Source organism: Callospermophilus lateralis, chromosome 13 (genome assembly GCF_048772815.1).
Source record: "Callospermophilus lateralis isolate mCalLat2 chromosome 13, mCalLat2.hap1, whole genome shotgun sequence".
In the NCBI taxonomy this organism is placed as follows: Eukaryota; Metazoa; Chordata; class Mammalia; order Rodentia; family Sciuridae; genus Callospermophilus; species Callospermophilus lateralis.
Genome location: NC_135317.1, coordinates 58,394,444 through 58,466,532, shown reverse-complemented (window position 1 = coordinate 58,466,532; position 72,089 = coordinate 58,394,444). Strand labels below are relative to the sequence as shown.

The window sequence follows — 72,089 nt, the reverse complement described above, 5'->3', positions numbered from 1 at the left end:
TTTAAGTTCTCAAAGTTACTTGGCTAATTTCTTTCTGTATCATTCTAATTCCTCTTTGAAAGCATAATTTTCACTCAAACTGTGTATATGGAATTTTCTTTGTGTTTAGTGCTCAGCTTTTTATTCTTCTCCTTTCTTCCCTTCATGGTCTGTTTCATTTGCTCCTTACGTGTTGCTGTTCTTTGGTGGGGGGGATCTTCCTCTCCGTCTCTCTCTCTGTCTCTTCCCTCTCCCAACACACTCACTTACTTATCAGTTATATTTTGGAAATTTTTGTTTTGTTTTGTTTTTAGTACTGGGGATTGAATTGAGGGGCACTTAACCACTGAATCACATCCCCAGCCCCTTTTTTAAAAATATTTTTTTTAGTTGTCAATGGACCTTTATTTTATTTATTGATATGCGGTGCTGAAAATCAAACCCAGTGTCTCAGACATGCTAGGCAAGTGCTCTGCTACTGAGCCACCAACCCAGCCCATACCCAGCCCTTTTAATTTTTTATTTTGAGACAGGGTCTTGCTAACTTGCTTAGGGCTTCTTTAAGTCACCAAGGCTGACTTCAAACTTGTAATCCTCCTTCCTCAGCCTCCTGAGTTGCTGGGATTACAGGTGTGCACCACTGAATCTGGCTCAGTTGTATCTTTCTTTTGTTGTAAATAACAGAACCCTCAGTTGAATGATTTGAAACAATAAAGAATGATATTGTATCAGGTAATGATAATCCCAGGCAGGACAGCTTTAGGCTGGTGATGTGCAGTTTGGGGAGGTTATCGTCAACCCCTTCTCTCTTTTCACCCTGCCTTCCCACACATCATCTTGTCCTTGGAGAATACCTCTCACACGGACTGATGGTTACAGTATGTCTAGGTATCCAAACATCAGAATGCCCTTATCTGACCATCAGTGAGGATCTCTTTTCCAAAAGCCTTCAGCAATCTTCTGCTCAAGTTTCACTGGGCTGTGTGCTTTCCTCATCCTCAGGAAGCACTAGCAAGGGGAATGGAGCCACCATGACTAACCTGATAGTGATGTCAGGTTATCAACCAGATTCCAGGTGTATGAGGAATCACTGAAAACCATTGATGCCTGAATGTTTACCCCTCACCACCCACTTTAATTGGGTGCATGGTGCTCTGGGTGCCCTGGGTGCTAAGTTTTGGATAAGTGTTTCCCAAGGGTTCATGTGTTGAAGGATTGGTCACCAGCCTGTGGTGCTATTGGGAGGTGGTGGAAGCTTGAAGAGGTGGGGCCCATCGGAGGAAGTAAGGTCATTTGGGGGATGCCCTTGAAGGGGACACTGGGACCCTGGCTCCTTCTCTCTCTTTCTTCACTTCTCTGCTGCCACAAGGTGGGCAGCTCCGTTTCACCATGCATTCCTGCCATAATGTTCTGCCTTGCCCGTAAGCAAAAAGCTCAAGAAATAATGGACTAAAACCTCTGAAACCATGAGCCAAAGTAAACCTTTCCTTTTTATAAGTAAACTATCTCAGGCATTTTGCCACAGTAACAGAAAACTGACCAACACACTATGCATAGGAATTAAAATAATATCCCCAGGTGATTCTAATGTGCAACCAAGATTGAGAACCAGTAGCTTAAACTCCTTAGGATTTTAAGTTGTGATGGGTGGGAATAGAAATCAGGAAAAAAAAAAAAAAAAAAAGGTGGGGAGGACCAAGAAGGAGAGGAATGATTGTTGGCCTGGAAAACAGTAGAATCTGCCTTTCCTATTCAGCTTCATCAAAAGCACTGCATTGGCCAGGCGCAGTGGTGCACAACTATAATCCCAGCGGCTCGGGAGGCTGAGGCAGGAGGATCATGAGTTCAAAGCCAGCATTACCAAAGTGAGGTGCTAAGCACCTCAGTGAGACTCTGTTTCTAAATAAAATACGAAATAGGGCTGGGGATGTGGCTCAATGGTCAAGTGCCCAGTACAAAAAAAAAAAAAAACAAAAACAAAAACAAAAAAAAACAACAACAACAACAACCAAAAAAACCAAACACACAATGTGCCCATTCATTTTTTTTTTTCATTTCTCTTTTGATAGAAGCATTTTTCGGGGGAGAGTCCCACAATGCTAAGATGAGAAAGCAAAGGGTACTGTTGCTGTTAAGGAAAGAGAAAAGTTATAGATCAGATAACATAGATAAAGTATATCTCCTCAGGGCAGGCACAACCCCAAGGGCTAAGCCTTGATGAGAGAGAGCAGACTAGACTTCAGCCCATATTTACCCCTGTGGCTAGCATCCTTGTGCAGTATACAAACTGTACACAGAGGATGGAAGACTACAAAGACGTAGGCCCTGCTTATTAGGACCTCAGTCTTAAAGAGGGACACAGAGATAAACATACCAACTGCTTTTGTTAGTTTAAGACCCATCCTGCAACCAGAAGAAAGAGAAGTTATATTCCATTTATGTATGATGTATCAAAATACATTCTACTGTCATGTATAACTAATTAGACATATAAATGCATATATATATGTGTATATATATATATATATACATATATATATATATATATATATATATATATATATATATATATAAAGACCCATCCTGTGGATAATCACAGACAGTAGAAATCATCTGAAAATTTTATCATTATATTACTTTTTATGGTTTTTCAGGAAATAAATACTTTTGTTATTCTGTTATCTAATAAGAAGAATGAATGAATGAATGCATACCTTTATATAATGGCAACCTGAATTGCAGTAATATATGAGGTTGTCTCAAAATGTTTTTCTTGAAAAAAAATACAGTTATTTGTAGTACTTTATCTATTTTGTGGTACTGGGAATGGAACCCAGGACCTGTGCATGCTAGGGAGTGCTCTCCCACTGAATTACATCCCCAGCCTTTCACAGTACTTCAATGACTTTCCTTCCCCTGTTCTGAGAGTATGGTTAGCTAATGAGAGCAGGTCATGCTGATAACCCTTAACCAGAGAACATACATAAGCTTTTCCTACTGCATAAGCTCTCAGTCAGTCAGTATCCTATGTACCCTCCTTGGTTGAATTTTGCAAAGGTGAACTCCATATCTTTATGATCTTGTTTTTTTGTGTGTATTTTGTTTCTGGAAAGTAGTATTGACCATCAGTAGCTGTCTTTAGAAGGAATAGGGATGAATCTGTTTCAAAGAAGCAAAGGAAAAATATTCTGGATGTTAACAGAGATGGAAAGTGCCTCTAGGGAAAAAGTCCAGGTGAGAAATAATTGGTGGGAGTTCTAAATAAATTGAAGGAAATCCTAAATCCTAAATATTTCTTCAGCTTTCTGTCACTATAACAAAATATATGACACAAGACATTTATGAAGTAAAATGAAGATTATTTGGCTCACATTTTTGGAGGTGTGAATCCAAGATTGGGCAGCACCAATACTTTGGACCTCTGGCAAGGTGGCACATCATGGCAGGAACTTACGTCAGAGCACACTATTAAAGCTCAAACCACATCCCACAATCTCTTCTGAGGACGTTCCCCCAATGACCTAAGCACTGCTTGTGACTAAAGCCTTGAACATAACCAGGACCACTCATAGACCATATTTGTTTAATGCTCCTAGTTCCAAAAGTGCTGGACAGACCACTCATAGAACAGATTTATTTAATGCTTCTAATTCCAGAAGTGCTGGGCAGAACATGAACTACATTTTGCTAGCTGATACTTTCAGAGTGGCGAGAATTATTTCACTCAATTAACAGGGAATTAACAGGGCTGTTTAAAATAAAAAAGCAGGGCAAAGAAAAGCTAGACTTTTTTTTTTTTTTTTTTTTTTTTTTTGTGCTTACAGTGCAGGGTTTCATGAATGCCAGGCAAGCAATCTACCTGTACCTATAAGCTACATCTCCAGCCTGTAAAAAGTTAGGTTTTGATAGCGATTGGGGAGCTGGGTAGGGAATTTGTAAAAATCACCAGGTTATTTGCCACACAGATAGGGTTCAAGTAGCAGATTTTGGCTCAGTACAAATCAAATTTTTCTATTTCACAACAAACTGAGTGACCACATGAAGTAGGATTATTGGAAATATTCCAACAGTGTTGGTTTGACCAACACTCAAAGATGCTGTGCAAAAGATTTTTTAGCTTAGCTGGAATCCTTAGATATGGGATTCTTAAACTTTTTAGGACCAGATGCCCCTGAAAATCTGGAGGAAGGTAGGATTCTTCCTCTTAAAAATTCACACACTCATTAAATTGGTAATTTATTGCTGCATAATAAATCACCCTGACAATTTAGAGGCTTATTATATTATATTTCCAGAGAGTCAGGATTTCCAAAACCATTTAGGTGGATGATTCTGGCTCACAAGGTTGAAGTTAAAATGTTGCCCACAGCTGTAGACAACTATTGCAGTGGCCCTCAGATGGGGGTGATTTTGCTCCTTCAGGAGATGTTCAGCTGTATCCAGAGACAGATTTGATTATCACCAAGTAGAGGGGTGTACTATTGGCATCCAATGAGCAGAGATCAGGTGTTCAACCTCCTGATGAACAGACAACTCCTCACAGCAAAAAGTTATCCATTGGCTCAGCATGGTGGCACATGCCTGTAATCTCAGCAACTCGGATGTTGACAGGAGGATCACAAGTTCAAAGCCAGCCTCAGCAACAGCGAGGCGCTAAGCAATTCAGTGAGACCCTGTCTCTAAATAAAATACAAAATAGGGCTCGGGATATGGCTCAGTAGTTGAGTGCCTCTGAGTTCAATCCATGGTACCCCCCCAAAAAATTTATCCATCCCCACCTGTCAGCAGAGACACCCTGATCCAAAGACTGGGTGTGTTAGCCAGCTTTTCATTTCTGTGATAAAATACCTAAGAAAATATCAATTTAAAAGGAGAAAGGGTTTATTTGGAGTCATAGTTTCAGAGATTTCAGTCCACAGTAGCTTAGCCCTATTGCTTTGGGTCGGTGGTGGCACAGTACATCATGGTAGAAGTGTGTGGTGGAGGTCTGTTCACTTACTTCATGGAGACCAAGAAACAGAAAGAGAGAGGGGGGGGGGGCAGAAGGCAGGCCAGGGCCAGGATCCCATAATCCCCTTCAAGGGCATACCCCAATGACCTAACTTCCTCCCACTAGGCTTCACCCCCTAAAAGTTTCACCACCTCCCAATTGTGCAACAAACTAACAACAAAGCCTTCAACATGTGGGTCTTGGGGGGATATTCAGACTGTAGCACTGGGACTGGAGGCCAGTTCCAAGATGGCTCACTCACACTGAGGTCAGAGTAGGTGGTGTCACCTAGAGTAACCTTTCAAGAAAGAGGGCAAGGAGGAAGATTTCTATGAAATGTCTTCTAGAAGCAAATTGCTGAATTCAGCCTGCACTGAAGGGTAGGAGAAATTAGCTTCCACTCTTTCTTTCTTTTTTTTTTTTTTTAAGAAAGAGTGAGAGAGAGTGAGAAAGAATTTTTAATATTTTTCAGTATTTGGCAGACACAACACCTTTGTCTGTATGTGGTGCTGAGGATCGAACTCGGGCCGCATGCATGCCAGGCGAGCATGCCACCGCTTGAGCCACATCCCCAGCCCCTAGCTTCCACTCTTGAGAAGAAAATTATTAAAGAATCTGTAGACAGGGGTTGGGCTTGTGGCTCAGAGGTAGAGCACTCGCCTAGCATGTGTGAGGCACAAGATTCGATCCTCAGCACCACATAAAAATAAAATATTAAAAAAAAAAAAAGAATCTGTAGACATATTTTAAAATCACCAACTCCATATCCAACAAAACTTCACACACCAAATTTGAGATGTCCCAGATTTCACAGCTCATCCATGGAATCCCTAAATGAAATTCTTTCTCAGTTCTATAGATATAATCTAGTAACAACTTCAGATCAAGAAATCTTCAGGGACATATTAAAAACTGGCAGAACAGAACAAAATAGTAAAAAAAAATCTCAGGATCTCACTCCCATCCCCTGCTTTCCCATTATACCTTCCAGTCCTTCTTTTGGATTTCCCATCCAAGGTCCTTGTACCTTACCGTGTCACTGTATTTCATTCCAAAACAGAACCGAGGTGCTGAGCCACTGACAACCAACATATGGCACAGCTGAGAAGTTATTTCAAGAGAAGGATGGGCTGAGGTTTCAAGACCTGCCTCACCTTTGGACGTAATAGGTAGGGCTGTTAATAATCTTGCAAACATAGTTAGCTCTCATTGTCGTCCAGTCAGGGAAAATGAAGCAAGCTAGGGTAAACAGTGTGCACAGCTTTAGATCTGTCATTGGCTGATCCCAGTTGCTTTAATTTCACTCCATTAATGTATTTGCTTTCCATTAAATATGAGCAATTTCCCCCAGGGTCTCGGTCATATGAGGGTTCCTTGAAATAAGTAACAACAGAATACATCTTTTTTTTTTTTTTTTTTTTAAACTTAGATATTTTTTCATGATTTTCTACAAAATCATTTCTGGGTAAAGATTTTATTGTCAACAAAGAGAAGGAATTGTTTATCATCCAGTAATTTAATGGATCAAAGGAGTAGAACAATGACTCTATTTGGTTACCTTACCTTGAAATGCCCCTTGGGGTGAAATACCAATGGAGCAAAGGACTTTTAGAGACACATTCCAGGTGTTTCTCCTGGCCTGGAAATGCTGTCAATTTACTACTTGCCACCCTTTGATCACCTTTGGAACATTCAGTGGCTGTGAAGGGAGCAGTCAGGCTTAGTCATTCTGTTTTCCTTAGGGGTCCAAGTTTTATTGAGCAATGCTGGCCTAATGGTATCTGTCAGTCAATGGATCTCCCTTCCTAGACTCAGGATGAAGGAGGACTGTGAGTGTGGCCACAGGCACCCAGGAGAATGAATAGTGAGCACACTCCTTGGAAAGCAGATACGCCCTAAGGATCCCTCACACACTGCACATTAAGCCTCTGTGACTCCCCACCCCCACTGCTCTGGAAATGTGAATGCCATGTATCATCCAAAGGGGGAAAACAGGGACAGGGGACAGAAGGGCCAGGCAGACAAACTGCACTCACAGCATCGAAAGGGGGAGGTCCTAGGTTTTAAATGATCTAAGTGGAGTTCAGTTAGCATGTAGAATTTTAATGCAATGTCAGTGGGGTTGTCCTGGGAACTCTGCTCTGGGCTTGCCTCTGCTCAGGCCCAGGTCCTTCTTTGACCTGTGGGAGTCCCTGAGCCCAGCCTCCACTCATACTGTTTCTCAAGGGCTAAGGAATGGGGCTCTGACTCCCCTGCTTTTCTATTTCTTGCTGCTATAGGAAAAACAAACAAACAGATCTTTTTTCAACTCAGGAGTTTTCCTGTTCATCATTGCAGGGAGCAGGCAGCTGTTGAAAATCAGAGCAAATATGGACAAGATCACGAGGTTCCAGAATGTCACAGAGTTCCTCTAGCAGGGATCCCTGATATAGAGCTATCCTCCCACTTCTCTTTAATCAGCTGTTGGGGCTCACCCATTCCCCACCTCAGAGTAGACTTTCTCTTTATAAAACCCAACTTCCCAGTAAGAAATGGCAGTCAGTCTTGTGGAAATGATTCAGGCAGAAAAATGAGTGCCCTTTGTCTCTGGCAGTGGTAATTATACTCTGCAGAGATGAGGCCTCGGGGTGGGGGTGGGAGGAAGTGTCCTTAGAAACCAAGGCCAGCAGCAGGCTTGTAGGAGTGAGTTCTGGGGAAAAGGCCAGGAGTTTTCTGGAGAGGCCCAGCACTGGCCCTGGCTAGCCAACCCAACCCCTGCCTGTCCTGTGCAAAGAAGCCCAAAGAGCCTAAAGATGGCCACCTCTGGAGAGGAGGCACCAGCAGAAAGCCACCCACAGGTGCCCTGTTTCTTGTCTTTGGCCCTTGGTTGAAGGCATCTAGGGCTTAACAAGGGGTAAACTGAGAAGAGACTCAGGGGACCCAAGGGCAGTGTCCATTTGCAGTATAGAACAGGGACAGTGAGAAAGTGGTAGGAAAATAGACCCCCCAATCACATTAAGAGGAATTTTTTAACCTGCTTATACAGGCTTATTGTGGAAAAATATGAAAATCCCCAGCATTGCAAAAACCTCAAACAAAACAAAAATAGTTGTGCAAAGGAAGCAGTCTGCAAAGAGTTCCATGATTATTGAAGCCTTCAGCCAAGTGAGGAATGTAAAAGGGGATCAGAGTGGAGGGGAAGGAGCATTTTGCAAGGTTATCAGAGAAAAGCTGAACCAACTTGGTTCAGCCTCTTCCTCTCCTTGGAGAGTTGATCTGTAACCCCTCAGCATGGGGTATGGTGGACCAGGGGGAGCCTCTCATCTGGGAGACTCAGGAGTAACTGCCTTGCAGGGAGGTTGGAAAGCATTGCTGTGTCAGAGTTGGCTAAGCTCCTAGAGATGATCAGGCCCCAAAAATGTGTTAATTAGCTTTCCTTCACTGTACCAAAATACCCGAGATAAACAACTTAAGAAAGAAAGGTTTATTTTGGCTCATGGTTTCAGTCCATGGTCACTTGGCCCCCTTGCTTTTAGGCCTGTGGTGTGGCAGTACATCATGGCAGGAGGATGTGGCAGAGGAAATCTTTTACTTCATGGTGACTGAGAAGGAGTGAGAGGTAGGAAGGGGCTGGGGTCCCAGTATCACCCTCCAGAGCTTGTCCCCATTGATCTAACTTTCTTCAGTTAGGGCCCATCTCTTAAAGGTTTGGTGACCAAACCTTTAGCACAAAGGCCTTTGGGAGACATTTATCCAAACCATACCACTCTTGTAGACCAGGTAAGAGCAACACGAGGTACTCTTGAGTGCTGACTAGTGGGCAGCCAATAGCAGGTGAATGCCTGATTACTAAGAACTGCATGGACAACAACCAGAGTAGATAGGCACCTGCCAGGTATGAGAGTCTCCATCTTATGAACCCAACAGGAATGCCCTGAAAAGCCAATGAAAGCACCCCAAGAAAGAGCCAGTGTCACGTGCCTGCAAGAGCCACTTTATCAGGTGCCCATACAGAGAAGTCCTTTCCTATCTTTAGCACCTGTCTCCTTCACCTCCTCTGAAACCAGCTAGAAAGTAGGATGGTGCAGTGGTTTGAATATGGATATAATGTCCCCTTTGCAAAGGCCCACGTGTTAAAGACTTGGTCCCCAGAATGGGACTGTTGGGCAACAGGGGAAACTTTTTTTTTTTTTTTTTTGGAGAATTTCAATATTTATTTTTCAGTTTTTGGCAGACACAACATCTTTGTTTGTATGTGGTGCTGAGGGTCGAACCCAGGCCACACGCATGCCAGGCAAGCGTGCTACCGCTTGAGCCAAATCCCCAGCTCCGCAACAGGGGAAACTTTAAGAGGCAGGGCTAGTGGAAGGTTTTAGATCACTGGGGGCCTGTATCAAAGGGGATTGTGGGACTTGGTCTCTTCTGCTTTGAAGTGGTTGGCTCTGCCATGAACTCCCACCATAACTGCCCCTACCAGAGGCCCAAAGCCATGGGGTCAATTGATCTCGACCTGGAACCTCCAGAGCCCAAACTTAACTTTTCTAAATTAATTGCCTTGAATATTTGTCATGGTGACAGGAAATTAACTAATATAGTTGTGAAGAGGAGAGGCTGAGAAAAAGAGAACAAGGCAACTTTAGTCCTTTTCCACCACAGGCGTCCAGCCCAGGGAGGGAGAAATATTAATGATAAATCAAGTTCAGAGATTTAATTGCTATCTAGGTCTGAACATTTCCAATGTGAGTTGAAACTGTTTGAATCTTAAAGTCACCATGGGAAACTAAGAAGGGAAGTGTCACAGGTCCTACAGAATTTTCTTCCAGTGGCAGGAGCAAGGTTTTCTCTCTCAACTATTTTCAAGGGCCACTGGGAGAAAAATAAATGGTTTTGATCATAAGTTGTGCATTTTCAACACAATGTAGAGGAAGACATTCTTTATCAAGTGTCCGTTCATTTGGCAGGAGTATTATGTGTATTTCCTCAGCATTTTTACAAGCCAGGGCCTACCTGAGATAGTCCCGGCACTGGGAATAATGAAGAAGATGCCCGAGGAGACCAGACTCTGGTTTAATGCCAGGGCTCAGAGCTGCAGCTCATGGGGCTCTTGTCTTTAGGGAGTTGCTATGCCTGCTGTGGGAAATCCTCTCAGATCATAGATCACTGGACACTGGTTATCTACACCAAGCAGCAGTGAAATCACTACAACAGGAATTCAGTAACTGTTCAGGTGAAGGACTCTGACCCCAAACAGGGCAGGGCCATCCTCTGGGCAAGGACACTGGAATTCACAGCAAAAAGAAAAGTGAAGGAGGAAGAGGAGAGCTTGATTGTTCTAGGGCCGCCTGACAATGACCTCTGCAGTGTCACTAAAGCCTGACTGAGCCCATGAGATTAGCACTAAGTACTGCCATTTAAACTATTCTGGGCAACTGTTTCTATTTCTGTACTGGTTTACATCTTTCTTCACAAAGTCACAGAACGTTAGAGCAGCTGAAGGAAACTTAGTGATGTTCTGCAGCTGTGGTTCTAAAGTCCTTGAGGTCATGGACACTAAGAATCTGATGGGCTCTATGGATCCACTGCCCAGAAGGGTGCATGTGCCTCAGCTTCTGCACATATTTTCCAGGGTGTGGAGCACACTCAGCTGTCATTCTTCATTCCTGGCAAACAGCCCAACTCCCCTAAACTGGCTGAAAATGCCAGATACTCCCTGTCTAGTTCCTTGCAGCTGGGGCAGGTGTGCGTCCCAACTCTGGCCAATGAGATTATAAGAGAGGTCTATTGGGAGCAAAGGAGAATGGGTTTTGTCTCTGGCAAAAGAAAAGGATGAGGGGGCCTTTGGATATTACTGCTTAGGAGTCCACTTGCCATCTTGCAGCCATGATGGGAAAAGCAAGAGAAACACAGAAGCAGGATTAACCAGTTCTATAACTGTCCATTTCTTAACAGGGAGATGATTATGTGTGTATTGTTTAAGCAGTTGTTGGCTTGACTTTCCTCTTCTGGTAGCTGAAAACAGCTCAGTTGACACATGTGGGTTTTCTGAAGACCATCCAAGCATTTTCCAAAAATTCTTGGTTCCTGTTTAGAAAGTGGGACTAATCTGGGCTGGTTGTGGCTCAGTGGTACAGTGCTCATCTAGCATGTGTGAGGCACTGAGTTCGATCCTCAGCACCACATAAAAACAAATAAATAAAATAAAGGTATTGTATCCGACTACTTTTAAAAAATATATTTAAAAAAAGGGGGCTGGGGATGTGACTCAAGTGGTAGCATGCTCGCCTAGCATGTGTGAGGCACTGGGTTCGATTCTCAGCACCACATAGAAACAAAAATAAAGATATTGAGTTCACCTAAAACTAAAAAGTAAAAAAAAAAAAAAAAAAAAAAAAAGAAAGTGGGACAACTCTAGTTTCCTCATTCGAGTGATGTCTTCTCTGGTCCTTGGCTTCCTTCAGTAACTAATCATCATTCTTGAGAAAGGTAAAGGCAGATGGGATACAGGTTCCAAGCCACATCAGGCTCTCACTTTTCTGAGGTAATTGGTATGAAAGGCAGTCTTCATATATGGGGGAGGGGTGATGAGTAAGTAACATCACACTGGAAAATTCAGCTTCTCAACCTGACTTCTCAGTTCCAACCAGTGTTAGGATCTCTTTCTGAGCCTCAGTTTCCACATTCACCAGCTTGCTATTCAGCTGTCATGAGGGACCACCTATGAAAGTGCCAAAGCAGGCTCTTGTTGGCATTTGGTTAGTTTCTTCCTGTTCACAGTCTTTCCTCAGCATCAGAATGCAGCCCATCACCAGGTGCAGTGTCGCATGCCTGTCATCCCAGTGACTCTGGAGGCTGAGGCAGGAGGATTTCAAGTTTGAGGCCAAGCTGGCCAACTGAGGCCCTAAACAGCTTGGTGAGACCCTGTCTAAAAAAAAAAAAAAAAGGTTGGGGGGTGTGGCTCAGTGGTAAAGTGCCCCTGGGTTCAAGAGCAATGAGCAGTTAAGTGTGCCCAGGATCTAAGGAGCTGCCATCTTAGCACCAGAAGAAGGCAGTGCTGGAATCACCTTATACCGTCTGCTACTTGCCATCTTCCACCAGCACTCCCCTGGCTTGACCACCTGCTGATGCCATAGCTTGGGCTCTTGTTGCCTCAGAAAAACACAATCCTTTAAAATTATATTTCTGGGATTCCTCTAAAAGTGCTAGGCAGACACACAGATCACAACTCAATACTTTGTTATTGGCTGTAACCCAAAGTGCACTCACTTATTCAAATCTAAAAAGCCCAGCCTGGTCCCTGGGTGAGTACCACATAGTTAAAATTAGCCTGGCCATCTGCTGACACAGCAACTGGGCTATTCTGAGCCCCAGCAATCCTGCCTGGAAGTGGGGCTGGACCTAGGGATAACAGTGTCAGAGAGGCTGGCCACTTTATGGTCAAGGAGGTGACAAGGAGGGCTGTGGAGAATGAAGCCACACTGAGGGAAGGCCAGTGTCATGGTGGCATTTCACAGGAAACTGAAAAGGAATGTTTCTGTGTCCTGTTCTTTCTTACCCAGAGCTTCCTGCTTACATTCAGACTCCAGCAGGATCACTCCCTGGGATCCCAGCAATAATGATCTACTGAGGTCAGGGACCATGATAAATACTTAGCAGGGATAAGCATACACATTCTCAAGACCACTCTGCTAGGTTCCAGATTCCAGGGATTTAGGACACATTAAATGTCTCCTTTGTGTAGAGTCAATGACAAAGAGGCCTAGTTGAAAGTGCCAGACAGATAAGAGCAGTAGCTCAGACACCCAGGGGAATACAAGGGTTTTCTTCTGTGGACACTGATCCCTAAGTTCCCCATTTCTAGAAAGGGAAAGCACGCCTCAGGCTTTTCAAGAATGCTAGAATATTGCAAGCATTTAAATTTACATTCATCCATAGGGATTTATGTCAATATTGCAAACATTCATCAGGACAGATTGAAGACCTTAAAATTCATCTAGATTTCAAGCATTTGGCTGACTTACTTTATAAATGTAGGGACACTTAATGAGTTTGGAAATTAAAGGAATTTAATAAGTCACCTTCCAGTCTCTGAAACAACTTGTTTACTCTCTTTGACTTACATAGTGTTTCTGTGAAATAATAAACAACTTTTTGAGATTAAAAAAAAAAAAAAAAAAGAATGCATTGAGCCGGGCGTGGTGGCCTATAATCCCAGTGGCTTGGGAGCCTGAGGCTGGAGGATCCATGAGTACAAAGGCAAACTCAGCAATTTAGGCTGTCTCTAAATAAAATATAGAAAAGGGCTGGGGCTGTAGCTCAATGGTAAAGTGCTTGCCTCGCATGTGTGAAGCACTGGGTTCGATCCTCAGCACCACATAAAAAATAAAGATACTGTGTGTTCATCTACAACTAAAGAAATGTTAAAAAAAAAAAAAAAAAAAAAAAGGGCTGGGGATGTGGCTTAGTGGTTGACTGATCCTGGGTTCAATCCCCAGTATCAGGGGAAAACAAGACAAAACAGCATTTACTAAGGGATAAAGAATTTGGGGGTATAAATGTAACCTAGATAGGCATTTATAGTTCATAACCAAGAATCCCATTAATTATGTACTTATAGTTAATATAAGCCATCATCAGAAATCCTAGACTCAGGTCAGAGTTATTCTCTGGCTTAAAAATCACATGGTTGCACTGGGGTTGTAGCTCAGTGGTAGAGTGCTTACTCAACATGCACAAAGCCCTGGGATGGACCCCCTAGATGGGAAAAACAGCCAATTCAAACCAAACAACTTACCACTATCAATGGTCCCCAGGTCCCCTAACTGGTTGCTTTTCTTTGCTTTCACAGTTGGTCACAAAGCCATGGCTGTGTGTATGTGTATAACTTATACTATCCTTTCTATTTTTTTTTTTTTTAAGAGAGAGGTGAGAGAGACAGAGAGAATTTTTAATATTTATTTTTTAGTTTTTGGTGGACACAACATCTTTGTTTGTATGTGGTGCTGAGGATCGAACCCGGGCCGCACGCATGCCAGGCAAGTGCGCTACCGCTTGAGCCACATCCCCAGCCCTATCCTTTCTATATATACTTTTTCAGTATATATTTCTAGTATACACTTTTTTTTTTTTGTTATATACTTCTGGTATTCCTGAAGGGCGAGTCCTCAATAGTCCTATCCTCTTTTGGGTTGTGGTATTTTGGTTGCCATATTCCCACTGGCCTTTACCATGGGACATGGGAATACCAGAAACCACTTCTGAGAATCCCCTGGATTCCTGATTTAGTCCTCTGGGCCTCCAAGGTGTAGGATCCCAGTCTCCCTCTAGTTACTAAGATCAGTCCTGCTGATCAGTAGAGGAACTGGCTCTCTGCATAATGGCTCAGTAGTTTAAGGAGCCCCTAACATCCAGGTGGCAGCTTCAGGTTCCAATTCAGTGGAACCATTATTGGGTAGCCTATTGGATTATAAGACCTTGTTAAAAAAAAAAAAATCTTTGGATGGGGAATGTATGAGACATAGTAATAGTGAGCAGCTACTCCCACACTAGCCCTTGGCTTTCAGACCTATGCATTGTGGCTGTGGGGGACTGCAGCACATATTGGCCTCTGATCTAAAGCATCTACTCTGTCCTATAAGACCCCAAACCCCATCCTTTCAAGGTGTTGTCCTACAACTGGCACCATTGTAAGCCATTCCACCTTTCAAATGATTCCGTCTGGGTAAAGGAATAGATGGTAAAAATGGTGAATTCATAGGTCTGAGCCCACAACTGCATTTGCTCTGTGAAATCAGTTTATCAACCAGAAGAAAAGCTCTGTAGAAGGCCGTAGCAGTGGATGAGCATGCCAAGTCCACTGGCAATGTGCACAGGACAAACACCTGGTCTCCACTGGACCAGTGGGAGGCTGCCTTTTCACTAACATTTTATTCACCAAAGAATAAAATGTTGACATTTCATATTTTCTTTGCCTTTCCTAAGTCTCCCAGAAATGTACCTATAACCCAGAATACCTGAGAAAACTGTCAGTGGTCGTAAGCCACACAAATGGGCATATTTAATGAATGTCAAGAGAAGCTGCTTTCACCTTCCATGTGGAGATGGAATGATATAGCTGCTTATGAGACTGGACCTCATTAAAACCCAGTAGCTCCAAGTGAGACTCAGCATAAAAGGCCTTGATGTGGTGAAAAACATACCTCAAAAATGTGATTCTGAATTTTTGAGATGCACAACTTAGGAGAAAGGAAACAACACCATTTAGGAAAATGCAAAGCCCTAAAGCACTCAGGTACACTTTAAGAGCATCATAAAACCATATTTTCTTTTTTGGCATGCTGGGGATGGAACCCAGAGCCTCACACACGCTGGGCAAGTCTTCTACTGCCGAGTCACATGCCCATCTCAAGAAAACCATTCTTTTTATTTAGTAGAGTAGTATGGATGAAGTGGACTTTATTGATGGTGACAGTAGGACTCTCTTCCTCACAGGGGCTGGCTGTGTTGGAACACTGAGTTGAGACTTGCTCTTCCTCTCCTGTTCTTGCTGGGGTGGATGGTCCAGGGACTCCTACTCCTTGGAGGCCATATGGACCATAAGGCCTACCACTACGTTGCTGTAGCCAAATCCATTGTCATACCAGAAAACAAGCATGACAAAGAGTTTGTCGAGGGCAATGCCAGCCCCAGCATTGACAGTGGAATGAGAAGTGCAGGAGACAACTTGGTCCTCAGTGTAGCTCAGGATGCCCTTCAGAGGCCCTCTGATGTCTGCTTCACCACATTGATTTCATCATATTTGACAGCTTTTTCTTGATGGCAGGTCAGACCTATGACTCACACCTTGGGGATGGCACAGAGAAGGCCATGCCAGTGAGCTTCCCTTTAACTCAGTGCTGACCTTGCCAAAGTGTTGGCAGTACCAGTGGATGCAAGGATGTTCTGAGTAGCCCCAGTCATCATGCCAGTTTCCAGAAGGGCCATCCCAAATGCCAAAGTTGTAATGGTGGTAGAGGAGGCATTGCTGACATTTTGAGGGAGTTGTACTTCTCATAGTTCACATTCATGACAGATGGAGGCATCTGCAGATGAGGTAGAGATGATTCTTTTTGGTGCCACCTTTTAAATAAGCCCTGGACTTCTCCATGGTAGTGAAGACACCAACGGACTCCATAACATATCCAGCACCATTTGATGTTAGTAGGATCTCACTCCTGGGAGATGAAGATGGACTTTATATTGATGACAAAATTCTCATTCTTAGTATGTGGCAATTAACTTGCTGTGGGTCAATGATGGAACAAGTAGACCATATAGCTGAGGTGAATGAAGGGGTCATTGATGTCAACAATATCCATCCTGCCAAAGTTAAAAGCAGCCCTGGTGACCAGGGTTAAGTCCATTCACTCCAACCTTCACCAGTGTCTTTGAGGACATGGCTGACACTGCACAGAAGATGCTGTTGTCTGTTTAACAGGGAGGGACAGAGAGCCAAGGACAACCCCACCCATCCTGCGGTACTGGGGATTAAACCTAGGAGTGCTCTACCACTAAGCTACATCACCATTTTATTAATTTAATTTTGATACAGTCTTGCTAAGTTGCCCATGCTGAACTTGAACTTGTGCTCTTTCTACCTCAGCCCTCCAAGCTGCTGGGATTACAGGTGTGCACTAGGCAAGAAAACCTTTCTTAACATGCAAATCCCAGCAATCAGAAGTTACAGGTTTCTGAAGGCCAACATCATGCAAATTCCAGGATGTCAGTGTGAACAGTTAATACAGAATATATATTATGCACACACACCAGGGGCCAGGTCATCACTGGATTTCACCTGGTTTGAATTAGTTCCTAATAGCACAGGCTATGAGGTTTACACCACTAAGGTGAAATTCCATGCAAATCGCTCTATAGCAACTTTTTATAAATGTTCAGGGATGAGCTGTTTTCTACCTCCCAGGCCATGCGAGACCCAAAATGTAGCAAGAGAATCATCAATGTAGAATCCATTGGTGACACACTGAAACAATGATGCTTCTCAGAACTTTTGTAAACCCACACGTGTCACTGTGTGGAACAGTGTGGTCTGAAACATGAGCCAAGTACTGGTTGAGCAGCTACTGCCATCTGAGGGCATTCATTTTCAGGCACAAAGGCAAGACAGCAGGTCACCTGTTCTCTTGTGAAGCACTCTGCATTAGACTGGTTTTGAATATATATATTTTTTGGTAGTGTTGAGGATGAAACCCAGGGCCTCATGCATGCTAGGTAATGCTCTACCCTGAGCTAGCATATAAGACCAGCCCTGGCTCTTAATTTTAGTATGGTAGCTGTTACTCTTGGATAGAGCTTAAAGAGAAGCAAGTAAATACTGCAACATAATATGATCAGTTTTCTCTTTTTAGAATAAAAATACAGAGTCAGAAATATGAATCTCTCTTTAGAAATCAGTTTTGATTACAGGGAACCCATTAAAGTCATTCCAACCTAAAAATACTCAATCAGGTTCTGCGAAGGTAACTGATTTTTTTCTGTGCCATTAAAAAAACCTGAAAAGCACAGAACATTCAGTATGCAGGGAGCTGATGAGCTTGACTGAATGGCTAATATCTCAAGAGAGGGTTTCAGGTCAAAGGTGCGTAAGGATTTTCATCAAAAGTTAAAAAAGGTAAGAACTTAATTGCCATCAAGCTGACTTATCTACTTTTCTCTATCTGAAATCCTAACACCTTAGCTATGGTTTGTATGGCTCTCAAAGTTTAACTGCATGAGGTTACAATCCTGGCCCCTGCAGGACACAGCTACAGGTCATAAATTACACCTGTTTAATCACCAGAAGATTAACTCACAGAAAACTTCAGTGGTTATCTTTTTTCCTGTCCTGAATGAATTCTGTCCTTGTATTCCCTCACCCCAATTCCCAGTGGTCACACTGAGACAGCAGCTCACTTAGCTCGTCTCCCCTGCTCTGCTGGAGAAGGGTTCCTAGGGCTCTGCAGTTTTTCCAGGGTGAGCTCTCTGCAGTGTTCTGCTATTGATGGTTGCTTTCTCTTGCCTGTTATTCACCTTCTGCCTGCACCTCCCATTCACCTTCTGTAAAAGGTCAGAAGTGACATTTAAGATGTAGCCCTGACTTTCAGAGAACATAAATGCATTAAGTATCATTAAGTATTAAGAACATTAAGTATCATTCTTAAACAAAAGACAATTCTATGAGGCAAGGAGGTTTTATGTAAGCCTTTCAGAGGCCAGAATAACACGAGCTTTCTCACGGCAATGTACCTGATCAATTAAAGAAAAATGAGATTTTCCTAAGCTTTGTGTTTGATTTTCTGCCACTCAGGTGGGGTATTCCCAATTGGGAGATGCCTGGTATTCTGAGATTTCAGAGACAGAGGTAGAAACATCCCATAGTCTCTGCAGACCCTTTACTGAGAAGATTAACCATATCCGTAGTCAGAATGAGACCAGACACAAGAGTACAGAAGCCATTTGCATTTTAATCAAGAATGACTATTAGCCCTTGAGTAGCTATATTGGTGATTATAGATGATTTTAATTTGGGAGACAAAATTGCTGATAGGGAAGTCAAAAATTCCAAATGAAACTTTTATTTACTATACTACATATTCTGAGATATTCCATGTTCAAGTATTTCTAGAAAAATTTCTTTTTGTTTCTAACAGAAACTAAAGTTCCTCCTTTGGGTCTCCCCACATCCATCAACAAAAATCCAAATAGCACAAAAACTTAAAATGAGAATAACAAGTACAAGATAAAAAAGAAAATGTAAATAGTATGAAATTAGTTTTTATTTTTAGCTCAAAATAAATGCTTCACATTTTGTCAAAATTAAAACTAAAGATGAACACTTAGAATAAGGGTGGAAACACATTGTTTCCATCCCCTGGGAAACCAGTAAGGCAGATGCTGTAACGTGGCTTGGTTTTTTCCACAGGACTAGTCTAAGCAAACAAAACAAAACAAAAATCTCTCCCCAACTTTCCTTCTACTGTTAGCTGTATCTATCAGGGCTGTTCCTGGCTGGATAAAATCCCCCAACCCCCAATGCAACATGAAACAAGGGATTTGAAAAGTTGGGAAAAACCTTTTAACTTGTTCATATAAAAACACTTTTCTAAGGAGATTTAGTAAAGGTAACATCCATTGGCAACTTAGTTGAGGTTTCTGCTGGGTGTGTTGGTGCATGAGCACTCTTGGTGAATTCATACCAGAGTTACCAGGGTGCGACTCACACCTCCCAATTTACCACAGGGATGTCTTAAAGTTGAATTTCAGTTTCAGCAGATACTTCAGATTTACCTGAGCAATATCATAGACAATGTACCTGGAGGGAAGTATGTCAAGGAGCCAACAGTGCTGAGTTTGTGTCCTGCCTCTTCTCAAGGAAGATAGGATGCTCAGTGCTATGAGCAAGTCATCCTTGGGGCTTCTCTGGGGGACTGAGTTGGGGGCCTCCTAGGCAGACAAAAAGCCAATCCTCTGGAAATGGGGAAAGGCCTGTACCCTGTGAGCCAACCAGAGTCGGACATTTCACTCCATACAGGGAGACCATGCAGGGGCCAGTCACCATAAGACCCACTATAGGACATCTAATCCCAGTCTGCCCTGGGTGATCTGTGCATATGTAAGCCATGTTATGACTCCAAAGCATTCCTCTGTGCTCACACACAGCACACTCACGAAAGGATACTCATTATATAGTAGGCAGGTGTCGTTAACTCCTGATGAGATCCCGGTCCCGAGTGGAACCTCTACACCCTCCAGAGTGATACTGGCCGAAGGGTCAGGGGTAGTTTTGCCCAAACCTGAAAAACAGAAGGTGCAAGTGATAGGAATTGAGAATGGATGTAAAAATGTCCTGGGGGTGGGAGAGCTACTTTAGGCTGGGTACAGGTTCTCATTTTAAGCATACAAATTCCATACCCCATGCTTTGTCAGAAGTCTGTAAATTGGTGATCCTATTACAGTATCAATCATGACTGGTTCTGTGTGAGAAGACTGACAGCTGACCCCTAAGGAGTGACACTGATGAACAGAAATGCATAGCAGTCACACCTGATTCAGAGTCCTGAATCATCATATGCTACCAACTCCAGCAATCTAAGATGCTGCAGGTGCCACTGTCACCTGAGGCCCCCTTCTTGCCTGCTATAGCTAGAAGAGTTAGGTTAAGCCAGTGAATGCCCCTGATTACTGGTGCTCACACTGAGAATGACCTATGGCACCTGTGATACTAGCTGTACCCACAGAGAGGGAAATTTCTTTTTAATTTGAAATGAATGGATGTTTAACACCCAAACCCAAGAACACTAGCTTTTGGAGGAAGCACCGCCCATCCCGCCAACCTAGGGCCCCCAGATGTAGCAGCAGCTCTGGCAACACATTACCTTTGACACTGTGCTTGCCCTTGGGTAACTTGCTGATATGAGAAGCATGCTTCAGTTCATACCTAATCAAGACAGGACAGTCTCAGAAGATTCCTCAAGACACTGGTTCTCAAAACCAATAGATTAATTAGCAGAACAATGTTAGATGAGCTAAAGACCCAGAGAACCCAGCACCTCTTGGAACTCCCTCCCAAGTTTCTGGCACTGCTCCAGAACTTGCAGGTGTAACTCTTCCTGAACCTCATTGTTTAATGATCACTACTAGGAAGCCACTTTCAAGAAAAGGTCCTGTTTGGAGCCCTGGCCAACAACTCTGGAGGTTTTATCTGAACTAACAATCCCTGGACCTCCCTCTTTGGGTTACAGCTGATAGGATCAGGGCGGATGTCTAAACCAAGCTAGTCTAATCAGATTTTCTCTGTGGAGAATTTGGAACTGAGATTAAGACTCCAGCTCCATCCTTGCTGATCTCAGAAAATCTAAATACATGAGAAGCAGAAGGGAGTTATGGGGTTATCACCTTTTTGTGATTTAACCTCTGCTTCCCAGTCCACAGGGAGAACAGATACTGCCGGTTCCTGAGGCCTAGTTATTCCTGTCCTTGCATTTTCTGAGGCATCTCTGTATCTCCCTTGTTCCCTTGCTTTGAATTGGTTTCTGATTCTTTTAAGCGAAGAGTCATAATTGGTAGAGAATTTTCCTGGTCACCCCCCAGCCAAAGAGATTCTCCTTTCCTCAGTCTACTCTATCTGTTCCCATTAAGTGTTTCTGGCCTCAAAGCCAGGTCTACTTACATGTTTCCAAGGGCAACTTCTCCCAACAGGATTAATCCTATCGGGTCTCCCTGAGATGTGTGGCAGTAGTTAGCACTCTTTGAGACCATGTCAGCAAAATAGATCCCTTTGCCAAACATGTAGCCTGTCTGCAAGAATGGAAAAGGGACAGCTGAAAACCTAATGGGAAATTAGGCTAGTTACTGAGTTTTGATTTTAGCTTGGCACCCAGCTAAGGGCTGTGATCCATCACTTTTAATAAGCTGGAGCCCAGAGACTACCCGGGCTGTCAGATCCACAAGCTGCTGGATGTTGAGGGGCTGCAAGAAGTTATTTAATCTTTCGGATTCCACTTTTCTCTTTCCTTCACTGGGGAAAATAATGCCATGGAGCTAATGTAAAGATTAAATGCAATCATAAATTTTAGCTTAGATTAGTGCCAGGCACATGTACACACTCAAGAATATTGGCTATTATTTCTATTCCCTTCTATGTAAGTGAAACACAGGGTTTAGTGTTTGGGTCACTGGCCCAGTCAGACTACACAATACTAGCGAGTCATTACACTTCCTCACGCCTCACTTTTTACAATGGTAAAAAGAAGCCTGGAAGGCCATCTCCAAGGTCCTGTCCAGACGGTCCATTCTAATAATCCAGATCTCTTGTGTCTGGGTAAGGATTTACTCAGTTATCATCCACTTTATTGATGATAAAAAGACAAGTTCATGGAAGCTGCTAGCTGGGAAGTGGTAGAGGCAGATCTGGACTCAGGTTGGCCTGTAGTCAAAGCCCATTCTTTGCTTGTCAACACACCCAATTAGCATTCACAGCATCCTTGGCCTGGACAGTTTACTGCTTTTGTTCCAGAAACTACAAATTGTTACCTGTGCAGCTGCACCTGTGACAGGGCTGGGACCTGGAGGATAAAGGTGAAGGCACTACTGAGGCTATAGCTGTGGGGCTGGAGAAAGGGTGTTTTTTAAAAAAAAAGTCCACTTGAGCAGTCACAGCCGAGCCAACACCACATCTTTAAATAAGACCCCTTGTTCACAGGGGACACACGCACTCTAACCCAAGTACCTGCAAGCTCTTTGTGGGAACAGGTAGGTGTCATTTACCCTATGCTCCCCACACCTCCCCAGGCCAGGCACATACCACAGGTGCTTCAGGCGGGGCTATCCGCAGACCCTGGGAGAGGATCCCAGCAAAGTTGGTGGTCCTGGACCCATGCCATAGCAACCTTCGATTGTGAAGCTGCTTAAAGGGTTTGTAGCGTTGGCTCTCCCCTTCACGCGCTATCTTGAAGATCTGGGTGGGTATTCAACAAAGGGGAGAAATAAAAGCAGCTGTTAATCTGGTTAAGTGAAAGTTCTGGATGGATACTGGAGAGCTGATCACCTGTCTCTATAGCTAGAAATTAAAAGGTCTGTTGCAATAAGGAAGATGTTTTCCACCAGGCTCAGAGTGACACAAGTCATCAAGATCCCACTCAGCAAGGACTATCTATGAAAATTAGCACTATAATGAAGTAGATAGACACTGTAGGACTTTATCTTGAACCTCCGATAATCAATCATACTTTCTGATTCTAAAATCAGGTCTGGGAAATGGAAATGTCCTTTTAAAACAGAATAAAAAGCCACCCCCAACTATAAGACTACTAGTTTTTCCTGTTCAACAGACAAATGAATCACTTCCTCTGATAATTTAAAGACAAGAAGACTGATCTTTTCTACCCAAGCCCAGGTCAGAGGAGTGGGCAGGGAAGCTGGCAGGACATAAGGGGGTGGGGAGAAGGGTTCTTACATCCACAACTTCCAGATCATAGGCGTTGTGTGTGGTTGCGTGGGTGTTCTTAACATACTTCCTGATGATCTCTGCTTCTTCAGAGTCTTTGTCAACTACCTACAAGATAGGCATTTTGGGGTTAAGAGCATGGGAGACCACGGGGAAGCAGGAAGATATTAATATACAAGCTCAACAGACCTTAGGACCAACTGCCTGTGGGTCAAAGCAATTCATAGGCCTTGGGCCCACAGTGCCAGCTCCCTGAGCATCCACCTCTTCATCTAGCTGGACAGACAGGATTTCCAGGATTCCCTTAAAATCCTGTGAATTTTGGTATCAGTAAAGCTAGAAATATGGGGCTCAATGTCAGTGAAGTGAGGGAACCCAGAATTATGAACCAACTCCCAGGAAAAAGCAGTCTAGCTCACTGATAAGATGATGCCTTGAAATTAAAAGTCTGATCAACTCTTGGGGTTTTAAGGACAAATGCTCAGTCGTTAATCTTCACAGCCACCCATATTATGTCTGGCTCAGAGCACATCCTTAATAATGTAATCTACACTAAACAAATCTGAATCTATCATGAAGGAGGCTATGTGTGTCTTATGTTTCTATACTCTTATTTAAAGTTTGGAAAATAAAAAATTTGAGATAGAGTCTTGCTAAGTTGTTTAGACAGTCTTGAATTTATGATCCCCTGTCTCTGCGTCCTAAGTTGCTAGAATTACAGGCCTGTACCACATCACCCTTTTATTTATGTCTTATTTTTAAAGACAAGGTCTCATTAAGCTACCCAGGCTGGCCTCAAACTTGTGATCCTTTTGCCTCAGTCTCTGGAGAGTCACTGGGATTATAGGCGTGTGCCACTCTACCTGGCTCCCTGCTGTCTCTTAATTAAAATCTTAATTATAAACAGAAATAATAAGAATCCTTTCACTAAGAACCCACAGCTTTCCCATCAAGAAGGGAAAAGAAGGGGCTGAGGATGTGGCTCAAGCGGTAGCGCGCTCGCCTGGCATGCATGCGACATGTACTGGGTTCGATCCTCAGCACCACATACAAACAAGGATGTTGTGTCCGCTGAAAACTAAAAAATAAATATTAAAATTCTCTCTCTCTCTCCTCTCTTAAAAAAAAAAAAAGAAGGGACATTTGGTGTCTAACCCTGCTTGGACCCTAGACCTGTGCTTTGTCCTAAGCAAGGAAAATTGGCTCTGGCTCAACACTTTAGTGCACTTGAGCCCCTGCCATGCCACAAGCAGGGAAGCAGCGGCTGAGGAAATCAAGGCGCACAGGCAACAAAGCCAAACTCAGGACAAGTTAGGAGATAAGGCACAGATTCTTCCTCTGGTTGGCCCAGGCAGGGCGATTTCTGTATGAGTGTCCAATGCACTTACGTTCAGGACAACGTGTGTGCCAAATCTGGGCTATTTTGGCCTCAGGGGAAAAAAAAGCTCAGGCACATATTTTCCTTATATTTGTCATTGGGCATTTCACTTCTAAGTGGGAACTGAAAATTACAAGGTTTATGCCACCCTCTGGTTTGCTTTGAAAGAGAGGAAGGGAGATAAAAAGGGAGGGAAGGGCAACAGAAAGGAAAGGGAGAGGGAGAAGGAGGCGAAGAGAGGTAGAGAAGGGAGAGGGGAGTGGGAGACAGGAGAGGAAGAAGAGAAGAAAAGAGAAGAGAGAATTTTTTGACAAGAATTCTCAAAAATGAGTCTCCACACTAGCTAAGGTGCTAGCTTAGAAGCCTGCCTTGCAAACTAGGTGCCTGTCTATAAGTTAAATGTCCAGATGGTTTCAAAGGACCTCAGTGACATCTGAGAATTTATTAGAAAAGCACACTTATAGCAATCTGTGTTTCAATGAGCTCTCCAGGAGATTCTGGTGCATAGAACCACTACTCTTGGGGTAAGTGCTTAAGATGTTTGGGGAAGGGCAGGCCTTCTTACCTTAATGTCAGTTTTGAGCTTCTCATAGTTAACATCAATGGGATCCTTGCTACTGTCATCAGATCCACCCCTAAGCAAACTGTAGGCCACCTCAATGTCCAGGAGGTTGTCCAGCATTTCTACCTTGGCCTGGGGGAACAAAAGACGGACGCAGAGTTAAGAGCCAAGTTGAGGGAGACAGATTCTCTACACCTTTGGCACACAAATGGAGTGCAGACAGTGTCCAATAAATACGGTGGGAGGGAAGATCTCCCTGCTCCTCAGGGTTAGCCTATTATCGTCACTCACAGCATTTCCTGGAGTACCAATAAAGCTTCACTGCCTGGAGGAGTTGTTAAGTGGCATTAAGAACTGCCTTTCCATTTGCCCACTGATGGTAGGTGGGAACTTACACTAAGGATGTACAAAGCCATAACTCAGTCTGGAACTCTCATAGGCTCCTTCTGAGCAAGTAAAGATCTCCTTGCCCAGTGGCTCCTCCCAAATTGACTTGGTAGAGCAAAGGCAAGAGAAACAATAATTTATCCCCTGTGGCTCTGTTTCCACCAATATGGGTAGAAACTTCATTTCAAAATGAGGTAATGGAGGTGGTTCTGCCCCCACAGACCATGAAGAACTGGGAAGCTGCAAAGGAGAAAGGCATAGCCCAGTAGCCTGGGATTCCTCCCAAGCTTCAGCACTACCTGCACACTATCTGCATTGTTCAGGAGCGGGGGCTTCTTCATTCCAAAGTCGTGGGGGATCAGAGTGTAGAAGCGATTTGAGAGATCCAGGATCTGGGAGTCGCTGCTACCCTGGGACACCGCCTGGAAAAGAGGGAGTAAAAAATGTAAGACTAAGAGGCAGTAGCTCCAAGTCCCAGCATTTGTCTAGACTTTCTCCTTTAGAGGATGAGTGTTTCAGCCAAGTCTATAGGTAGTCTGCTGTAAGCATGAGCCATTGAGCCAGGATATGTGGGGAAATGATCAGAAGACCATGTTTCTACTGAATTGACAGCGCTAAGTAGGGGTAGGATCTCCTACTTTCTAACAGGACAGCTCAACACAATGGGCTTCTCATGTGACAATTCATTTTGTACAAAGAACTGTGCTATTATATCAATTGTAAAATCTAGACAAGTGGGCTCATAGCTACTGCTGTAAAAATTTCTTTAACTTTGTTGGAAGATTTTTCAAGTTGGGGGTTTCCCATTTTTAAAAAAATATTTATTTATTTATGTATCTTTAGTTTTAGGTGGCCACATTATTTTGTTTTTATGTGGTGGTGAGGATTGAACCCAGTGCCATATGCATGCTAGTTGAGTACTCCACCACTGAGCCACCCCAGCCTCTCCCACTGTTATAAAATTCAATCAAGTCCTTTTATCCACTGACCCCCACCTTTGAGGTGGGGAATTTGTTTATTGTACCTGAAGGTCCAGGTGGCCAGGCACAGAGAAGCTAAGCAATCCCTACTGACATAATGTCATTTAGTGCCCAAATGCAGAGAATGCATGAAAAGTTGGACCACTGGGTTACTGCATATTTGGCAGTCTAAGTGATCACAGAATGGTCATGGGGTAATAAGCTAGTACCCTGCAGATCTACTTCTCATTCTGGTGTGTACTTTTCCAGGCTGAAAAATTCTATGTGCTGGAGGCTTGCTCTGTAATGGGAAAGGAAGTTATTCCAGCCCTCACATCTAGTGCTTCTGGAATAGGGAAAGACTGCACTGAGAAAAGCCTTGAATATTCTCAGCTAGTGGATAACAGGAAAAGGATTGATTGCTCTGGGCCAGCTATAACTGGATTTTTTTTTTGGGGGGCGGGGCGGGGGCACACACTAGGGACTGAACCCAGTTAATTCTTAATCACGAAGCCATCCCCAGCCCTTTTTTCTTTTTTGAGACAGGATCTCACTAAGTTGCTAAGGCTGGCCTTGAACTTGTGATCCTCCTGCCTCAGCCTGTTGAGAAGCTGAGATTACAGGAATGTCCCACCATGTTGGGCTGTAACTGATTTAACAGCTTTGTTTCAGGGCCTTTTCTTCAGCAGTCAGGCAGTACCCATCCTGGGTACTTCTGTTTCTTCACAGAGTGTACTCTATTCCCAAGTATAAGAAGAATATTCCAAATCCTCTAGGATGTAGCCTGAAGGTTCTGAGGACCAGAGGACCTTGGTACATACTAAATAAATGCTGAATAAGCATAAATGAAAGAAAATGTCTTCTATTTGAAGACTTCCTAGTAAATGCAAAACAAACAGCCTAACTCTTACAGATACACAAAATAAAATCAGTGTTTTTAAGAGACAGGAGGACGAAAATCTGGGTCAAGTTTATAGGAAGTTTATTACGTATCTGAAAAGTGCTATTCGTGAGTTTTATGATAATTTTGGCCAGTGCAGGCACTTTAATAGAGATCCTGAATTGAAAAAAATCCACATCCTCATGAATTATGGTTTGGTACTTCAGTTTTGTTAAAACTAGAATGGAAAATGACATACCCAGGTAGCTCCCTGCTTACCTGCTGGACTTCACTGAGGATGGAGTATGCAGCCTGGATCTGCCTTTTGCTCAGCTTCCCCAAGGGCATCTTCTGAAGGTCAATCTGAGGAGACAGGGTGAGTACCCTTTGAAAGCTGAGCATACTGCAGTGTGATGACAGAAGGGCTGGAGCGATCATTTACCTGCTGTAGGCCTCTTGGGCCCCCAATGGAGGCAGCCAGAGGCTTGCCTGGCTTTCCTAGGAAAACCCAGTAACCCAACTCAACAGAGGACACAGCCCCTCCCCACCTTGGAAGCTGGGGTTTGTCTGGAAGATTTCTGCTCACTTCATTCAAGGCTGGGATAAGCCAGTGCACCATCCTTATGCTCAAAATGTCTAATCACTTCTAGAAGAGAGTATGGCATAATCCCCATCCAATTTCAAAGTGAGAATTAGGGCCCATTGGTCATGATTCCCCACCTCAGGCCACTTTCCCAATATCCCAGAGCCAAGGCAGCAGACCCTGGGCTCCAGACCAGAAACAAAAGACAAGAATCTTCAAGAGGTAGAAGGTTTTTGTTTTTGAAAAAGAACATATACTTTAATCAATGCTGCCTCATTCAAACCAGTCACTCCAAAAGGTTAGACACTGGTTCCAACACTATTGCCACTGCTTGTACTATAGTGGGAGTGACCCTTAAGGCAGGCAGGCTGCATGCTAAAACAGAAAAGCATGGGCCTTACAGGCAGAAGGCCTGACTGATCAATCACATTAGCTAGGAAGGCAGATGCTTTCAACCAACCTTGGTTCCCTGTTTGTAAAATGGGGCCACCTTCCTTGAAAGACAGACTCAACTCCATCCTGTGAGAGACCCTGATTGTGTTAGTTACTTGGTCCCCAGGTTGAGACATCTAGCTACCAGTGGTCCCCACACTCTATATCCTAAGGCATTTGTCACCTGGCCTTTCCCAATAGACACTGACAGGAAGGCAGAGCTCCTGGGAGTTGAGAATGTGCCTTAACCATCTTTGGTCTTCCAGCACCTCTTGTAGTACCCTGGAACAAGACGGAGCTGAACAAGAATTTTAGAAATGTGATTGCTATGGTGATAAAACTAAATAAGAGGATGTTAAAGATACTCAGCTCACTAGACAGCAATCAGGGGTCAGTGACAATAGCTTCTAATTTAACAGCCACAAGCCCTGGCATGCATGCTTCTCTGCACAGGCAATACATATACCTTCTACCCTGAGGGGGAAGATCTGATTTTTGGCAATAGTTAAATAGTTGAGCCAAGTCTGGGGAAGAAGAACATGGTACAACAGAAAAGCAGAGTGACTTTAGTGTGGATTATCAATTGACTTTAAAAGCAGTTCTAAAGAAGGAACTCTTTAGAGATGTTTCCATTAAGTACAGGGTGACCAGAGCAAGAGCAGACGTCCAGGAGAAGCAAATACTCCCCAAGCATATAATTCTGGTGTTTATATAAAACAAAACAAAAAACACCTAGTTGCCCTAATTTTAAACCCCTCAAAATGTACTCACAGGCCAGCAGGATGAAAGAACTAAAAAAAAAATACAACTCCCTTCCCCATTCTGGAAAAGAAACTCAGGAGTAGCACTGGACATACAGCTGGGAGTGCCAGATTCATAGCAACCCAGTTTAGGGAGAAGTGGGAGCAATGGGCTCCAGACCAGAAACAAAAGACAAGAATTTGCAAGTGGTAGAAAGTTTTTGTTTTTGAAAAAGAACACATACTTCAATCAATGCTAGAACCCTAGAGCCATAGCTGCAGCCAGAAGTGGCTCCTAGAGCTATAGTCTGGATTCCCCTCCCCACCACCCCTTTAAAAAACTTTTTGGTTGTAGATGATCGCATGCCTTTATTTTATTTATTTATTTTTATGTGGTGCTAAGGATCAAACCCAGCGCCTCACAAGTGCTAGGCAAGCACTCTACCGCTGAGCCACAACTCCTGCCCTCCCTCTCCCCAGGGTCACCATGTCTGCGTATTGACCTCAATCCCATGTGGGCTCCTTCACTCAGTTTCAAGGTGGGCACCGGCTTTCCTCAACTTCCCACAGGCTGCCTTCTGATGTCTCAGCAGCAGAGGCCCTGGCCTTTCTCTTCCTGCTATTTAATTAACCAGCTAAGTAAAAAAATCAACATAAAAACATCATTTCACAGGAAGAGTTGGGTCTGAGGAGAGTTGAGAACATCTATGAATCACAGACAAACCGGAGTACAAAAGGCTAGAAATGATGCACGGACCTCAGAACATGAATGAGACATAAATCCTTTTCTTCTCCCCTTACCCCAGCAACTCCTCTCTTCTCTTGCATGCACCTACATCTTGGTATGCTGTAAGCTGTTTAAACTAGTCATTCTTGCAGACAGAAGTCAGGTTATGTTTCTGTGAAAATGGGCCCTGGCCTTTTCCAAACTCATCAGAGGATGTAATTCAACGCTGCTCTGTAACAGCAGTGGGGGCAGAGCAGTCCTGCTACGTGGAGCTCCTGTTAGGGAGATGCTGTGTTGGTCCTGATGTCTATGGGGTTGAAGAACATGGGAAGTCATAGAACATGAGGGTGAGTGAGCAGCCTCTTGGAGAAGGAACAGAATGGCTGATTAATCCAAGAATCTTACCCTCTGCATTGGGTTCCTAGGAGCCCAGGACACAGGAAGCTGCTTATTTTCCAGAGCACCTTGAAGCCTCTGGGCTCAGTGGCTGGGGAAGGGAGAGGCTGTGTTTGCTAGACAGGCAGCAACAAGAAATGAGAAGCCCTTCTGCACTTGTTTCCTGGGGAAGAGTGGAGGCGAGGTGCAGAATGCACATGAAGTGCTTGGCCTCCACCTACAGTGCTGGACTCAACCAACCACCATTCCATCTCTTTGTTAAAAACAGCTAGTATGTGTCAGAGGAAGTGAGAGTCAGAGGCTCTCTGTGCCTTCTGACAGTGCTATGGTTTGGATTTTAAATGTCCCCAAAAGGCTCATATGCTGAAGGCTTGGTTGCTAGCCTTCGGTGTTACTGAAGGTGGCAGAACCTTTAGTAGGTGGGGCCTAGTGGAAGGAAGTGAGGTCACTGGAGATGTGCCCTTGAGGGGGCCCTGGCAATCCTGGCCCCTTCGTATCTATTCTGCTCCCTGGCTACCGTGAGATGACATGCTTCATCCCCCATGTGCTTCTGTCACAAGGTACTATGCTAACAGATGTCTGAAGTGACAGGGCCAAGCTACCATGGACTGAAATCTCTGAAACTGTGAGCCAAAATAACCATTTTCTCCCTCATAAGTTGATTTTCTCAGGTATTTTGTCAGAGTGATAGAAAACTAACAGTTCGCTTTTTCTTCAAGCAGACTGTTTCAGACAAGTCTAGTTGGCCAGTTTACTTGGGCCCCCAAAGAACCAGACCTACCCAGGCTATCACGGCACCTAGGAGGGGAAAAAGTACAAAGGGGATTGGGGACGTGGGGACAGTTCTCTACAACATACTACATGTTTCAAAACAATCAAATGATCTTTGGCAAAAGGGCAAGGGCTTCAGGATTCCATATTTACCCTATCTGAGGAAGGGCAGGTACAAGAAGCTGCCATCCTCTGTTTTCTATTTTTGAGAAGCACACAAGAGAAAACAAGAACCACCAAAGAGTTCGTCTTTAGGTCAACACTTAATCATCAATCTTAGCAAATGCTCACAAATCATCAAAGGCACCAACCTCATACTCCACCATGGCTTTCTTCATACTTTCCACATCAAAGATCATCCTAATGAGTTCCTGCACTGGTTTGGGGAGCTTAGACTTGGTGCCAGGGTTTACTGTCAGCTTCTTTACCGCTTCTTCATCCTTAAAGTAGAAAGAAAATCAATAAGAGAACCAAACTGACAGCGCAGGCAAGGTGGTATTGCTGTTGGGGGACATGGCAATTAGGACACAGGATGGAGTGGCATAAGCAAAAAACAGCTAAGAGCTACTTTTTTCTGGGCGACAGGTCAGGAGTACATGTGGCTTTGCACATGGGCACATAATTCCTATGCACTCTCATGTACTCCTGGCTGCTCCAGATCCTTATTCCAGCCACCATGGAAGAATCTGCATGGGCTGATTCTTCTTAGGCTTGCTAGCACCCTGTATGGTAATTTCAAGTGTCCTCTAAGGCCCAACATGGAAGTGCTGAGCAGTTGTGAAGGTGAACCTTGGACCAAGATGGGACACAGGACTTATGGACAAACTCCTCTCCCAAGAGCTATTGCAAGAACAAGTTTATACAGACTTCTCTGAAGTCCCAATAGATCTAGCACCCAGTATCATTTCCTGCCAGCCAGCTTGTCAGTGTAAAAGCACATGCTAGCATTCGCCTTCCCTCTCCCTCTACTTTGGTTTTCCACCCCTCAGCCTTGCTCTCTGGAATCATACTGCCTCAACACACTACACATGACTTTATCCCTGCCTCCTGAAGGTTAGGTCAATATCACACTAACTACCTAACCATTAACAGTGTTTGGCATTTGTTTGGAGTGAAGGTAACTGGTCTTGGGCTTTGAACCTGTAACCTGCCTGGCTTAACCAAGTGCTGTCAATGTTCAAGGCTGCTATTGTTACTCTCATAGTGGAGGTTGTCTCCATGCTATAATACTGAGTCTTAAATGTGAACTCACTGAAAAGGCAAACTACCAATGTGTTAAAAAGCCTTATCAAGGGGCTGGGATATAGCTTAGTTGGTAGAGTGTTTGCCTCACATGAGCAAGGCCATGAGTTCAATCCCCAGCACCAAAAAAAAAAAAAAAAAAAGCCTTATCAAGTGCACATTCCTTCTGACCTATGAACTCCACTTCTAATGAATTACAGAAGCACACAAATATTTATGTGTATTGGTAGTAAATATAGCAAATGCCTAGATGTAATCTAAATAGGAGTAAGGGAACTATTTTGATCAATTCTGACTTTTGGCCCACTCACAGGATGAAATTTTATGTGGTCTAGCAACTAATGTTCTAGATCAATGCAGTTTAATTTAATATGGTAGCTACTCAGAAATATAGTTATATACAGTTACAAAGGTTTTGAATTGTGGTCTCTCCAAACTAAGTCCTGTGAGTGTAAAATAAACAACTAATTTCAGACTTAATATAGAAAAATTTTTCTCATTAATAATTGGATTAATGGTTTTCAATCATTATGTTAAAAAGGAGAATATTTTGCATATACTGGGTTAAGTTAATTACTAAGATTAATTTTACTGTTTTCCTTTTGCTTTTTTAATGGTGACTACTAAAAACTTTGAGGGCATGAGGAAATGCTCCCCGAACCTTAAGGCAGAAGGCGGATGGTTGCAACATAACATGTAAGGGAAGAATCAAATTTTAAAGACATTAGACTGATATATATACACCATGACTTTAACTGTGGCTAATTCTGGGTAGTTTCTATTTTTTGTATCTTTGTATTTATTTCTCAAAAATTTCTAAAACAAGTATTTAATTCAGTAGGGGGCACTACTAAATCAGACCAAGCCTCTGTGCCTCCAATTTAAGGTCTCCTCCTAATACTATATAATAAAAAGGTAAATCCTACTTTAGTGTGAGAGCTCATGACATCCCCTATGAAGAAAAAAATTACCCTTGACATCCAAAGTCTCAAAGATTTTGAATTAAAATCTGTACCCATCTACAAATCTCCTTCCTTTTATAAAATGAATGTGTATTTCCCACATTAAGAGTAATAGATTCTTTTTGGGGAGTGGAGTGAGGGGTGGGGTACTGGGATTAAATTCACTGAACTACATCACCAGTTTTCTTATTTTGAGACAAGGTCTAAGTTGCTGAGGCTAGCCTTGAACTTGTAATCCTCTTGCCTCAGCCTCCTGAGTTGCTGGAACTATAGTTGTGAATACAGTCTTATTTTAAAAAGGTTAACACTTTGTTCTCCATATCCCTTGAAGGAACACAAAAGTATCAACCAAAAGAAAACTAAATGCTGTCAAATAACATACATAGGAATATTCTCAAACTATATAATACAGCTATTAGGAATAATTTGGGATTATTCCTAGTAATCCCAAATTCTTGGCAGAGCATGTCAAGCTATTATATTTCTATCACATGATCTACAATGAATCTTGGGTTCAGATAAAAAGCCTTCTATATATTCATAGATATTGCTCCAGAGTTTTCTTTTGTTATCTTTGGTAGTAGAATGTTAGGATTTTTGTTTGTTTGTTTGGATTTAGTTCTCTGAACACTGGGTAATATTCACTAACAACACTATCTGATGCATAATGTGGTTTTTATTTATTTATTTATTTATTTATTTATTTATTTTGAGAATTTTAATATTTATTTTTTTAGTTATTGGCGGACACAACATCTTTGTTTTTTATGTGGTGCTGAGGATCGAACCAGGGCCGCACATATGCCAGGCGAGCGTGCTACCGCTTGAGCCATATCCCCAGCCCCATAATGTGGTTTTTAAAGAATAAGATATCCCATCTTTTTATTAGGAATAGATAGTGTAGGAACATTAAATGATTGATTACCTGGCCATAGTCAATCTCCAAAGGGTAGAACTTTTTGGGATACTTTGTGAAGTTTTTGGAGTGCCAGGCATTCCCCGTTTTTTCTTCATATAATTTCATAAAATGTTCAATGGCATCCTCCTTGGATGGCATCTGCTCCAATTTGTTACTACCAATCACTGTGCCCACACGGCCCCAGGACCTGAATATCCAGTACCTATGAATGGGGAAAAAGGGGGATGAGCTTCCATCTAGGGAGGGAGAACTTTTATTTATTTTTTGGGTGCTGGGGACAGAACCCAGGGACTTGTGAAGCAAATGCTCTACCAGTTCTACCAGTGAGTTACATCTCCAGCACCAAGTGAGAACTCTAAACAATGAAAAATGATCATGATCATTTTAGTAATTTAAAGTAACATTAAAGAGTAAATTCAGGGATGTAACTCAATGATAGAGAACTTGCATAACATGTACCAAGCCCTGGATCTAATTCTCTATACCACAATTAATAAAGAAGTTCAGGGCTCTCCAAACTTTGTATGCTTCAAGAACTTAAAAACACGAGTACAGGGGCTGGGGTTGTGGCTCAGAGTAGAATGCTTTTCCTGCATGTGTGAGGCACTGGGTTAGATCATCAGCACCACATAAAAACAAATAAAGGTATTATTTCCATCTACAACTAAAAAAATAAATACTGGAAAAAAAAAAAAAAAAAACCCACAAAACACCCAGGTACAATGAGAAAATCTTAAATCTTGATTCTGTTTGAAAAGCCATTTTGGAGAATATGTGAAGCCATACCCAGGGACAGCTAGGCCCAAGGATAGTTACACAATTGGTAGCAGTGGCTCCCTTCTCTTTATAGAACGATCTTAAAATACTTTGGTTCTTTGTGATTAGGTCTTAGGCCCTGGTCTGGGAGCAACCTTGGTTTCACAAGGTGGACAGGACAAGCCTACCCCTGGATAGTGGCCCCAGGCTTACCTGCTCTCCTTGTCATCCTCAAGAAGCTGCAGCTTGTAATAGGAGTTGGTCCCTTTCACTATGTCCACCAGGCCAAGGGTGGCACTGAATACCTTCCCGCCTTTCTCCAGGACATGTGCAGAGTGTTCCAGACCTGTCCCAGAGGTAAAGCTCCTGCAGTTCTCACCCAAGGCCCGTGATCTTAGGCAGACGGGTCTTAGGAGCCTAGATAACCCCCACTTAGATGGATGCACCACACCATCCTCAGTAGGGAGGTTCCCTACAGACCTGCGTGTTCCTTATTTACTTACCTGAGTCAGGATCAACAGCTGCTCCCCCTTTAAGAGTTAATTTCATTCTCTTTTCAGACTTGTTGATACCTTGGTAGCAGACACAGAAAACCAAAATTAAACCAGAAAGGGGAAGATAGAAGGCAAATGAGTATTTTCATATGCATGATTTGCCAGCATCTTTGCATCGCCTCCCAGACCAGCCAAGGGGGCTGCTGAAAACTGAGTTGAAAACATTGCTTTAGGCAGCATTCAGCTGACCACTTCAGGGACACAGATGGAGAGGCCCTACACAGGCAGACCAGCCACCACAGATAGTCTCTGAACCATGGCAGGATGGGGTCACCGATCTCTCTGGCCCTTGGACCCAAGAAGGGGCAATTAGGGGCTCTCACCTTCCTCCTTTGTAGAGCCCTTGCTCTTCTTGGTGAGTGCAGTGCCTGACTTTCCCTTTGGGGCCACTACTTCAACAGGCTCGGCTTTCACCTCCGTGCCCCATGGGGACAAGATATGTGCTGAGAACAGCTCCTGAAGGCTTTTGGTCGAGCCGGAGACATCCTGAAGGAACTCTTCAGACACAACGCGAATATTGGCTTCTTTCACTTCCTCCATCTTCTTATTCATCTTTTCTACCTCCTCTGTTCAAAATTGGAGGGAAAAAAGCCCTAAGCAGTAAGCTTTAAACTAAAACCAAGTCTCCAATGACTACAGTTCTACCTCCCCACCCTCGTCTCCTGCAGCTCTCCTTGCCTTTCAATTCTAAGGCTCACAGAGTTGGCTGCATCCCAACAACAGTCTTACTGGCCAATCTGCTCTAAGGTGTGATAACTCAAGGGCAGCCCTCTCCAAACTACTCTATAGGGTGAGATGTCAGGAGATGCCACAGACAAGGTCAAGCACATAGGCCCAATTTCCCCATAAAGGATTGGGCCGGGGTATAGCTCAGTGACTGCGTGCTTGCTTAGCATGCATGAGGGCCTGGGTTCAATCCCCAGTATCACTAACAACAACTAAAGAAACCTGTTTATCTCTGCATTTTCCAAACCTACTTGAGTTGTGAACTTCTGTTTTCCTGCAATCCCACCAATGTGTTGCAAAACAGTGCAACATAGTAGAGAATAGTTTATAGCTGGCTGGCAAAAAAGACACATGCAAATGTATGCTACTGCACTACAAAGTGCAAATACTGGTTTCCCTTTGTAAAAAAACATGAGTGATGATGATGAGTTTTTGAGTGATGTTTGTCACAAATTTCCTCACTGAACCTTCATCACATTTGCAAGATAGAAGCATTGTTCTGCCTTACAAATTAATCTTTAAACTCACTTTTAGTACTGATGCATAGAGAGGCCTTGTTGGTCGTCCCTGTCAACTTGCCCCCGAGTTTCTCGATTGTGGCCTTCACTTCATCCTTGTTCCGGGAGAGTTTCCCAAGTGTCAGGATCTTCATGTTGGACAAGGGCTTATCTGGGATAGCAAGAACAGAATCATCACTTTGGATACTCTGGCACTGCTCCCAGGAAGAGGGGAGGAGGAGCAGAAAAACAAGCAGCGAGTATCCAGGGAAGCCAGGCTGCAGGATCCCTGGCAAGCATCCCTCTTTTATCAGCTTTTTGTGGGGGTGAGGGGTGGGGAAGCCCATGAAAAACTGAAGTAAAGGACCACAGGGAAAGCAGACTGCCAACTGAGAACCCATATGCACCCCTCAATATGGACAGGAAGGGCAGGGGACAAGCCATGAAATGCTGTGATCTGGGTAGTTAGGTGGAAGACCTTTGGTCTGCTCTGAGGGCAGAAGATGAATGTACTTGGGGATGAGGGACCAGGAGGTCAGAGTGGAGTAGGCAGAGGGTAAGTCACGTGAGTTCCTAATATCTTCTTTGATTCCTCTCAACCCACCTCCTATTTAAAACAAACTGCAATTCTTATTTAAAAATTAGACATGTCTGTGACAACTGCTCAAGGTTTTGGTCAGCACAATCAAACTAAGCAAAATCATTCTAAGCAAAAAAAAAAGGTAGGCTGGTGCTGGAGTGTCCAGGGTAGATGGGCTGGATAGGGGCTGCCTTCTGTTTGCTGCAGATGGAAACAAAGTGTTGGTATCACAGTGCCTGGACCAGAAGATGTAGGGAGAGGTCCTTCCTGCTCTCACTCAGAAGGCAGATATTAGAGACACTGACAGAACTTCACTGAAAACTGGCCACCGTCTCCACAGAGAACAAAATTATGAGGGGAAAGCAAAGGAGGGGACCCTGAAAAGAGGGACCAGAACATTCCTCCCACATGTGCACCTGAACCCAGGCCGCAAGCAGCAGGGTGGTGCACGATAGTGATCAATATTCTGGGGTGGAAACTCATCCTCCACCCACAACACTGTGGCCTTCACTATTAGAGCGAATCCCTGAATAAATAACCAGAGGGTCTCTTGTCCCTTTCATCTGTCTGTCTTGGCTTGAAGCAAGTCTAATACTGATCAAGAACTTTCTCTAACTCTGTATATAATAGGTATCAAGTAGACACTGGGTCCAGAGTGCTGGTGGGTACAGGGTGGGAATCAAGGCCTGGAAGGAGGCTCCCCAGTGCAGGAAGGACACACCAAACACCACTGCAGGGAGTACAGGCCAGGAACCCCTTTCTAAGTAAGTCATTTGCTTTTGAGGACTTTATATTGTTAATGTCCCCTTTCCCTGCCCCAGGAGAGGTCCCAGGTAAGGGAGGGGGCCCAAGGGCTTCCCCACATTATCAGCAGAGACCCCCCCCCCCGAAAATCCTAACCCTTGTCCCTGCAGCATGGAGGCAAATTCATCTCCCTGAGTAGCTACGGTAGGCTTGGCCCACAGTTGCTCCCAGAGCTGTACCTGCTGGAGCAGAGGAGTTCACAGCAGCAGGTGTTGAGGCTGAAGAGGGTGGGGGTGCCACTGCCACTGGAGCACTGGTCTCTGGGGGAAATAGCCGGTCCTGCTTTTTAACCTTCAATTTTTTGAGGTAAGAGATTTCTCGGAATTCCTAAAGAATACAAATTTTAGTTTTTTTAAGAAACCAGCTTTCTTTTGAAATAATCACCTAATACCAAAGGAGATTTGGCCTATGAAATCTTTTTCCTTCTTACACTAAAGTACATAAAATAGAAAAATGTGCAACTGCCAGACTGAAAGACACCTTATTGCTGCTATGATACTTATTTCTAGTACTTCTATGTCCATGAGTCAGCTGGCATCAATCTGACTTTATGATAAAAATCTTTTGACAATAAGGCCAGGGAAATTGCCACAGGGACCTACACTTGCAACCTCTCCAACCCTATTCTTGAATTCCTCCTTTGATCACTAGGCCTTTCTGGAATGAAATGCCCATCCCAAGATTGAAAGTCCCATAAGACTGCAAACACCAGGAAATGAAGGCAAGTCCCTTCCTTTCTTAGAAAGCAAACAAACAGATACAGAGTGCCCTACAACCTTTATTGTGAATGCTTCTGTCAGCATGGTTCAGTCTTCATCTCAGGTGATTTACAATGGGTCTTGCTCTAGGTAGGCAAATGCCAAACACAGGAAGCTCTGGGGAAAGACTACTGACCTCACAAATCCACATAGGCAGCAAATGCTGCAAGAAGGAAAAACGTCTCACATATGCACATACCTTTTTAAAAAAAATAGTACATACCTTCTAAAAATGTACATAGATGCTTTGTAATTGGTATGTATAATACAAAGAACTTCATTATGCTTATTGCCATCTTAATATTTTCTCACTGAGGATAGTAAAAGCAACACAAAAATAGGAATCTAAGATTTAAAATTAGAAAAACTGGGAATGTTGAGGAATCACTATTAAGATTTTAAGGATGAGGAAAATGCCAGGGTCAGAAGCGCTTTAGAGTGACCACTCAGGTAAAAAGAAGAGACTGGGAGGGAGAGAATTACTGCAGTGAACAGACAGGCAAGAAACGAGTGAGACAATGGCCAGGAGAAACATGGAAGTAAAGGGCTGGGGATGTGGCTCAGTGGTAGAGTGCTTGCCAGCATGCACAAGGCCCTGGGTTTTAACCCCAGCATCACAAAAACAAAACAAAACAAACAAATAAAACAAAAACCCCCACAAAATCCAAGATAAACAAAACAAAACAAACAAACAAAAAACCAACCCAAAATGGAAGTTCAGTTCTAGGTGTGGAACAGTTAGTGTTTAACAGCTTACTATATGCCACTGTTTCAAATGTTCCACACACAGAGGCAGGGAACAGGTGACCTGAGTCTGAGCAAACAGGTGAGATCCTGTCAGATCCCCACCAGTAGGGTTCCAAAGAAGGCTTTCCAACTGAGGCTTTCTATTCCTGAATATCTGAGAATTCAATAGAGTTCCATTTAAATGAAGAAAATGCTTGATTTGAGGAGCCATGTGAACACAAGACCCAATTCTTTAGCACTAAGGCAAGGATATGCTCTTGAGAAAAACTCTCCAATCTTAAAGGCAGGAATTACTGTTTACTCATCCTATATCCCTCGTACCTGGCCTACAGTAGGCACATGAGAATAAAAGTAAAAATATTTCATGGTCTTTGCAAGCAAGGTTTTACACTAGCCAGACAAACCTCAAACTTCACATTTACAGGTGCTTTGGTTCCATAGCTACGTGGTTTGCTAACGTATAGAACTAATAATAAAATTTTATTCTGTATTCTGATGAGGATGGCCCAGCTATAAAGAAGTCTAATGACATAGGAACTATGTCATTAGTGGACAAGGGTGGACAAGGCCAGAAGGCAGAGATAAAGACGCTCCCAACCCCTTACCTTTGGGGTTACCCATTCCTTTCGATTTGGTGTCTGTGTCTTGACCACACATTTGGTCCAGGCAGTGACATCCCCAGTACAGTAATAAGCATCGCTCTTGAAGACCAGCTGGCCAGAGCATTCCTCACAGGGAAGGAGGGCTCCAAACGCTATGCCATCAGCGACTCGGTCCAAGATCTGAAGCCATTGAAGAAATGTCAGAGAGGAAAGGAAGCACTCCAATAAAGGACAGTTACTAATGTGCAACGGAAGACCTTATGCAGACCTCACTCACTGCAGAGGCCTGTCACAGGGGCAGCTGCTTAACAATAAGATGCGGGTTCTCAAACTTTCAGAGACCTTATCTCCAAGTCAAGGGATCCTGCAGCCTCTCCTCCCCTTAGGGACTTAGAAAGCAGGACAGAGTCCAGAGCATCCACTGCTACTACACAGGTTGCTGTGCCAAGCTCAGCTCCAGAGCATAACAGCAGGGAAGAGGAAGTGGGAAAAACCAGTGGCACATGGGCATGCCACTGAGTTCCCATGTTTCCTCAAATCTACGCCTTCTGCAGGCTTGGCAATCCTGGGGAGTTTGGGCAGAGGCAGCAGAAAGTGCAAAGCACGTGGCATGAACACACACAAGGTAAATATATGTCTCATGTTAGTCCTCACCAAAATTCTAAGAATGACAAATGGTAATGTTTAGTTTGGTCTAAGAAAGTCCACACCATTCGTCCCACGGAAATGCTGACCTTGATGGCAATGATGACCGTGCAACACAACTACAGAAGTTTTACTCCTCTCAGTTAATACCAGCAGGTGTTCAAATGGAGGGCCTCCCATGCTCCATGAGACAGTCACTCCAAATCGACAGGGTTGACCTCACCTGCACATCCCACTTAACACAAAGGCAGCTCACCGCGGACTCCCCAGAAGGCACTTGCTGCTTGTTGAAGATGAGCAGTTCTTTCAGGTCATTTGTTGAACACACTTTCTTTAGCTCATCCTTGATGTTCCAGATCAGGTCATTCTGGGCCTATGGACAAGACCCAGCAGGTCAGAGACTAGCTCTTTTCAAAAAGAGGAAGCCAAATGAAAGAGTCTGCACCCAGCCTTCAGCCTCCAAATCTACACTTATGAATCAACTGTGTTGCCTCTCCAAGGTGGGTTAGCAAACTTCTACTCCCAGTCACCCTCATGTGGATATTAAATTAAAACTTAAGTGTGGTCTCTTGAAGAATACTCTACAAGGTGGGGAGGAAAGACTACTTGGGGTATGGGGAAGGCTGAAACCAAGTCCCCAGAGGCCCTGCAACCAATCCCTAATAAACCAATACCAGGAGATACAGAGAAGAGCCTGGGAAGTTCTAGGTTGGACTCAGGGTCCACATTTACCCTAGCCAACATCCAGCAATTAAAGGAGATAAAATATGGCTATTCTTCCAGTGATTTCCAAGCACTAGTTCTCTTAATATTACACTGTATTCAGAATCATGCAAGAATATATTTAAGCTCTTTTGGAAATGGAATTTTAGTCTTAATTTTATTCAGTTTATTGTAGAAGTGGGGACTGAATCCAGGGCACTCTTCCATGGAACTACTTTCCAGTTGTTCTTTATTTTTTTGAGACAGACAACCAAGCTGGCCTTAAAATTATAATCTTCCTGCCTAACCCTCCTGAGTTGCTTAGATTACAAGTGTGCCACTAGGCCTGGCTAAATCTTGACTTTGATGTTTATGTCCTTTGTGAGACACTTGCACATATCATTTCATTTATTCTCACAACCACCTTGCTGAGGCAAGTATCAGCTGTTTTAGAGTCAAGGCCAGGATGAGCTTCCTCTTTCCTAGGAGGGTGGGTGTTATGCACCATCTCAGTCACAGATCCCATCTGTAAAATGGAGATGACAATGCCAGCCCTACCATACCCCATGGTGTTGCTATCAGCACCAAGTGAGCATCTGAACTCCTCTGGTGAAGCTGCAGTCATACACTCAGCTTGCTTCCCAGTTCCATGTTTAAAGGCTCTTAATAACACTCTCACCCTCCCTATAGCAGGGGACATGCTGAGGCAAAGAAACAAGGAGATAAGGAGGTGCAAGGAAAAAGTGTAGTGGGCATAGGATTAAATGAAAGTATCTGAACTATTTTCTTCACAAGCAAGGAAGGGGAGCCAGCAGAAACAGAGGTGCCAGGGTGGGAAGGCTAAGGGAGCAATTTATTCTTCTTTCTTTACATCTCTGGCAACAATAGAGAGAGAATAACACCAAACTAAATGAAGGGAAAATTCAGAATGGCACACAATAGATTCTTTTTTGCTGAGTGTGGTGGTGCATGCCTATAATCCTAGCAGTTGGGAAGTTGACTCAGGAGGATCACAAGTTCAAAGCCAGCCTCAGCAATAAAAAGGCAGTTAGCAACTCAGTGAGACCCTGTCTCTAACAGGGCTAGGGATGTGGCCCAGTGGTTGAATGTCTTGAGTTTAATTCCCAGCACCATAAATAAATAAATAAATAAATAAATAAATTTTTACCCTAAGACGATAAAAAATTTGTGATTCTTTAAAAAAATATTTTACTTTTTAGTTATAGTTGGGCACAATACCTTTATTTTACTTGTGATGCTGAGGATCGAACTCAGGGCCTCGCACGTGCTAGGAGAGTGCTCTACTGCTGAGCCACAACCCCAGTCCCAAATTTGTGATTCTTAATAAGCAATTGAAACCAGATCAGAAATTGCTTCCAATGCTTTAAAATTTATTTATTTTGAGACAGGGTCTTGCTAAGTTGTTGAGGGCCTCACTAAATTGCTAAGGCTGGTTTTGAACTTGTGATCCTACTGCCTCAACCCTCCCAGTTGCTAGGATTACAGGTGTGCACCACCATACTCAGCTCTAATTTTTCTCACCAGCAAAATCTGAACACTCACAAAAGAGACCCAGGCAGATGGCTCACACAAACCATGTTCCCAGGAAGAGATCAACTGTTTTAATTTCCCAGTCACCCAGTATCTCTCCTCTTTCATCACATGCCTTCCACTTCTTTGCTTATTGAGACCTTCATTTAAAAAATAAAGTTGAAATAAATAAATAAATAAATAAATAAAATAAAAAATAAAGTTGGGTATGGTGGCACAAACAACTGTAATCTAAGGGGCTAGGGAGGATGAGACAGGAGGATCACAAGTTCAAAACCAGCCGCAGCAAAAGCGAGGTGCTAACAACTCAGTGAGAGTTGGGCTGGGGATGTGGGGATGTGGCTCAGTGGTTGAGTATCCCTGAGTTCAATTCCTGGTACCAAAATTAAAAAAAATAAAATAAAGTAGAAAAACTTTCTCTCTTCAAATCTTCAAAACACTTGTCCATGCTGTGAACCTCTAGTATCCTTGAATTTAATACTTGGTTTCTTATGTTTGCAAGTATCCCCAAAGGTGTAGAATGTATAGCAAGGCCCAATTAGGATGAAGCATGATTCTCCCTCCCTAGCTGAGTCTGGTTAGTGAGGATTGAGTGCTTTGTCTGTCTGAGCCTGGATACAGGTTTGGAACCTATGGCCAAATTGTGGGTTCTCCTCCAAATGAAAATCTTATATTTGAGAGGAGGAAATCTAACTGGGAAGAAAGCCAGGGTATCAACAAAGGTTATCAATCTGAGAATTCTTAAAGATCCTATCCTAGTAAGTGGGACATATTTCCTTGAATTTTCTTCCCAGAACGATGAAAGGAGACAAAGCTTGGAACTCACTTTGAGGGCCTTTTCAAGCTTACTGTCCTTGTCTTTGTCTTTTTTAGACTTCTTCTTGGCCACTTCATCTACTCCATCCACCTCATCACCTTTTCTCTTTCTGAAGGAGACATGGGATATAAAAGAACCAGTCATTGAAACAGACACCCAATGATGTGTAATGACACAATTCAATATCATTTTAACTCCTGATATTGGGCCCTACACATGCTTGTCACTTACCTGCAATGTGTCCCACTCAGGGCTCTTAGGAACTTCTGGTCAAACACTCAGGCAGTATTTGCAACCAAGAAGGCAGGAGACTATCCATTTCACAATATACTCTGCCACCCAAGGAGGTGAGCTGAAATTTGTTCTGGGGCCTTAGAACAACTGGTTACAGGTTTCAGAGCTCAGGCCCCATTTGATTTCAAAACTCTAGGTACAAAATCACTAGGAAAGTTCTGGTGGGGACTCCACTGGAAATAAACCACAGCTGAAAGGCAAGGATTGCAGACAAACACGGGTGCCATCACTGAGTTTCTGGAGCTAAAACACAAGGCTGCTCCCAAGGCCAGGAGACCATTACCAGAGATGGGACTGTACTCAGAACCTAAACAAGAAGTGACAGGTGAAAGCCCTTCTAACCAGTCTGTCTTGGCCAACAGAGAACTAAATTCAAACTTTTATATTTTCCTCATCCACAAAATAGGGAGAGAATGCCTTACATGATTGTGATGATAACCAGATAAAATAGCCCAATTACAGGGGACTTCAGTGCCTGACAAACCAAATATGTAGCATTTTGGTATCATACATAAATGTGGCCGGTGAATCCCTACATCCATACCACACATGCAACACCCTAAGGACTTCATTTATGGGCCTGGTTTGCTGGTTTTCTTTCACATTCCAGAGTCATACGTGCCAGTGTAATGAGCTTGTGTGTTATTAACTGAAATAATGCATGAGACTGCTTGATGACCATGGCCCAGCTGTCATCCCAAGAGACGCACCTGCACTGCCACATTGCCCTTGGTGTGCTCATTAACAAGCCACTCTCTCTGGGACTGATGGGCCAGCAAAGGGTCAATAGGAAGGAGAGGGGATGCCTATGGACTCAAGGTTCTCAACTCCAAGATGGGGAGCTCATTACCCACTGCCAGTCACTGTTGACAAATGTGCATGATTCCCTCAGTACCGTTCCCTGAGACCCAGTTACACAGGAACACACATGCCTATAGGATGCTAAGGAGACAATGAAGGTAGGTAGTGAGGGGATCAGAGGAACCATGGCGTTGACCTAGGCAAGGGGAATACTCAACAGTACAGAGTGGTGGTCTTTATGTGTCGCTCCCACAACCCTGTAGTCACCATGCTTTAGTCTATATCTCCCTAGATTTCTGACAGTCATCCAAGGAAAACAAGACACAGTACAGAATTTGTAAGGTCTTTAGGCCTCCCTTAATACCCCCACCTAGCAACCAAGCTCCACCCACCCTTCACTCTTAATTCCTGGGAGCTGCTTCTTCAAAGCTTCCTTATCCTCCGCTGAAAGGAGGCTGAAACCCTTGAGCTGGCTGGCGCTGTACTCAGGCCGGAAGCCCAGTTCCTCCCTGTTCTTGACAAAGCAGTTTGGATGGTACCAGCGGTCAATCATGCCCAGCTGTGGCTTCTCTGGGTCTAGCATCTTCTTGGACAGGCGCATCTGGCCCTGTGGGAAAAGCAGAATGTGGTATAGGGAGTGTCAAAGTAGTGCAGTGAACATGCAGAAGGCCAGCCTGTGTTCCAACTGGCAAAAGGCTTTGGGGTCAAGGCCTGGCCAGCAACTCAAAGACCACTGTGAAGTTTTAGCTCTTATGTCACCAAGGATTATGTTACCCATAAGGATCTGCATCCCATTTTGAATGGGGACAGTAAGGGACTGAGAACATTTCCCTGAGGATGCTGACCTAAGGCAGGCATAAGAATACCTGATGTGTTGTGCTGGGCACAACTTGGATCTCATACAACATCTGGCTGGCCCCCCCAGTGCAGCTCCCTGTCCCAAGAGGAACATTTTTTTTAAAAAAAAATATCTTTTTTTAGTTGTTGATGGACTTTATTGTCTTTATTTTTACATGGTGCTAAGGATTGAACCCAGTGCCTCACGCATGCTAGGTGAGCACGCTAACACCAAGCCACAATCCCAGCCTCAAGAGGAACTTTTTTGCTTGTTTCACCCTCCCATGTACTTTCTGGTCTCTACACATGGAAGCCTCCACCAAGAAACAGTAATAAACCCAGAGACAAGAGCCCATCTTGCCAACCTGCCCTTGTTGGGCATGGCATTCCTGGGAGTTTCATGCCTGTGAGGCACAGATCTAGAGAAACCATAGGGGCTGCTAAAAATACACAGAACTCCATTGCAGGCCAAGCAAAACTCAACAGCACATAGCATCTGGCATTTCTTGAGATGAAGAGAACCTTAATTTTTGCCTCCAATTTTTGGCAGTTGAAGGACTTGAAAAGATCCAGCATGTCCATATTTTTGTCAATTTCCTATATGATGTAGTTGGGCTCAAGTATTCCCCAAAGGCACATGTGTTGAAGGCTTGGTGACACTATTGGAAAGTGACTCCTCATAGACGTTAGGTCATGGGGGCATGCCCTAGAGAGGATAAGGAAGACCTTTCCTATCTCTGTCTTTGCTTCATGACAACCATGAGGTAAATAGACACTTCTTGTGTATGTTCCCACCATGATGTACTGTGTGCCACAGGCCCCATCAGTTCTGGACTGAAACCTCTGAAATGGTAAGACAAAATAAAACTTTTCCTACTTTTCAGCTGGTTTATCTTAAGTATTTTATCATAGCAACAGGAAGTTATCTAAGACAGTGTAGGATACCTCGAGGGGGCAGAAACTTTCAATGAATAAGTATGTGTAACATCAGAGAAGGGAAAGAAGATTGGAGGGTGCAGGCCTTCCCTTCCACCCCACCCACAGCCAGCCATCTATTCTGTTGGACTGTTAGTCTTTAGTGACTCGAATTGGCAGGGAAGTTTGGTTAATGAAGTTTCTCTGATTAAACAAAAGAAAGGTGAAGGCTCATAAGAGGGAAACTATTTCTTAAACTTAAATCTGCCACAAAGCAAGACCCATCCCATTCCAGGGGGAACCTCCTATGTTAATGCTTTCCAAAACCTCCCAGGTGCCCCAAGAGATGAGGCACTATGTACATGAAGACTGGACTGTGAGTAAGCAGGGCCCAACATGCCTGGAAGAAAAGTCACTGCCATCTCCAGTCTCTACTAGGATCCTCACTATATTTTTAGTCACTACTTGTTCAGTAGCACCTAAAGCCTGCTGCTTCTTTTTTTCTTAAGTTATCCAATGCAAGCATTCCATAAAGTACAGACATTTGCATCACCAAGTGCTCACCTTTTCTATTTTTTCCATACACCCCTTGCACGTGCTTCTGTTGGACTTGGCATACTCTGCTGCAAAGTCACCCAGTGTCTTCTCTGCCTTGCTGCCAACTCCATCCTGGCCTTTACCTGAACAATGAACACACAGCAATGCTCGTGTCAACAGTTTCATAGTACAGCTCCCCAAACCTCCCCCATCACCTCCCCAGCACCTTTCCCCAGGACACCTTTGTGTTTTGAGGAACTACAATTTATCTATTTCATCTCTGTTTACTATGGCTGCTTAATACAGCTTCTTTTCTGATAATAATGTGACTTTTCTCAGACAAGCTCTCAGGAACAGCATCATATTGGCTGGTGGTGAGCTACAGAGCTTTCCACCATTCTCCCTTTACTCTGGAGTTCCAACACAGGCTTTGGTAATAAGTATTTACCTTAAAATCCTGGAGCAATATTCTTACTCAGCCTTCTAATTTTCATTATACTTTATTTATCAAGGTTAAAGAAAATATCTTGATTCAGATCAAACATAAAGATACATAAAAATTAAATACATGGTAAAGGTATTATTTTATTTTTTAAAAATATTTATTTTTTAGTTGTAGTTGGGCACAATACCTTTATTTAATTTATTTTTATGTGGTGCTGAGTATCGAACCCAGGGCCTCGCACGTGCTAAACGAGCACTCTACCACTGAGCCACAACCCCAGCCCTAAAGGTATCATTTTAAATTGTTGGGGAAAGGTTAAATCATTCAATGAGTGATTTGACGGTACTGGCCAACCATCTGGGACAAAAACGAGATTCTTTGCTTATATAAAAATAAATTCTGGGGCTGTGGATGTGGCTCAAGCGGTAGCGCGCTCGCCCGGCGTGCGTGCGGCCCGGGTTCGATCCTCAGCACCACATACAAACAAAGATGTTGTGTCCGCCAAGAACTAAAAAATAAATATTAAAAAATTCTCTCTCTCTCTCTCTCTCTCTCTCTCTCTCTCTCTCTCTCCCAAAAAAATAAAAAATAAATAAAATAAAAAATAAATTCTAAGGCTGAATGTCTCTCTGAAGATCAGGAATTAGACAAGACTGTCCTCTTAGTACTACCATTTAACACTGCAGTGGAGATCCTAGTATAGTTAGAGCAAAAAAAAGAAAGGAAAGGTGTTAAGTTTAGAAAAAATAAGCAGAGCCATCTGTCTGTAAATGACATGACTGCATTTGCGGGATATCCATAGGAATATACAAAAAAACTACCAGGACTATTAACTAAATTTAGCAAATTTAAAGGACACAAGCTCAATCTACAAATATATAACATTTCTATATAATAGATATAAACACTGAAAAAAATGAGAGCACACAGCTACTTAAATAGCACTAAGACACACATACTCAAAGAAATAAATTTTAACAAAAGTAACACAGATCTCTGCACTGAAAATTGTCTTTATTGAAATTAAACAAAATCTAAATAAAATGAGAAATGTATCATTTTCATGGATTGCAAAGATCAACTTGTTAAGATGTCAACTATCTGAAATTTGGTTCACAGATTTAATATGATGTCAATCAAGTTTCTAGCAGGCTTTTTCTGAGGAAATTAATAAACTTAAGTGTACAAAAAGACCTAGAAATGCCAAAACAATATTGAAAAAGAACAAAGTTGGAGGAATTACATGAGTTACTAAAAAGTTACAGTACTTAAAACACTGTGGTACTACTAGACGAATCAACAGAACCAAATAGAATCCAGACACAGACCCAACAATTCAATGAGAGAACCAAGCTTTTTCAACAAATGGCATTAGAATAGCCTATCCACATAGGGAAAAACCCAAACGACCTCTTCTTCATACATTTAACATAGATTACAAATCCAAATGTGAAAGTTAAACTCACAAAACTTTTTAGAAGAAAACAAAAAAGTGTATCTTTGATCTAAGAATAAGCAAAGATTTCTTATATGAGACAACAAACACTTCATGAAAATCAAAAACTCCTATTCCAAAAATATCAATAATTAAAATAAAAAGCCAAGCTACTGAGAGGGAGAGGGTATTCACAATATGTGCATCTAGAATATACCAAGAACTCTTAAAGAGAAGGACAACTTAAAACCACGATGATATAGGTCATGTAACCCTTATCTGAAATACTAGGGACCAGAACTGTTTTGGACTTAAAAAAATTTTTTTAAATATTTGCATATACACAATGAGATATCTCCGGGATACGACTGAAGTCTAAGCATAATATTGATGTTCTATGTATACTACGTATACATTACACACAAAGCCTAAAGGTAATTTTACATGATGTCTACGATACCAGCATTTTGATGTTGACCTGTCATATGAATGTCCCATTTGTGGTGTTGTGTTGGTGCTCAAAGTTTTGAATTTTGGAACGTTTCCTATTTTTTTGGATTATGGACGATCAACCTTCATCAATGTTAGTATAAGACAGCTCATTGGCTGGGGATGTGGCTCAAGCGTAGCGCGCTCGCCTGGCATGCGTGCAGCCCGGGTTTGATCCTCAGCACCACATACAAACAAAGATGTTGTGTCCACCGAAAACTAAAAAAAAAATAAATATTAAAAAAACCATACCAAAAAAAGACAGCTCATTGGGATGGCCAATATTTAAAAAAAGGGACCATACCAAGTGTCGGTAACAATGTGGAGGGACTGAAATTCTCATTTATCACTGGCACTTTGTGTGGCAGTTTCTCAAATGAGCAGCACATATCCATCACATGATTACCCATTCCATTCCTAGATATTTACCCAAAAGAAATGAAAGCACAAGTATACACACAGACTTGTATACACATGCAGCTGTATTGGTAATAGTCTTCATGGCAACAACCTAAAAGTCACCAACAGAAAACTAGATAAATTGTGACACAGAAGACTACAATAAAAAAGGACTAACTAATGACACGTGAAATAACCTAGATGAGTATCTTGCTGGCTAAATGAAAGAAACACAAGAAAGCACACAAATGCTTTTCCCCCTTAAACTCTAAGCCAAGCAAAATCAATCTATGAGGGCTGGGCACGGTAGTGCATGCCTGTAATTCCAGCACCTCAGGGAGACAGAAGCAGGAGGATCACAAGTTCAAAGCCAGCCTCAGCAATTTAGTGAGGCTCTAAGCAACTTGGTGAGACCCTGTCTCAAAATAAAAGGGCTAGAGATGTGCTCAGTGGTTGAATGCCCCTGGATTTAATCCCTGGTACAAACCAAACTAAACAAAAGGAAAAAAAAAAACCAAAAACCCATACACACACCAAAATTAATCTATGGGGTTAGAAATCAAACAGTGGGGGCTGGGGATACAGCTCAGTTGGTAGAGGGCTTGCCTTGCACGAACAGGGCCCTAGCTTCAACGTCCAGCACCCCCGCCCCTAACACACACAAGAAATCAAATGGTTTCCTGGGGAGGGGAAGGATGACCAGAAAAGGGCACAGAGGGAACTTTATGATGCAACAGAAATGTTCTACATTTTTTTTTCCAATTTATCAAACAAGAAACCCTCCACCTTTTACTTTAAAATTTAAAGAATTTTTAATTAGCTGGACGCAGTGGTACACGCCTGTAATCCCAGCAGCTCAAGAGGCTGAGAAAGGAGGATTGTGAGTTCAAAGCCAGCCTCAGCAAAAGCAAGGCGCTAAGCAACTCAGTGAGACCTTGTCACTAAATAAAGTACAAAACAGGGCTGGGGCTGGGGCTGGGGCTGAGTGGTAGAGTACTTGTCAAGCATGGGTGAGGTACTGGGTTTGATCCTCAGAACCACATTAAAAAATAAAGTTATAAAAAATTAAAAAAAAAAAAACCCAAACATGATGTAATGAGGTACCATTAGGTAATATTTGAAACATGTATACACTGCGTAATGATAAAATACCATTACCATGAAAAAAGAATGAAACCCTGACATTTGCAACAACGTGGATGGAAAAATAATGAAAACTAAAATGATGTTCTTCAAACGTTGTTTCTTAGTGTTAACAGAAATATTCTACAATTTGATAGGATATGCATTAGATGGGTGTTCATTTGTCAAAACTGAGCTGAAAAAAACTGAAATACATACTTGCGATATGTACATATAACTATGTGTAAATTATTTTAAAAATTCCAAATACGATTAATACCAAAGACAAATACTATAAATGAGAAGACATGAACATTAGTGAAATTTTAATGTGGCAAAACACATATTAGTTAAGAAGATTAAACTGGAAAACTACTTGTAAAATGTTATGACAGCATCTTCTACATTTCATAAGAAAAGAAAAAATAGCTCAAAAGAAAAAATGAGCAAGGACACAGGTTAATGTAGTCGTTCCTCAGTGTCTGTGAGGGATCAGTTTCTAGGCCCACAACAATATTAAATCCAAGGATGCTCAAATCCCTTCTATAAAATGGCATAGTACCTGAACATAAAGCTATGTGGATTCTTACATATATTTAAAATCATCTCCAGATAACTGAAAATAAATATTCAAAAATTCAAAAAAAAAAAAAAAACCCAGTAAATTCTATACATGCTCAATATAGAAATGTTTTCTCAAACATTTTCTTGTTTTTCTTTTATTAGTTGCTCAAGACAATACATGATCTTGACATATCATACATTTGATTCAAATAGGGTATGAATTCTCATTTTTCCATGTGTACAAATTGCAGGATCACATTGGTTATACATCCATATATATACATATAGCAATCCTAGTGTCAGTTGAATTCTGCTGCCCTCCCTATCCCCGGTTCCCTCCCCTCCCCTCCCCTCACTATTCTCTACCCATTCTACTGTGACACTTATCTCTTTCTTCCCTTCCCCCTCACACCATTGTATATATATTTTGTGAACCCATGAGGGTCTCCTTCCGTCTTCCGTGCAATTCCCCTTCTCCCTCCCTTTCCCTCCCACCTCTTTTCCTTGTTTCATGGTAATTTTCTTCTCATGCTCTTCCTTCCTTTCCTACTCTGTTTTGAGTCACCTCCCTTATATCAGAGAAGACATTCGGCATTCGTTTTTTAGGGATTCGCTAACTTCGCTTAGCATAATCTGCTCTAGTGCCATCCATTTCCCTGCAAATGCCATGATTTTGTTATTCTCAAACATTTTCAATGTCAAGTTTGTATTACTGGATGTTGAACCCAAGGACTTATTAAAAAAAAAAAATCTAGCGGGCTGAGGTTTTGGCTCAGTGGTGCAGCACTTGCTTAGCATGAGTGAGGCCCGGGGTTCAATCCTCAGCACCACAGGTAAATAAATAAAGGCACTGTGTCCATCTACAAGTAAAAAATAAATTAATAACAACAACAATAATAACAACAACAACAATAATAAAAAGCTAGCAAACACATGACAAAACGTTCTACCTCACTAGGAATGAAATAAAAAAGATATTTTGGATAAAACAACAACAAAACAATATATCTATAGATATATTGTTATATCTGATATATTGTTATACATTCACACACACAAAAAAAGAGAGAGAAATATTTTCAGAATGGCGTGGAAGTACAGAAATAGGTTCATCAAGTATTACTGATACAAGCATACATGATGCAACCTTTCTGGAAGGCAATTTGGCACATACATGAGGAGGTCTTAAATCTGTTCATCCTCTGAGCAGTAATTCCACTTCTTGAGATTGAAGGAACAACTGGACAGATGCCCAGGATGTATAAGATGTTTATAACAGCTCTATTTTTCAATTTAGCTAAAAGATTATAATTCTGGTCTTAAAATCAGCACAGCCTGGATGTGAATTCGGTTTAGGACTTACCACCAGTATTAACTGAGTGCTGCCTGCCTACCTAATTTCTCTGTGCCTGAGACTCCTTAGTCTGCCTTGAGACCTACTGCAAGGATTGAATGAAATGAATAGATATTAAATGCCTGGAATGGTACATGAAATTTGGTAAGACCTGAATAAATGAATCTTACTTTTCTCTTAAAATTAATGATGAAAACCTGTAATTTAAACAAGAAAAGAGTAAATATGGTATAACTCCTATGGACAAGAGTATAGAGGCTCCTCAAAAAATTCAGAATTACTGTATGACCCAGGGATTTCAATTCTGGTATATATAGCAGAGAAGTGAAAGCAGAGTCTCTCACTGATATATGTACACGCCTGTTCATGGCAGCATTATTTATAACAGCCAAATGTGAAAACCACCCCAAATATTCAATGACATGTGAATAGGTTGGGGACTGTTGTTTAATGGGTACCGAGTTTCAGAGTGGAAAGTCAAAAGATTCTAGAGATGGATGGTGGTGATGGTAATGTGAATGTATTTAACGCCATCAACTGTACATTTTGAAAATTGTTAAAATGACAAAAATTTTCTTATATGTATTTTACAAAAAAAACCCAACAACAACAAAAGGAAAATAAGTACTAAAACAATATTTTATAAAGAAGACATTTCACAATATTAATCTACATTAAAGGTCTAGATTGAATTAAACTTTTCATTATGCCTAGAAATAGCATGTTAGGCCTTTTGGATTAAAAAAATCCCTAGGCAATTAGTAGTATCTTAATTTTATGGTTATAATGGTTTCATGAAACATATTCACAACAAAATTAATATGCCTTTTCATGTTATAAAAATTATAATTTGATATATTTTAATTATAACTAAACATAACATATTTAGGTCTTTAAGCCTGCAACTTCTGTTATCCTGAATTCAAAAGGGAAAAGAGCCACAGATCAAGAAAAAAAAATTTTTTTTTTTAAATTTCAATATTTATTTTTCAGTTTTCGGCGGACACAACATCTTTGTTTGTATGTGGTGCTAAGGATCGAACCCGGGCCGCATGCATGCCAGGCGAGCGCGCTACCGCTTGAGCCACATCCCCAGCCCCAAGAAAAATTTTAATAAATTCATTCTCTGCTAAAACAGACACATGTAGAGTCATTCTTGGCAAATTTGCTCTCAAGATTCTGAGGTGTTACTGATCTCTCAATTTTCAGCAGACAAAAACATTTGGAGCCATACATCCTCAACAACTGCAAGAAGGCTGAGCAAAGAGAGGAAGCACACTTTAGCACAGACACAAACAGCTGCCTGGGGAAGAAAGGAGCGACATCCTGGAGTCATGAGAACAGGTTAAACTGGGCCAACTTAGGAAGGGAGGAGGTTAGGAGGTAGTTTCAGATGATTTCCTTCAAAATGCAATGAAAAGTGATTCTTATCATTTAAAGGTGGAGCTGGGCATTGGAGATCAATGGTAGAGTGCTTGTCTACAGGTACAAGGCCCTGGGTTCAATCCCTAGCATACCAAAAATTTTAAAAAATAAAAATTTAAAGGCACCCAGCGAGTTAGTTTGTGGACACTGAAACTGACTTCTGAAGTTTACATGGAGAGGAAAAAAGGTTAAGAATAGCCAAGACAATACTGAAGAGGAACAATGTTGAAGGATAGACTCTACTGGACTTTAAGGCTTATAGTTAGCTACTGCAATTAAGACAGGGTAGCTTAAAGGATAAACAAGTAACAGATCAGACAGCCCAGAAATAGACCCACATAAATACAGCCCACTGATCTTTGGCAAAGAAGCAAAGGTAATAATGGAGAAAAGAGTCTTTTCAACAAATGGTGCTCAATCGGACATTCACATACAACAACAAAAAACCCCCACCCCAATGACAAACAAGAATCTAGATATAGATCTTCAACTGTTCATGAAAGACAACTCAAAATGGATCACAGACCTAAATGTAAAACATAAAACTAGAAGACAACAAGAGAAAACCTAGATGACTCTAGGTCTAGTGCTGACATTTTAGATAAACCCCAAAGGTAAAATCCATGAAAGTAACTGATAAGCAAGACTACACTAAAATTTAAAAACTTCTGTACTATGAAAGACATTGAAAAAAAAAAAAAAAAAAAGACCAGTCATATACTGGGAGAAAGTATCTGCAAAAGATTATCTGATAAACAGCTATTATCATAAGTACACAAAGACCCACTCCCCTCCATGTTGGAAATGGAACCAGGGCCTATGCATGCTAGGCAAGTACTCTACCAGTGAGCCACAGGCCCCACCCCAAAATACAAAAGGATTCAAAGCTTAGTGGTAAGAAAACAACCCAATTAAAAATGGGCTGATGGGGCTGGAGATATGGCTCAATTAGTAGCACGCTCCTCTGGCATGCATGAGGCACTGGGTTCGATCCTCAGCACCACATAAAAATAAAATTTAAAAAAAATAAAATAAAATAAAAATGGGCTGATGATCTAAACAGACACCTCACCAAAGACATACAGATGACAAATAAGCATGTGAAAAAATATTACAGCACTAGGAAAACATAAAGCAATAATAAAATACTATACACCTACCAGAATGGTCAAAATTCAAAACAGAATACCAGCAGAGATGTGGATAGACAGGAATTCTCATTCAACTACTGGGACTATAGAATGGGTCAGCCATTTTTGAAGATAGTTTGGCAGTTTCTTACCAAACTAAATGTACTTTTACCCTAAGATATAGCAATCATGCATCTACACAAAGGAGTCGAAAACATATTGACATGAAAATCTGCAGACATTTATAGCAGTTTTGTTCTTAACTGCCCAAACTCAGAAACAATCAAGATCTCCTTCAGCAGGTAAACAGATAAAATAAGGTACAGCCAGCCATTTGATAGAGGATTACTTAGCACTAACAAGAAACAAGCTAACAGCCATGAAAAGATTGAGAGGAACCTTCAATGCCTATTACTAAGTGCAAGAAGCCTAGTAATAAGATTCTAACTACATTTCTTTCAGGAAAAGGCAAAACAAGGGAGACAGTAAAAAAAAGATCAGTGATGGCCATGGGTTAGGGAGGAGGGAGCAATGAACAGGCAGAGCACAGGGAATTTTTAGAGCAGTGAAACTCATCTATGACACTGTAAAAGTAAACACATTCAAAATATATTTGTCAAAACTCACAGAATGGGAATGCGGTTGTGGCTCAGTGGCAGAGCACTTGCCTTGTGTGTGATTCTCAGCATTGCACATAAATAAATGAATGAATAAAATAAAATGAACCCTAATGTAAACTATGGACTTTGGGTAATAATGATGTGCAAAGTAGGTTCACTGATTCTAACAAGTGTGCTACTCTGGTGCAGGCTGTTGGCCGAGGGAGAGGCTATGGAGGACTAAGCAAAGGGTATATGGAAAATCTATACATTTTGTTCCACTTTGCTGTAAACTAAAGTTTCCCAAAAAACTGTGTATGTGTATACACGTACATAAATACAGAAACTTGAACTGACCACTGGAACAGAAAATTTAAGGACCCCCAAACACAGGAATTACAAGTCCTCTTTATCAGTGGGGAAGATGATGAACTATTCAATAAGCAGAACTGGAAAAACTCGGCTGCTGCCTGAAAAAAGTAAAATTGGAGGCATTCCTCACATCACACACCAGCACAAATTCCAAACAGATCAAATGTTTAAATGAAAAAAACAAAAGGAACCATAAAACTACATGTCCTGGTTCAATTCATCTACGTCTTTGGGCTCATTCCCCTTCCCAGGCTTGGGCTACTTACTCCATGGAGACCATGGCTGCTGGGGCCACAGCCTTGTTCCCTAAGGTTGCCACTATCTCAAGGTAAGGGTCAGGCCACAGCTCTGACCAACAGGCCATCTCCATCAAACCCAGGGAATTGCTGGGCAAGGTGATACATGCCTGTAATCCTAGTGACTTGGAAGGCTGAGGCAGGAGAATTGCAAATTTAAAGCTAGCCTCAGTAACTTAGTGAGACCCTGTCTCAAAATAAAAAAATAAAAAGTGCTGGAGATGTAGCTCCATGGTAAAGTGCTACAATCCCTGGTATAAAAAAAACAAACAAACAAGAAAACAGCCCCCCAAATCAAAACAACAAACAAACAATCACAAATCCAGGAAGTCTTTGATGTGAGATCTGATTGCCAGATACTCTGAGGCTGAGTACCACACTCAAAATGCACAGGAACAACTGCACTCAGGTGAGCCTGGTCCAATAGGGGTGATAACACATCCTCCTTCCTCTTCAAGGGGCCTTCCTGAAGCTTGGTGGTGAAGACCTGTTTGGAGGCAATTGACTATTTCTTATGAAACTATGATCAGCCTGACATGCTGCCATACATAGTTGGCCCTTTGTGGATTTTTGCATCCATGGATTCAATCAATTATAGATAAAAAAAAATATTTTGGCAAGAGGTAAGGAGAAGGTCGCCTCTATAGTAAACATGTACACTTTTTTCCTCCTCATTATCCTTAATTACTACAGTGTAACTACTATTTACACAGGCACTGTGAGTAAACTAGAGATGACTTCAGGTATACAAGAGAATGGGTGTAGGTTTTATGCAAACACTACAACATTTTATATAATGGTCATGAGCATCTGGAATCCTGGAACCAATCCCTTGATTATACCATGGATATCACCTTCCTCCTTCCCTTTTTACTCTCTTACCTCAGGATTTCACCTCATAATAAGGCATTTAATCGCTTTGCTTTATGCTGTTTCCTATGTAACCTGACATGACATGGGCTAAGACATCAGAAGAAACTATGGAAACAATAAAAAAGATTTGTGATTTCCAGGGCTTAGAGGGAAGGAAGGGATGAACAGGCATAGCACAGAGGGTTTTGTTTATTTCTTATTCTTTTATTTTTGTGGTGCTAGGGATGACCAGGGGCTTATGCATGTCAGGCAAGTGCTCTTCCACTGAGCCACATCCCCAGTCTTGCACAGAAGATTTTAAGGCAGTGAATTTACGAATGCTGGATAATAATGTCTCAATGTATGTTCACCGACTGTAATACATGTACCGCTGAGGTGGGGGAAAAACTGATGGTAACGGGAACTCTACTTTTGTACTTTTACTCAGACTAAATAATCATTAAGGGCTATATCTCAAGCATGTGAAAAGTAAAAGGCCAAACACGCTCCAGGCAAGGCAGGTTGAGGAGCTGTTGCTAAAACACAGGGGCACTGGGCTCCTGAACCATCTATGTGAGACACAGAAGGAAAGATGGGGGACAATCTTTGCTCCCTCCAAAAAGACCCTCTGGAAGCTTTGAGAAGCGGGGTCAAGCTCCCAAGCCCTCCCTTTGTGTACGCACCAGTCACTCCTCCAGCCTCTGCAGTCTTCTTGACTTTCTGCTGGTCATCCCAGCGCAGCTCAGAGAACCCATCTATCTCAAGATCAGGCTGCCGGATAGAGTGGCCCACCTTCCAGAAGCAGGAGAAGTGGTACCAGTGTGGGATTTTTCCATCAAACATGGGTGACTGAAAGGAAAGGAATCAGAGGCGGTGAGTGAGCAGTCAACCCCCGACTCAGGCTTGCCAGACCACCCTAGCTCTCAGTGTACGGCATCACAGCGAATGTTTCCTTCTCTAAAATGGCCTGGCCTGTGTCCTCCACATATCCCCCAAGGAGCTGCATGTGAGTGATTAACAACACTTCTATCCTATGTTCCTACTCAAAATCTTTCCCAACAGCTTAGAGAACTGTGGCTGACTACTGCCATGAAGTGGTAGTGTCCTACAACAGATCTCTGCCTTGTGTCCCTTTTAGCCCCTTGTTGTTCCACATTAGTGATTTGCTGCACATACTAGTGAAATGCGCAAGGCACCCGTTTGGTGTCCTGGCCCTACTGCACCTGCTGGGAAAGGCCAGACAGCCACAGCAATCACCTCTGGACTCAAAGGCCTGGACAGCCTAGAAAGTGGCTCTTTAAATGCTTCTGCAGTTACCAATAATGAGGAACAAGACCCAGATAATGAGAAAGGCAGAGAAAATGTGTCAGAAAAAAGTGTCAAGTTTGCAGCAGTCAGACAGATAAATGGAATGAATTAACTTCTGTGAGGGAAGTACTGTGCAATAACAGTTGAGGGCTAGAGGGCCCTGAGACAGAATGATCTGCCTCTCCTTTAGGAAAAGGAGATAATTTTCTCCCCCTAAATCTAGAGGGAGGAAAAAATGGGAAACAGCAGAGAAGATGCCCCGCCCCGTGGGCTGGGGTTATGGCTCAGTGGTAGAGCGCTCACCTCGGACTTGCGAGTTCCTGGGTTTGAGCCTCAGCACCACATACAAAAATAAACAAGTGAAATAAAGGTGTTGTGTCCAATTACAACTAAAAAATAAATAAAAAAAAAAGAAAAGATGGGCCCCCCAAACTAGATGACAAATAGCATTTCTGAGAGAAAACCCATGTTCTCATTCCACCAGCTATCACCAGGAAGTCCATGCAGATCCCCAAGAATCTGGCTGTCAAGGACACCAAAAGTGGCTTCAACTTGGATCTACCTGGAACCCTCCCTGGTCAACCCCTCCTTGGCAAGCTTGGACTACCCTTGCGCCAAAGAGGACATGTGCCTGTAGCATTTCTTCCTGGCTGTGCTGGGGGCCCCATACCTTCTGCTCCTTGGTTTGGGTGCTGTGTTGAGTACTGGGCATCTGAGAGGCGCTGCCCAAGGGCTCACACCACAGATGAGTCCTCACCCAGCCACCATTTCCCACACCACCTGCCTGTCTACACAGACACAGACTGTGCTGTGTGCCAAGAATGCTCAGGGCTGAGGAACTCACAGGCCCACCACCCCTCCCAGTCAAAACACCCCACCCGAAGGCCCAGCTCCTCCCTCTAAGGCAGCCTCAAGGCACGATAGCTAAAAAGTATCAGGTATTGGTTGCTTGGAGAACAATCCCCCCATACAAATGTAAAAGAAGGTATTTAAATTCAAGCACCGAGAAGAATAACTTCTTTCTTTTTGGCTTCCACAGCTGAGCCTATAGGACCAACTTTAAATTCTGAATTAAAATTTCCAATTACAACTACAGAAAAACCAAGCTAACTTTGAATAATAAAGAGTTTCTTTCACTATCTAGTAAAGGGAAGGAGGTCCCAGAATGCTAAATTTTATCAGGTTCAGGTTTCTCTCAGGAACCTTCCTGGAATTCCCAGCAGCAGCAGCAGCAGCAGCAGCAGCAGCAGCAGCAGCCACCTCCTCCTCCTCTTCTTTTCTCAGTACACTGGCTATACTTGGGTTTCTGCCCATACTTCCCACTAAGAGGATCATCTGGCTGAACGGTGAGGCCTAGGAGGTGAGGCCTAAGAAAGTCCTTTTCTTGGAGTAACATCTTAAATGCATAATAAACACAGGAAACTATATTGAAATAATTATCAAAACATTAAAAAAGTGCTTTTGGGGTACATTAATCTATAAGCTTTACCACTCATAACTAACGGTAATTCTGAAGTAGTCACCATTATGTATGCTATTTTGAGCAATCCCCAGCTGTAAAGTGATTTGAAAATGTCTCTTGTTGTGACAAAAATCCCAGGTAAAATACCTTTGATTTGCTGCTAATATTGATGACTGGAGAAAATAATGAACTTAATCTAGAGATTAGTAAAGATGAGATGTGAATTTTTTCTTACCTAAACTTGGGGATCTCTTGTGTTCTATTCAGTCACCCACAGACCCAGGTTAAGAACCCCTGGCACTAGCAGGGGGAACTTAAGAGCAGGCCTATACATTTAGGGTAAAGATCAAAGACCCTGGGTGTGGTGGAGAGACTCGCTCTTCACTGTTCTTCAAATCTTAGGCCCTATCTATTTCTCCAGTCTCATCTTCCTGCCCTACTTCTGTGAATAAGAACTCTAAAGCTCCCACACTTGGCTAAGACATCTTGGGTTCTCTCCTGGGCACACTGCCTAGTGCCCAGCTCCACCAAGTACCACCCACCCTGTACAGAAATATTTACCAAGCTCGGAGGGATTGATTCTCTTGTATCCTCTTTGTTAAAAAATAAACAAATTACATCTGTCTTCCCTAACCTCTAAATATAATCATTTTTTTTTCTATCCTGAATGTCAGCAGCAAAGCAAAGGTGTGTTAGCAGTATGTGTGATTTTTGTCACCAACGGTAATTACAGGTATTAGTTAACAGTGCTTGGAGCTTAAGAGGCACTTACATTCTACAGAATGAAAAAAATACTGTGCCAGGTACTGAGACAGAAGGCCCTGAAGATACCATGATGACAGCCTCAGTCCCTGCCATATTGTGAAATGAGATAACAGAAGTACAGTTGGCCCTTGGTACCCACTGGATAAATGTTTTCCTGCCCTCTACCCAAGTACTGAAAAATCCCTTGAGGGATATCAGGTCATTCGTGAAACACATTACAGTCCAGGGCAGAAAGGAAAATCAATTACCTTGACCATTAGCACTGAGCTTGGGTAACAGTTTATGCTGAAGATGGGAGGAATGGGACAACACTGAACCAGAATTTCAAAGGCAGACAACAGCAAACTGGAAACCTGAGAAGGCAGGAACCTCTGGCCCTGGCAAAGGCCTGCTAGCCCACCCCCTCATTGCAGCACCTGGACACTTCCCTAACCACCTTGGAAGCCTCAGAGAACACCAGAGGGGACCCCCCAATCTTTCAAAAGAACCTAGATAAGAAAGCCCCAAGAGCCACTCTTCCTCAAACCAAACAGCTGCAAAATCATGGACAATGAATTTGTGAACCTGCAAAGTTTGAGGAAAAGGTTTTCAATCACAAATCAGGTCCAAAGTGAATTCACTACATGGAAACGAAACTGCCTTGCAGTTTTGCATAATTAAAATAAAACAGGAGAGGGTGTGGGTGTTGAAATGAGAGCCAAAAATAGGTTTAAGGAAAAAAAAGGAAAAAAATCCTCACATGCCAGTAGACACCACCCATGTAGGACAAAAATCTTCCAGAAGGTAGGTCATAATCAGAGTAGCACAGATTTCTTTTTTTCTTCCCCGAGGCGAATGGCAATAACACAAGAACTCCTCCACTCAGAAAGAAGTGGTTTCTTAGTTTCACAGAGCGAATGGTACCGCTAGCTGAAAACTCTTTATTTCCCGGGCTTTTCCTGCAAGATCAGCAAAATCTCCCGGAAGGGTCGACCGGGAGGGCCACGGGGGGCGGCGGCAGCGCCACAGGCCTGGCTCGTTCCGAGACGGTCCTCCGTCCTTCCTGCCCCGACCCAGTTAACCAGGCGGGACCACGCGCCTCATCCCGCTGCCCACAAAGCGGCCCGGGACGCCTCGGGCTGCGCCGAGCGCCCGGCTCCGTCCCTCCCCCCACCCCCGCACCTGCACCATGATGGCCATCCGGAGCGAGTCCTTGGGGATGCTCTCGCTGCATTTCTTGCAAGAGGCGCGCCCGCTTTTGGCGTACTCGACTCGGTAGAGCTTGTCCGAAGACTCGGCCATCCTTTCGCTCGTGCAGCTGCGGCTCTGGGACCAGACACCGCAACTTGGACACACACCACCGCTGCAGCCGCTTCACCACTCCGCCCGCGCCGGTCGGCTCTCCGCAAGTGCTCAGGCGCCCAAAGCCGCTGCCGAGCAAGCCACGCCGACCACCGCCACTCCCGGATAGATTGCTGATGCCTGGCGGCGGGAACGCCCCCAGCGCCCGCGCTTAGGGGCGGGGCCAGCGGCGGGAGTGCCCCCTGCCGGCCGGGAGGGGCGAACTTTCCTAGGCGGGTAGGGGTCTGAGTTCCCATGTGTCTTAGCGCCACCGGTCGCTATAGTAGCAATAGTCACTGCGGATTTTTCTTTTTGAGCCGCGATCTCGTTACTCGACCTTGAATCGCTGGGCTCAAGCGATCCTTCCGCTTCAGCCTCCCCTGTAGCTGGGACTTCAGGTGTGCACCACCACGCCTGCACTTCACAGATGTTTTCATACCACTTTAGAGTTGAAGAGAACTCAAATTATTAAGATAATCACTACTTGAAAATTGTGGAACTCATTATTTGATATAGAACTGTATTTTTTAAATACAAAGTTTCTTTTTTTAGTCCCATGCCTTTTGTTTTATTCATTTAATACATTGTATGGTGAGCGTGCCATATTTTAGACTGTTCACTTCTGCTTTGGAAAACAAGAAAAACAAGCAAAGAGATACAGCTGTTAAGTAGGCAAGTAGGTTGAGAGACACCAGTAGAATCCTAAAAGTTAGTAACCTGTTTGCTGTGTTGAAGGTAAATGGAATAAGTAGCATACATGATGAAACATGTTAAGAGCTTTACTTAGAGAGTAACCAAAAGACATGTTCATTCCACCTCTGCTTTGACAACTATGTCATCTCTAAGTGGCGATCCTTTGGTCCCATTCTGTCACCCATATGCTCTGCCCCCAAAATGCAGATAAAATCCATGGCTGTTCAGTAGGCTGGTTGGCAAGCTACAGCTGTGGCCAGGTGAACTTCTAAAAACTGGTAATACAGTTTATTTGCCCTAAATTTACCTAACCTATCTTGTCCCCCTTTAAGACTAAGGACACCAAGATTAGAGTATTTTCAAGATTTTCAGGGACATTCAATTGCCAGCCTTTAAACTCTCCTCCTCCAGACCTCCTGGAGCATTCCTAGATATCTCCCGTTATTGTCCTAAGGGGTAGCAGAGCATTGCAGGCAGATTACCTCATGATGAGACTGCCCACTAGGCAAGAGCAATCATCTCGTCTCAAATTGCACCCCTTTTTAGGATCATAGATCTGATAGATAAATATCCTGAGCAGCAAATGGAGATTGACCTCAATGATAAGAATTTCTCTGGAGCTATTTTGTAGAACCAGAACTGAAATAATGATGAACCAGACCACAGTTTGACCAAGACTGCTTAATCATACATATCTCCAGCCCCTTTCCCAATTCTTCCTGCACTTAAAACTGAAGTTTATGAAAATGAAATCAGGACTGAGATGCTTTATCTCACTTTGCCTTCCCAATATGGCCATGTTGATTAAAATCCCTTTCCCTTTTCTGTCCCCGTTTGGTTTTGGGGGAAAATAGCCAGACTGATTTGTTGGGGCCCCCAGAGTCTGGCCTAGGACTCTGGTCACAGTACCTTGTATTGAGCCACCCAGAACATCCTCAGCTGTGATCCTCTAATCTCACCATTAGTGGGGCAGGCTGATGCCACAGAGATGAACACATGGTTCTTCTACCTTTCTGTACCTTATCCTGTAAATGTTATCTATCCTAACAAGTTTTCCTTTTGCAGGTGGTTTAAATCAGATGTTCTAAACTAATTCAATAAGCCCTGCAATTCCAGCATTGTAATTTGGTCTTTGAAGCATTCTGTTTTGTGGTTCTGGGATAGCTTGCCTGAGAGTGTCTCTGGAAGATATTATTGCATTCAGGTAATTTCCTACATGATGTTTATTCTGGAAAGGGGTCCATAGGCTCCCTGAGACCACTAAAATGGTCCTGTGCACATACTCAAATGGTTAAGAACGCCTGCCCTGGAATCCTAAGGAGAACCAATCCGTCCAGTTGCCTGCTCAATATTTCTGAATGATGGCTTAGTATATACTTCAATTAGAGACAAACTTTCTCCTCTGGTCCCCACATCAGGATATGGCCCACCATTCTCCATATTACTTGGGCCAAACACCTTGGTATCACCTTTTTTCCTTTTTAATCTGTCTCCAGTCACCAAATCTTGACTTTGATGGTTTCTCACCATCTTCCACAGCACTGTCACAGCCACTGTGGTCTTCTGTGGTTCTGAGATAGTGTCTTACCTGGCCTTCTTCAATACCTGCCCTCCTGCAATCTTTTCTCCATGAAAGCATATGCAGTCACTTTATATGGCAACCTGTGTCACCTCCGTGCTCAAAACCCTCCAGAGATTCCTCACCACACTGAGAATAAAATCCAAGTTTCTTCCCTTGTTCAGGTCTGGTCCTTGCCCACTTCTCAAAATTCATTGCTGCCCCTTCTCTATAGCTCCCTCTGCCATAGAGAGGAAGCTCTATGGCAGCCTCACAGGTATTCTGCCTGTTCCTCAAGTACCTCAAGATAGCTCCCCACCTCAAAGCCTTTTTTGCAACAACTGTTGCTCTTCTGAAATAGTCTTCACCCAGCCAGCATGCAGTTTACTCCGCTATCTCATTGAGTTTCTGCTCACAAGCCACCTGGTCTGTTCATCCCCAGGTATTCCCTGATTACTTTAGCTGAGATGCTGCTTATATACTTCTTTGCACTTATTACTCTTTTTTTTTTTTTTTTGGTACCTGGGATTGAACCCAGGGGTGCTCCACCACTGAGCCACATTCCCAGCCCTTCTTCGTATTTTTATTTAGAGACAAGGTCTTGCTAAGTTGCTGAGGCTGGCTTTGAACTCTCATTCCTTCGCCTCGGCCTCCTGAACTGCTGGGATTACAGGCATGTTCCACCTCACCCAGCACACTTATTACTCTTAACAATATATTTTATGCGTATGTATATGTTTATCATTTTTCTCTCTCACTATACTGGAAGCCCCATGAAGGCAGAAATTGTTGTTTCTTTTGCTCACAGCAGTATCCTCAGTGCCTGGAACAGTGCCAAGCACTCAAAAACACTTGTTGAAAGAATGCTGAACCCCACACTTGGCCCTCTCTCTGCACAGCCCAGCTATTTAATTAATAATATTCTTTCATACTTGTGTAGCTTTTCATTTTACAAAGGGCTTTCATAAACATTATTTTGTTTGTTCCTCATTATAATGCTGCAATTGGTTTTTGAGAAACTAATAAACAGTTTTATTTACTTAAAAGCATTCAGAATGTTCACAAAGTAGCTGCTTTTTTTTTTTTTTTTTTTTTTTTGGCAAAGGGCTATTTAGTTAACAGTGTAAGAATTTCATTTACCCTGTATGAGCTTATATGAACAGAAAGCTCTTCAAGAAAAAAACCCACTATCCTCGTATGGAACTAATTTGTACCATGCACCAACAAGAAGCTACTGCTGTAAATCCCTATGTCAATTTACAACCCTGATAATAGACCAGGCAAGGTTGGTGGCTATTGAAAATACCATAAGTACAGGGTTGTCTAACCTCTCTCCCAGCTTCTTTGAGTTATTGCCAATGGACAAGCCAGGCTCTCCTTTGATTTGGGGGCAGTACTCAGAATACAAAGAAAAAAGCCAAAGGAGTCCTTTTGGATGCCCTGGAATCCTGAGCATCTTTTTCATTTCTGTTTTAGGAGGGATGTAAATGTTCATTTCTCTTCATGAGGGAACTCTTACCATGCTTATAGTGATTTCCTTTCTCTTTAACAGAAATGTTCTCCACTTCTCTGATTTTTTTTTTTTTAATTTTGGTATGGGGGATTGAAACCAGGGGGCCCTTAACTACTGAGACATATCCCAAATCCTTTTTATTTTGAGACAGGGTCTCACTGAGTTGCTTAGGGCCTCACTAAGTCGCTGAGACTGGCTTTGAATTGAAATCCTCCTGTCTCAGCCTCCTGAGATGCTAGGATTACAAACATGTGCCACCGCCCCCAGCTCAGGTCAATGACTATGTGTGTGGGAGGTGAGGGCAGGTTGGGGGTTGCTGGTGGGCTGTCTCCTGGCTTCAAGAATTCCCATTTTTCCTGGGGATCCCAAAGCCCCTCCATTCCCCTTATCTGTATTGAATGTGTCTTCATTACCTTGCCCAATGCCCAGGAACCCCCCTTTTTCTCTCAGCTGTTGTTATGGTTTGCAGCTTCCCATACTGCTGTGTGGCAGACTCCTCTTGTGCAGTTACCCAGGTGTTTCCCTTACACATCCAGTTTCTCTGTGGTTCATATTTCAGGATTTCCCGATCAGTCCACTGTATTTTATAAGACCTATGATTCCATGTACTGCTTTGCCATCTTTAAACCTCATAGACCTAACTGTGGATTCCCTGGGTGTATTAGTTAGTTGTTCATTACTGTAACAAACATCTGAGGCAAACAACTCCCTAAAGAAGAAAGGCTTATTTTGGCTCATAGTTTTGGAGGCTTTAGCCCAATGGTTGATTGGCCTAATGATCAGTTGCCCACATTGCTTTGGGGCCTGTAGTGAGGTAGCACATTGTAGTGGGAATATGTGGTAGAGCAAAATGCCACTTACCTTATGGCCAGGATATGGACAGACAGGAAGGGGCTGGCTTCTCATTATCCCCTTTGGGGGCACATCTGCAATGACCTTAGACTTCCCACTAGGCCCTATCTCTTTAAGGATCCACCACCTCCCAATAGATGGAGAGAGGCAAAACAGGCTTGGGGTTGGGGATTTTTATGGGGCAGGCTCAGGGATTAGAGCGGTCGGTTAAGGGTGGGGTTGGTATGAGGGAATAGTGAGCCTTTCTCAGAAATGCCCTTGGGCTGGAAAGCAAACTTTTTCTTAAAATGGCGCTGTCACTTAAGATGGCCATCCAGATGCTAAGCAAGGACCTTACAGAACCTCTGTTCTTGTGCAGGCCAAACATGTGGTCTAGCACCAAGCTACATCCCAGACCATTTTTTGTATCCCCACCCCCCCCCTTTTTTTTTTTTTTAAAGAAATCATAATATAAACAGGTTGGATGCCTCTTTTTGCAATTTGTAAAAACAAACCAAAACTACACTAATTTCAAGCATAAGGAAGGACAAACACCTGAAATCCTACTCCATTATGTTTTGGTGACTGCTCTAGAAAGCAGGCATCTTGCAGGCAGGGCTCTGAGTCATTATTATTATTATTGAGCAAAAGGAAAAGAATGTTATTGCTTTGCTAGCAAAGGAGAAGTACAGGAGACTCCTGTCCCAGAGGCTGTGATTCTGCCCATCAGCAGGAACAGGAGTGATTCAAAGGCTATTCCACATATTCTCTGTTGGAGTTATAATTCACTTGTTAATTAGGGAGATAGTCATTTCTGAGATCTTCTGGTACCATCCCTAAAGTCTGAATTACTTTATTCCTATAGTGGGTATGTACTCAGGCACACACTTCTGCCTAAAGTGGGGAAGAAAGGCAATTCTGTGTCCCCTGAGATTAGGGATGGGGAGAGATTAGGGAGGAGCAGGGAGAGAGGAAGAGTTCATTTTAAAAATAAATCACAGGGCTGGGGATATGGCTCAAGCGGTAGCGTGCTCGCCTGGCATGCGTGCGGCCCAGGTTCGATCCTCAGCACCACATACAAACAAAGATGTTGTGTCCGCCAAAAACTGAAAAATTAAATATTGAAATTCTCTCTCTCTCTCCCTCAAAAAAGGTATTGTGTCCACCTAAAACTAAAAAATAAATATTTAAAAAAAAAATCACAAAGGCTGAGCAGAAAGGGCTATATTCAAAGCATAAAGTGGACCACTGTCAATTTCTATATTCCCTTTCTATGGAAAAAGGGGTGATGACCTCTCCAAGGTACTTCCTCCTAAAAGGAGGTGAAGTTGGGGGAAGTAAGATGCTTGTTCTTCATCAAGTGGGGTATGGACAGTTAAGGGTAGTCAGCATCAGAGAAGTCCAGAAGTCCTTAGTGGCAGATGTTGGTGACTGGACAGGGCATAAATATGGCAGGGATCATGCTAAGCCAACAATAAACAAGGCAGCAAAGCATTACTTTTTTGGTAAACAATTAGCACAAAAGCAATTAGTAATTCAGCCAGTCTCTAAAAACCATGACAACAGTAAATCATAATCCTATCTGTGAAAAGAGATCAAGTTTATTAACGTAGGAGGTTAAAAGATTTGTGAGTCTATGAAATCAGACTCAAATTAACTCAGGACAAACTTGCAACTCCTTTGTGATCATTATTATTAGACACTCTTACACAAGAGCCCTTCCTTTAGAGCCTCCAGTTTTACTTACTTTGGTAGGGCTGACACAAGTGTACATCTTAAGTTATATTAAAAAAAAAAAAGCATTATTTTTCCTTTTAAATGTCCTTATAGGACTGTGCTTAAGTGACATTCTCTTGCCAGATGTTTAAGACCACGTTGGTCAAAACTGACCTTGTTCCTATTTACTCTTGAGAGTAAGTTTAGATTCCTCGGAGATCACTGTTTGGGTTGTATGCAAAGCCTCTTGGCTCCTTTTCTGAGTTATTCTTGTTCATTTCTATAACCCTGATGTTAGGAACATGGCTATGAGATTTTAGCTGTTTAGTTCAAAATAAGGGCCATAAGTTGGCTGAACCATCATCCTCCCAATGGTCTGAGCACCTGGCACCTTTAGCACTTGTGTTAGTCAGCTTCCCACCACTGTACAAAATCCCTGAGATAATCAACTTATAAAAGGAAAAGGCTTATTTTTAGCTCACAGTTTTGGAAGTTTCAGATCATACTTGGTTGGCTCTGGTTGTTTTGGGGTCTGTGTGGAGGTGGTTCATCGTGGTAGAGAGTGAGTAGAGGAACAAAACTTCTCACCACATGGCCTAGATATTGAGAGAGAGAAAGAGAGAGAGAGAGAGGTGGGGGGGAGGGTAGTGGGGGGGGGTTTCCCACTATTCCCTTCAATGGCATGTTTCAAGTGACTGGAAGACCACCGTCCACCTCTTAAGTTTCTATTGTTATGGGCCAGGCTATATGGGCAGTGACCAAACAGACTCCATTTTATCCTGAGACTCCTTATTATATAAGAAATGCTTCTCCCATGAGAAAACTCTGCCATTTTGGAGGAACCAGTGAGATTGCAAGAAATCATTGAGTCAATCTTAAAGCAGGAGACAGAACTGTCTTTATTCACCAGCTGGTAGTCTGGATTCACCAGCTGGCAGGCCAAGGGCAGGCTACAAGCCTACACCCTTTGACCCCCTCCAGGGGTTTGAGTACACCTTTTATACCATAAGTAAAGCATGTTAATACATTAATCATAAGTGCCTGTTGCTATGATTCAAAACCCTAAACAAACATCATGAGATCTAAAATCATAAGCAGAAGGGGAAGGGATCAAAATGAACCTAGTTGAGTACAAGTTACAGAATGGTTACTAATGTCTAGACAATCATTTTCTGACAGGGTACATTGTCCAGGAAAAATGGGAACCAAAAAGAGAACAATTTTACATTGTATAAGAAGAACAGAAACATTTGCTTTTCTAAGCAGGGTGTGCTAAGCAGGATCAGGATGGCAGAGGAGGAGTTTTTGGGAGAAGCACTTGTTATATGACAAGGACTCTCAGGGTAAAATGGAGTCTGTTTGGTCATTGCCCATATAACCTGGCCCATAACATTTCCCCCTTTGCTAGAAACAATCAGACCCTTGATTTATCTTTTAAATTAGGTAAGGGATTATAATGGCCATGCATATACATTAGCTTGACAGATGAAATGTATTGTTTTAGCTTCTTGGTCTTATAACATAGTCCGAGCAAGAGAAAAAAATATGATTAACATTGTTTAGTCTTATCTTTAGAGGGTGGTTGGGGTTTTTGAGGGATGTCATTTTTTTAATGTAATTTTTAAAATTCATATATAACAGCAGAATGCATTTCAATTCTTTTTACATATATAGAGCACAATTTTTCACATCTCTGGTTATATACATAGTATATTCACACCACTTCTTGTCTTCATACATGTACTTTGGATAGTAATTATGACCACATTGAGGGATGTCATTCTTCTGAAGGAGACGTTTTGTTGTAATCTCTAGAGGTGGTCTCCAACTTTTTGGACCCAAACTGGTCTCCATTTTATAATCTGACCCAATTACCTAACTACACTGAGTGTCTTTATTTTTTGCTGTATTTTCTCCTCTAATTTTAGGGACCTCTTCCTGCTGTAGGGAAAAGGGTGAAAACTGCTCTTGCTGCTTTGAACTGAGAGGGGGTGATGTGGGATGGTACAGGCAGTTTGGAATCCCCTTTTAGAAACTCAGTTGATTGAGGGGTCCATGGTAAAAGTCTTGTTCAGGAAGAACAGGTTTAAAGTCATCTGGGGATGGGTGCTTCTATGAGAGAAATAAAAAGACATGAGTACTGAAATATGATTTTTTTTTAGAGAGAATTTTAATATTTAATTTTTAGTTTTCGGTGGACACAACATCTTTGTTTGTATATGGTGCTGAGGATCGAACCTGGGCCGCACGCATGCCAGGCGAGCGTGCTACCGCTTGAGCCACATCCCCAGCCTCTGAAATATTATTAATACAAAATAAATGTTGCAGCATCTGGAACATGTCAATGAATATCATAAAGATGATAGAAATCAATAATCTCTTACCAGGAGGTGGAAGAGCTGAGAAGTTATCCCCGTAACAAGGCCTAACAAAATCTAATAAGGCCTTTATTTGGGAATGTAAATCTTTAACATTGCTAGAGTTATCAGGAATGTAAACACAATATCTAGTTAAGTTACCTAATGTCATCTGATTTTTGTGAAATGTCTTTTTATTGGCATGACCTCTGTGTTTAGTAGAGATCCCTTTATCTTTATTATTAGGGCTAGATAATTATATTAGCAAACATTGTTTAAGCCTACCTGTGTAGGAGGTTAGGAAGATCTGTAGGCCTTAAACTGACTAAAAACTTCTGACTCTGGCAACTTCTCTTGATAGTTATCAGGCATTTCTGCCTAAGATTCTCTCTTTTGTAGCCTTTGGTCTTACTTATTCTTGGAGGCGGGGGGAGGGGGCAACACAAGTGTACATCTTAAGTTACATTAAAATAATTACTTTTTTATTTTTTTAGTTGTAGATGAACACAATACCTTTATTTTATTTGTTTATTTTTATGTGGTTCTGGGGATGAGCCCAGTGCCTCATGCATGCTAAACAAGCACTCTATCACTGAGCCATAACCTCAGCCCTTCCTGTGTTTTCTTTTTGTTTGTTTGTTTTTTTAATGCCCAGGAATGGCTGTGTTTTGGTTTTAATGTTTTTGCTAAGTCTTTCAGATCAAGATGTTCTAACTGACCTTGTTCTTATCTATTGTTAACAGTCAACTGAGTTCCCTTGGGGTCTACTCTCAGGGAGCTCAAGAGCAGCCTTTTAGCTCTACTAGTGCCATCTGCACTAGAATGGGTTAAATTCTTGCCGACCATAAGGCTTTCCTTGGAAGCATCACAGACATCTCCCCTTTCCAATGACCCTCCTCTTTTGCAGTATGTGCACTGACTGATTTTCTTTTTAGGGTCTAGTAATCTCCTTGATTGGTAGGTCATGTGATCCAGAGTTGTAGAGCTCTTCCCCTTGTTTCCTAGGTTCAAGATAACTCAGAGGGGCTGGGGATGTGGCTCAAGCGGTAGCGCGCTCGCCTGGCATGCGTGCGGCCCGGCCCGGGTTCGATCCTCAGC

General features: G+C 42.7%; 1 protein-coding gene across 1 annotated transcript; it reads right to left on the bottom strand.

Moving 5' to 3' along the window:
• Positions 1 to 18,738: 18,738 nt before the first annotated feature.
• On the bottom strand, positions 18,739 to 62,441 carry Parp1 (poly(ADP-ribose) polymerase 1). The gene is made up of 23 exons (XM_076872852.1): positions 62,165 to 62,441; positions 58,152 to 58,317; positions 47,014 to 47,129; positions 45,090 to 45,304; positions 43,612 to 43,711; positions 40,789 to 40,905; positions 39,891 to 40,067; positions 37,960 to 38,107; positions 36,428 to 36,568; positions 35,497 to 35,739; positions 35,123 to 35,191; positions 34,833 to 34,965; positions 33,870 to 34,065; positions 31,052 to 31,180; positions 27,371 to 27,454; positions 25,552 to 25,674; positions 24,869 to 24,997; positions 22,935 to 23,033; positions 22,284 to 22,436; positions 21,150 to 21,277; positions 20,356 to 20,417; positions 19,659 to 19,773; positions 18,739 to 19,292 (listed from the first exon to the last, which is right to left on the bottom strand). The coding sequence occupies exons 1-23, from the start codon at positions 62,282 to 62,284 to the stop codon at positions 19,211 to 19,213; spliced, it is 3,045 nt and encodes a 1,014-aa protein (XP_076728967.1). The 5' UTR covers positions 62,285 to 62,441; the 3' UTR covers positions 18,739 to 19,210.
• Positions 62,442 to 72,089: the final 9,648 nt, after the last annotated feature.

What these genes read in the sequence shown, in the direction of transcription:
- Parp1 (XM_076872852.1), bottom strand. Translation starts at nt 62,284, where the DNA reads ATGGCCGAGTCTTCGGACAAGCTCTACCGAGTCGAGTACGCCAAAAGC. An exon ending in TCCTCAGTGAAGTCCAGCAG is followed by an intron (nt 25,675 to 27,370) that starts GTAAGCAGGGAG and finishes CCTCTTTTCCAG; the next exon opens with GCGGTGTCCCAGGGTAGCAG. An exon ending in GAAGTTGCCCTTGGAAACAT is followed by an intron (nt 20,418 to 21,149) that starts GTAAGTAGACCT and finishes TGTCTTGATTAG; the next exon opens with GTATGAACTGAAGCATGCTT.